This window comes from Andrographis paniculata, unplaced genomic scaffold (assembly GCF_009805555.1).
Source record: "Andrographis paniculata isolate CXL003 unplaced genomic scaffold, ASM980555v1 Contig67END, whole genome shotgun sequence".
NCBI lineage: Eukaryota > Viridiplantae > Streptophyta > Magnoliopsida > Lamiales > Acanthaceae > Andrographis > Andrographis paniculata.
The window spans coordinates 962,393-1,034,481 of NW_026137603.1; the positions used below are offsets into that span (position 1 = coordinate 962,393).

The 72,089-nt window shown below is 39.4% G+C and overlaps 3 protein-coding genes and 1 pseudogene across 3 annotated transcripts; 3 read left to right on the plus strand and 1 right to left on the minus strand.

The window, feature by feature from the left end:
• Positions 1-20,914: 20,914 nt before the first annotated feature.
• Positions 20,915-23,442, plus strand: LOC127263242 (pentatricopeptide repeat-containing protein At4g35130, chloroplastic-like). Its single transcript, XM_051292267.1, is given in 3 exon segments — positions 20,915-21,307; positions 22,148-22,898; positions 22,901-23,442. Coding segments are annotated over 3 exon segments (1,686 nt in total).
• Positions 23,443-28,188: 4,746 nt separating this feature from the next.
• LOC127263243 (uncharacterized) lies at positions 28,189-29,057 on the minus strand. Its single transcript, XM_051292268.1, has 2 exons — positions 28,780-29,057; positions 28,189-28,612 (listed from the first exon to the last, which is right to left on the minus strand). The coding sequence occupies exons 1-2, from the start codon at positions 29,055-29,057 to the stop codon at positions 28,189-28,191; spliced, it is 702 nt and encodes a 233-aa protein (XP_051148225.1).
• A 931-nt stretch (positions 29,058-29,988) lies between these two features.
• LOC127263245 (uncharacterized) lies at positions 29,989-31,800 on the plus strand. Its single transcript, XM_051292269.1, has one exon. The coding sequence runs from the start codon at positions 29,989-29,991 to the stop codon at positions 31,798-31,800; it is 1,812 nt and encodes a 603-aa protein (XP_051148226.1).
• A 20-nt stretch (positions 31,801-31,820) lies between these two features.
• Positions 31,821-34,865, plus strand: LOC127263246 (uncharacterized; annotated as a pseudogene).
• The last annotated feature ends 37,224 nt before the right edge of the window (positions 34,866-72,089 follow it).

The window sequence follows — 72,089 nt, forward strand, 5'->3', positions numbered from 1 at the left end:
ACTCTGCATAACGGCAAGGCTGAATAAAACCCACTTTGAGAAGTTTTTGGATTTCTTCCTTGATTTGAGGCATCAGATCCGGGCTCATTCGCCTTGGAGGTTGTTTGTAAGGTTTACAACCTTCTTTGATAGGCAATCGATGCTCTATTAGACTTCTTGTCAAACCAGGCATCTCTGAATAATCCCATGCTAAACAATCAATGTTGTTTCTAATAACTTCGAGCATCATTGTTTGTTGCTCCTTAGACAAATAACCACTTAACCTGATCACTTTTGGAACCAATTCGGTTCCCAAATTAAACTCCAATAATGGGTCTTGTGATGAAGCTGTTGGTTCTGTTTTTTCTAATAAATCGGGCCAACAAAATTGTTCATCTTCTTGGAGGTGAACATCAAGCATCTCTTTACTATTTTCTGCTTTATGTAATAACTGCTTTAAATAGAACTTATTAATAAGAGAACTACATACTTCTAAACTTGTATCGTCCATAACAAACAAATTATATGGGAATGGGTGTGGCTTTATCATGAGCCATACAATACAGGTGTTCTTTTAATAGAACATCGAGTTCTGGCCAGTGACTTTATAACCCTTGTTTGGGTATTCCCTGGCCATATACAATTGAGACATTGGAGCCAAATGACTGGAATAAAACACTGACTCTTCAACTTGTTCTGTTACGTCGAATGGGTTGTCATTCGCTTCCATTTTGAAGACCTGATTTCCTTCCCAGAACATTAATTGTTGGTGCAAGGTTGATGGCACACATTGAGAGGCATGAATCCAGTCTCTTCCCAGCAAGAGTGAGTATGTAGTATCCGCGTCCACAATAAAGAAAACAGTGGAGATCCTTTTTGGTCCGACTTCAATTGTGGCAACCATCATGCCTTCCGGCTTGGTCGGCTGCCCTGTAAAACTTGTCATTTCGAATTCCACAGGAGACAGATCATGAATTCCTTTCCCTAGCTTCTTGAGGGTCTTCAATGGCATAACATTAAAGACTGCCCCATTATCCACAAAAACCTTTGTGATTGGTTTCCCGCAAATGTGAGCATTAACATACAGAGGTTTCAAATGGGAGATTGCACCCTCTGGAATAGGAGGAAACACTATCGAAGGTGTTTCCGACTGAGGATCGGAATCTGAGGTCTTTGCCCACTCTGTTTCCTCTAATTCACCATCTGCCAAGAATGCCCATAAAGGTTCGTCCATAGTATCATCTACCAGACTCGCCCACATCGGTTCATCTCTCATCTGATTAATCTCTGTCATTCGACAAGGGATTCGTGGTCCCAGACGAGATTTAACTGATCTTGAACTTTCCTCTGTAGTTACAACTTCTTCCTTCGTCTTATTCCGAGATTGAACCGTCAAAGATTCAATACGGAATTCTTCAAGAGATGGATTGATGTTGATCCGTTCACAATGTTGGCATCTAAAACCTTTAATTATTTCATCTGCCATCCCTTTACCTTTCCCCAGTCCCGACGAACTTCCTTTGGCATAGTCGGAAGCGCCTAATCCGTCGTTCGGTTGCTTTCCTGAACAGACCCGACTGGACCGACTTTTTGGAGATTGAGTGGCTGCTCCCTGCTCGTTAGTCGTTTGTTCTGTAAAGACTCGAATAGACTGATCTCCTGCCAAGTGGTCGGCTGCTTTTTGTTCGTCGGTTAGTCGTTTTGCTGAAGGAACTCATTTCCCATACTTTGCAGCATACCTGCGTTTGGCATTGCGAATCTGTGTACGATTCATACCTGGGAAACGAGGATCTATATCAACTGGTAAAGGCTTTTTATTTCGAGCCCAATTGTTCCCGACTGATCCTGTTTTTCTGGTCGGGTGGTCACGCACTAAAACCTTTTCTTTCACTTCCACAGTAAAAGAACCGTCTGGACGGTCCCATTTTTCAGCGACTGGTCTTTCAACAACTTTGAGTCGTTCTTCCGGTCGGCCACTGTTTGGCCGACTTCCTTTTTTGTTTCGGGGCTTGCCTGAGTTCGTTCCCTTGTTTGTCTATCATTGGCCGAACTTTTCCCTGTTTCCGAACTTGGTTGAATGTCAACCATTGCCGTTGTTACTTTCGGAAACGGTTGCTGGTCTACACCTAGAGTGATGTATTTGAGCCGACCTGTCTTGATGGCCTTTTGAATTTCCTTCCTGAAATGAGTACACTGACTTGTATTGTGTGTGAAAGAATTATGCCACTTACAATATGGTCTCCCTTTGATTTCTTCTTTAGTGGCCAATCTTTGCCCCTTTGGAATACGGATCTGCCCATCAGTCAGTAGGATATCAAAGATTTCATCAGCTTTCGAACTATCAAAGGTCGGTTGCTCCTTTCCTTCAGATCCTGGTACTGGCTTCAATTTAGGGCACACATAAGGTTTTCCAGAAAGGATTTCGACTGCCATCTCTTCTGACTGATTAAAATCAAAGTCACATGTTTCTGTTCCCATACTCGCCATATGTTGGCCTCTATTACGCCTGTTATGCTGATCTTCCTCTCTGAACAAAGACTCTAAACGTCCCGCCTTGGATGCAAGACTTGCCAAATCCTCAACATCCAGGGCAGTGAGTGCCTTTCTTAAGCGAGTATGCATATTCCGGACCACTAAATTGGTCATCTCTTTCTCACTGATTACCGTAGGACATCGTCCCTTCATCAAACGCACCCTTTCTATAAACTGTGAAGCAGATTCTTCTGGATACTGTCTCAATTCTAGTAAATCAGTTAAAGAAACAACTGGTAAAGGATTGAAGAATCTAGCGTGAAATGCCATCTCCAGTCCTTCCCATGTCTGAATTTGTCCAGGAGGCAGACTTACAAACCACGAAAATGCCGTTCTAGTAAGAGATAAACCAAACAGCTGTAACTTATAAAAAGGGTTATTGCCAACTTCTCCTAATTGTGCTGTGAACCGACCAACATGTTCTATGGTGGAAGATCCGTCCTCCCCTGAGAATGCATGAAAATCGGGTGGTCGAAAATTCCTTGGGAGAGGATGTTCATTAATGATCCTTTCTGGGAAAGGTCTCTGGTATGCAGGGCGGTTAGCCATCTGAGGAGTTAATCCATACTGATCCCTTAGTATATGTGCAATCTCATCAGGATCTACATGAAAGCGTTGATGATCAGGAACATGGAACGGATCCTGCACAGGAATATGAATAGGATCATGTATATATCCTTCAGGCCTGTCCTCCCTTGTATTGTTCGGCTGCGGATTGGTAACCCTTGGTCCCAGTGGAACATTGTTAGGAAAAGTCAAAGGAGATTTTCCCCTATCCATTCGGTTGGGATTTGTGGCACTTGGGAATGTACTATCCACGAATGATGGCCCCGCGAAATTTGCCTGTGGTTTGGACGGTGACACTCCTGGTGGCGTTTGAGTGGGTTGAAGACTAACCCTTGACAGTGCTTGATCTATCATGTTCTGCATCAGACTCTGTTGCTCACGCAACATGTTCGTTTGTTGCTCACGCAACATATTCTGCATAACCAAGGTATGCTGGTTGTTCATTTGTTGAACATAGGACCACCAGTCCGTTGGTGGTTGTGGGATTTCCCCGGCATTTGGCACAATAGGTGGTGGAACGGATTCTCCCACCGGTGCCGAAGATGATTGAGGTTGTGAACCTGCCATATGGACCCTTCCGATGATACGGCCGGATCTTAGACGTATGAAATTATCGCCGGAATTGGAATGAGCAATTTTGTCTTGCTCCCACTGTGGTCGCCAATTTGTTGATGTAATTTTTCAACAAAAATAAAGTAAAATTCAAAGATATAGAAAATATCCTTAAACTTGATTAATTAGTGCCTGAGATTAGGAATCTCTAAACACTGTATGGTACAGAAAATAAACTGGAAAATAAAAGACTGAAATTTAAAGTGGTGATCCCCAAATCTGACTTTGCTTTGTTGAAGTTGATTGAAGATGCCTTGCCAAATGATGATTCAAACCTTTAAATATTCTCTGGGAAACCGTACTGAAAACCGTCACCCGAACGGTTACAACGTCTCCTTCCCAACCGTCTTCCAACCCTTCTCATGCTGACACGTGTCCCCAGCAGACCAAAATTATCCCTATATTTCACTCTTTGAGCCGACCACAGACCTTCCGCTCTTTTGGCCCGACTTCGTCCTTCGCCCGACCTGCTTCTTCGCCCGACCTTACTTGGGCCGACCTCCGCATCAGCCGCCCTCCGTCTTCGATCAAAGACCTCCGCGTCTGTCCGTACCTCTTCCTTGCCCGACCTTCCTCTTGACAGACCTCCGCGTCTGCCCGACTTCGTCTTCTATCCGACCTACGGTTTACCCGACCTGCGGACTTCCATCCTGATGACTTTCCGTCTTGAGGACCTCCCGACCTGAAGACCTTCCGACCTGAGGTCTTTCCGTCCTGAGGACTTACCGACCTGAGGTCCTTCCATCCTGAGGACTTTCCGTCTTGAGGACCTCCCGACCTGAAGACCTTCCGACCTGAGGTCTTTCCGTCTTGAGGACCTACCGACTTGAAAACCTTCCGACCTGAGGTCTTTCCGTCTTGAGGACCTACCGACCTGAGGTCCTTCCGTCTTGAGGACCTACCGACCTGAGGTCCTTCCGTCTTGAGGACCTACCGACCTGAGGTCCTTCCGCCCTGAGGACTTTCCGACCTGAAGACCTTCCGACCTGAGGTCTTTCCGTCTTGAGAACCTACCGACCTGAGGTCCTTCCGTCCTGAGGACTTTCCGTCCTGTATTTTCCTTAGAAATAAATCTATTTTCCTTGATTTCCTCACGGTGTCCTTCAGCCAGTTCAATCAACCCTATTACCAGGCCCATTCTTCTTTTTACCTTGGGCTTTTAACCTAATTCTAAATTTCGTACGTAACACCTGTGGCAGCCCATCTCACAGACCCAAAAGATCCTTACCGCGCTTGGTATCGACGGGTAGCAGAACACTTCCAGACCCAATGGCGATCTCAAAAAATCGACCAGGCCATACTATTGTCCACCATGCCTATCAACCTGCATGAGAAGGTGCTGTTGGCCATGTCTGCCTTCTGGAATGCGGAAAATGGGACTTTCCTCTTACCATCGGGCCCCTTTGGTCCAACTCTTATGGATGTGGCCATGATCGCGCATCTCCCAGTCGTGGGTGAAGACCCTGTGATGGGAGCCCTAGATGGGCAGGAGCCATCAGAAGACCATCCAGGGTGGTCTTTACAAGGTGTGAAGGAATGGGGTTGGACAAAGTTCGCAACCGACCAGCAAGGGGCTCCAGGGACCCCTGTGACCGACCGGGAGCATACTGCCTTTATCCTTTTTTGGCTTTGTAGGTACGTCATTGTTTCCCCTTCCAAATGTGTTCTTCCTTCTCATCTCGACCTGGCCATTCATATCGCGTCAGGTCGGTTCTTTTCCCTTGGCACCCTGTTTTTAGCCAATCTGTTCGAAGGACTTACTAGAGTTAGCCTTCGTCTAACAGATAATGATAGTAGAAAATTAGACACTGCCGCGTCGGGTCCTTTTTGGTTTTTAGAACTTTGGTTCCGTTTTTACTTCCCCAACGCGTTCAACTTAGGATCTCCGCCCACTATGCCAACATCTGAAAAACATTTGGGATTAGCCCTCAACCGACTCTGCTCAGGACGCAATAAACTTCAATCTTCCGATCCAATAATAACCGCAATTGTAACGGATACCCGTAGTAACTCTCGATTTTCTATGTATAAAAAATATGCGGGTTATGCTCCCGACCATTTTTGGCCCTTTCCAGCACCAAATCCTCTTCCGACTCCTGAGCCTTGTCCTCATCCCACCTATCCTTTTGCCTGGGACGTTGCCCTCAAACCCAGGTCTCTTTTTAGCAGCAAAAAACTTGATAAAAAAGGGCAGAAAACCTTTTACACTTTTAATTATGAACCTCAATTTATGGCGCGCCAGTTCGGCTGTTGCCAAGGTATCCCTGGACCCGTCGCTTGTCCGCATATAATTTTTCAAAGTCCTGACCGACGAGTCCTACCTAATTCAATCCCTTCTTATATCTCCCAGCTCACCACGTATATAATTTCCAATTCTTATATTCCTTTCCGCTCCAACCCTGAGACTGTAGATACATTCAATGAATGGTGGTCGGTTGTATGGCCCCTGATTTCCCCTGATGAGGATCGGTTGCTGAACATACTCCTTCCCCCCCAAGGATTGGTTCTAGGGGCGGCTAGACACACTAGCACCCAGCCACAAACAGCCGCCCCGGGGACCGGAACTAGTGTTCCAATACGAAAAAGGAAAGCTTCCCAGCTGCAAACACCCCCGACCTCTGGGGCCGACCAGCAAGCTCAAGCGGACCTTGGAACTACTAGGACGTCAGCAAGGACCCGACCCCGAATAGGTAAGTTTTCTTAAAACCGTGAACCAATTCACTATATCTTAACTTTGATTCCACCTATTTCATTCACCAGAACCGACCTTGGTGACACCGACCTCACAAACGACGCCAGCGCCAGCCAACCATTCAATCGGGCCTTTGGTCCAGACCAATTTGCCAATGAGCAGTCGGGCAGAGGACCCGACGAGGAGGCAAACTCTTCCTCCCGTACCGAGGAGTGGTCGGGCCAGGCACCCGACCAGGAGGCAATCTGTACCAGCAGTACCTATAGAACCAGTAAGTTCTCTCATCAGCAATACTTGGGATTCTAATGACCAACCTTGATATATTTAACAACAACTTTTCCATGATTTTTCACAGACACCTTCACCCATCGCATCAGCAGCAGGGGTCTCTTCTGACAGCGAGGGGACTACTTCCCAGATGGGTCGACCGCCATACATGGCATCAGACTCATCCATTTCAAAGGAAGGACCAACTGCCCATGCCGAAGCTGACCCTCAAGATGACATCCTTGATGCTGCTGATCTTGAAATCGTCCAATTGGGTGCAGCCGTGCCGGAAACCGAAAATGCCCCAGCTGCGGCTATCTCAGGTGCTCCAGAGATCCCGGCTGCAGCGGCTCTAGATGCAGCCGCCCAACCTGCAGCCGCCCAGCCAGCAGCGGCACTCCCTCTAGCAATCGAGTGGCAGGCAGAAGAACCACCTGTGGCAGCCCAACCTCCAGAAATGGAAGAAGTGTCTTCATCCGATTCGGAGACTTCTGTGAATTTGGTAAGATTAAACCAATTCATACCACAATGTTTCTTTCGGAAAACACTAACTGTTTTATATACCACTTTCCATAGGGACCCAGGTCGGCACCTCAGCGACCATTCGCAGCAGCCGACGAGTCGGCTGCTGTTATACCAGCTGTCTGCCCTACTCGACCGACCTCATTGCTGCCCCCCTCACTGACAGCAGTCCGCCCAGAGGTAACACATATCTTATCTGAATAAATTTTCACCTCCTTTGGAATACTTATTGACATTGTAGGACTTGCAGGGGCCTTCGGACTTAGCTGTCCTATCGACTGTTCCGGTTCCAGCGGAGGCCCAAACTATATTCACTGAGGCCATTAACCGTCCCCTGTCAGAATTAGGATCCGACTTATTGGACAGACTCATTCAGACGGTTGGTGGCCTTCTCTTTTACACTTCGACGGAATCGCCAGCCGTCCCCATTCTGCATCGGCTGATGGAAAGACTTACAGAGCTCAAGACTGAAGTGCTAGTTATTGGACTCCTGTCAGCCGAAACCCCCCAGCCTGTCTTCGATCAAACAACGCTGGAGAATTCTTTGGCTAAGACCCGAGAATCCCTTCAGCAAACTACTGGACGGCTGGGCGGTCTCCTTAGCACGAAGGCTCAAGTTGATGAAGCCATTCAGAAAAAAGAGGCAGAATTGCGGGAGCTAAGGAAAGAACAGTCTACCCTGGATAAGCAAATTACCAATGAGCAGCGTCTACTTGAGAGGTATACCAAGAATGAAGCTGAATTGGATCAAGAGTTGAAAACCCAAGCCCGATCCCAATTCATCATAAGATATCAGACGGCTGCCAATACCAGAAGGCTATCCAGGGATGAAATCAAATGGACACATATAAAAACTGCCCTAGGGGCACTGTTGTAATATTTCCCCCTTTGTAACAACATTTGACTTAGTAATCCATTTTTTCTTTCTTCTCTCAAAACAAGGATCACCTTTCAATTTCCAACTTTGTAGGAATCGAAACAAACTCCTTCTTTAAAAGAACATTGTTTCTCACATTTTAAGAAACACATTCCAAGGCATATTTTGAAAATCAAAAACACTTGAAGTGTTAACAAACATGGCGAATGACCGACCTCATGTTCCATCAAGCAACTGGGAAGGTGTTCTTCAACCCTTCTTTGTGGGTAATCACCCTATTGGAGGCCATGCAGAAGACTTGTTACATATACTCAAGCAACTAGACTTCAAATTCCGATTCTCCCAACGAGGAAGAAGAACCATTCATCGCGTCATCCGCCTGATGGAAAAAATCATTGAGGGGTATGAACCTCTTCGTGACATCCTTGGTCGCATTCCTGACCTCCATCATCACATGGAAATGATCGAAAATCACGCAGCAACCATACTTCCAGATCTTGGTTGGGATAATATATTTTCCAATCAACGAAAAGTCTTTTCAAGATTGCGCACCATTGTTGACCGTGAACATCAAGCCCTAACAGACATGCAAGCACGTACCCATCAAGATTTAGACGAAATGCAAAGCCAATGGGAAAGATACCGACCAGATTTGGAAGATCTTATTGAAGAAGAACCAGAGCTAATATCCACTCACTGGGATGAAAAGTCTGATTCAGAGGCAGAAAATTTCTCACAAATACATGATGACTAACAGAAATGAACCTTTAAATAGGTTCGAACCCGAACCCCATAAATGGGTTCTGAATAATATTTTGCTTCAGGCAGTTTTGTTATCTGAAAAGGCAGGATAATACCTCTTCAGATATTTAGCATTAATACAATCATGTATTCTTCTTTCTTCATGATTTACAATAATGAAAGCGCCATTCCCAATATCTTTTTGCACAATGTATGGTCCTTCCCAATTCGGTGACCATTTTCCCAATTGGTCCGTTTTCTTATATGTAGGAACGATGGTCTTCCAGACTAAGTCTCCTTTTTGGAATGTCCTGTGAAGAACTTTCTTTCCGTAATTCCTTGCTCTGATTTCACTCTGTTTCACACTTCGATCTATTGCATGGAGACGGTTAACATCCAAATCCTCCAACTGTTGCAACATAAGTTGTTGGTATTCTTTTGTAAGATCACCATCAGTAAACTCTGTTCGGCCAGAGGATACCCGGATCTCGGCTGGTAAAACAGCATCTTGGCCAAACGTGAGTTGGTAAGGTGAGAACCCTGTGGCCGTATTTCTGGTATTCCTATGTGCCCATAAAGCCTGAGACAATAACAAATGCCACTTTCTTGGGTTCCCTTCAACCATCTTCTTTATAATCCCAATAATAATCTTATTTGCTGCTTCCGCTTGTCCATTGGCTTGGGGATAATAAGGTGAAGAATGATGTAATCGAACACCGAATTCTGCCAAGAAACTAGAGAACTTTTCCCCTGTGAAAACCAGGCCTTGGTCAGTTGTTATAGACTGAGGAATACCATATCTGTAAATAATTTGATTCAAAACGAAGTCTATCACCTCCTTCTGATCTACATTTTTCAAAGCAACCGCTTCTACCCAGAAATATTTGGTTATAACCTGCATAACCATCCATCAGACTAAGGATTTTATGCCCTGCTGCTGCATCTATCAACATGTCGGCCATAGGCATCACATATTCGTCCTTAGGGGTAGCTATATTCAAATCCCTGAAATCGATGCATATCCTTATCTTACCATTTTTCTTGACCACTGGCACAATGTTAGCCAGCCACTCTGCATAACGGCAAGGCTGAATAAAACCCACTTTGAGAAGTTTTTGGATTTCTTCCTTGATTTGAGGCATCAGATCCGGGCTCATTCGCCTTGGAGGTTGTTTGTAAGGTTTACAACCTTCTTTGATAGGCAATCGATGCTCTATTAGACTTCTTGTCAAACCAGGCATCTCTGAATAATCCTATGCTAAACAATCAATGTTGTTTCTAATAACTTCGAGCATCATTGTTTGTTGCTCCTTAGACAAATAACCACTTAACCTGATCACTTTTGGAACCAATTCGGTTCCCAAATTAAACTCCAATAATGGGTCTTGTGATGAAGCTGTTGGTTCTGTTTTTTCTAATAAATCGGGCCAACGAAATTGTTCATCTTCTTGGAGGTGAACATCAAGCATCTCTTTACTATTTTCTGCTTTATGTAATAACTGCTTTAAATAGAACTTATTAATAAGAGAACTACATACTTCTAAACTTGTATCGTCCATAACAAACAAATTATATGGGAATGGGTGTGGCTTTATCATGAGCCATACAATACAGGTGTTCTTTTAATAGAACATCGAGTTCTGGCCAGTGACTTTATAACCCTTGTTTGGGTATTCCCTGGCCATATACAATTGAGACATTGGAGCCAAATGACTGGAATAAAACACTGACTCTTCAACTTGTTCTGTTACGTCGAATGGGTTGTCATTCGCTTCCATTTTGAAGACCTGATTTCCTTCCCAGAACATTAATTGTTGGTGCAAGGTTGATGGCACACATTGAGAGGCATGAATCCAGTCTCTTCCCAGCAAGAGTGAGTATGTAGTATCCGCGTCCACAATAAAGAAAACAGTGGAGATCCTTTTTGGTCCGACTTCAATTGTGGCAACCATCATGCCTTCCGGCTTGGTCGGCTGCCCTGTAAAACTTGTCATTTCGAATTCCACAGGAGACAGATCATGAATTCCTTTCCCTAGCTTCTTGAGGGTCTTCAATGGCATAACATTAAAGACTGCCCCATTATCCACAAAAACCTTTGTGATTGGTTTCCCGCAAATGTGAGCATTAACATACAGAGGTTTCAAATGGGAGATTGCACCCTCTGAAATAGGAGGAAACACTATCGAAGGTGTTTCCGACTGAGGATCGGAATCTGAGGTCTTTGCCCACTCTGTTTCCTCTAATTCACCATCTGCCAAGAATGCCCATAAAGGTTCGTCCATAGTATCATCTACCAGACTCGCCCACATCGGTTCATCTCTCATCTGATTAATCTCTGTCATTCGACAAGGGATTCGTGGTCCCAGACGAGATTTAACTGATCTTGAACTTTCCTCTGTAGTTACAACTTCTTCCTTCGTCTTATTCCGAGATTGAACCGTCAAAGATTCAATACGGAATTCTTCAAGAGATGGATTGATGTTGATCCGTTCACAATGTTGGCATCTAAAACCTTTAATTATTTCATCTGCCATCCCTTTACCTTTCCCCAGTCCCGACGAACTTCCTTTGGCATAGTCGGAAGCGCCTAATCCGTCGTTCGGTTGCTTTCCTGAACAGACCCGACTGGACCGACTTTTTGGAGATTGAGTGGCTGCTCCCTGCTCGTTAGTCGTTTGTTCTGTAAAGACTCGAATAGACTGATCTCCTGCCAAGTGGTCGGCTGCTTTTTGTTCGTCGGTTAGTCGTTTTGCTGAAGGAACTCGTTTCCCATACTTTGCAGCATACCTGCATTTGGCATTGCGAATCTGTGTACGATTCATACCTGGGAAACGAGGATCTATATCAACTGGTAAAGGCTTTTTATTTCGAGCCCAATTGTTCCCGACTGATCCTGTTTTTCTGGTCGGGTGGTCACGCACTAAAACCTTTTCTTTCACTTCCACAGTAAAAGGACCGTCTGGACGGTCCCATTTTTCAGCGACTGGTCTTTCAACAACTTTGAGTCGTTCTTCCGGTCGGCCACTGTTTGGCCGACTTCCTTTTTTTGTTTCGGGGCTTGCCTGAGTTCGTTCCCTTGTTTGTCTATCATTAGCCGAACTTTTCCCTGTTTCCGAACTTGGTTGAATGTCAACCATTGCCGTTGTTACTTTCGGAAACGGTTGCTGGTCTACACCTAGAGTGATGTATTTGAGCCGACCTGTCTTGATGGCCTTTTGAATTTCCTTCCTGAAATGAGTACACTGACTTGTATTGTGTGTAAAAGAATTATGCCACTTACAATATGGTCTCCCTTTGATTTCTTCTTTAGTGGCCAATCTTTGCCCCTTTGGAATACGGATCTGCCCATCAGTCAGTAGGATATCAAAGATTTCATCAGCTTTCGAACTATCAAAGGTCGGTTGCTCCTTTCCTTCAGATCCTGGTACTGGCTTCAATTTAGGGCACACATAAGGTTTTCCAGAAAGGATTTCGGCTGCCATCTCTTCTGACTGATTAAAATCAAAGTCACATGTTTCTGTTCCCATACTCGCCATATGTTGGCCTCTATTACGCCTGTTATGCTGATCTTCCTCTCTGAACAAAGACTCTAAACGTCCCGCCTTGGATGCAAGACTTGCCAAATCCTCAACATCCAGGGCAGTGAGTGCCTTTCTTAAGCGAGTATGCATATTCCGGACCACTAAATTGGTCATCTCTTTCTCACTGATTACCGTAGGACATCGTCCCTTCATCAAACGCACCCTTTCTATAAACTGTGAAGCAGATTCTTCTGGATACTGTCTCAATTCTAGTAAATCAGTTAAAGAAACAACTGGTAAAGGATTGAAGAATCTAGCGTGAAATGCCATCTCCAGTCCTTCCCATGTCTGAATTTGTCCAGGAGGCAGACTTACAAACCACGAAAACGCCGTTCTAGTAAGAGATAAACCAAACAGCTGTAACTTATAAAAAGGGTTATTGCCAACTTCTCCTAATTGTGCTGTGAACCGACCAACATGTTCTATGGTGGAAGATCCGTCCTCCCCTGAGAATGCATGAAAGTCGGGTGGTCGAAAATTCCTTGGGAGAGGGTGTTCATTAATGATCCTTTCTGGGAAAGGTCTCTGATATGCAGGGCGGTTAGCCATCTGAGGAGTTAATCCATACTGATCCCTTAATATATGTGCAATCTCATCAGGATCTACATGAAATCGTTGATGATCAGGAACATGGAACGGATCCTGCACAGGAATATGAATAGGATCATGTATATATCCTTCAGGCCTGTCCTCCCTTGTATTGTTCGGCTGCGGATTGGTAACCCTTGGTCCCAGTGGAACATTGTTGGGAAAAGTCAAAGGAGATTTTCCCCTATCCATTCGGTTGGGATTTGTGGCACTTGGGAATGTACTATCCACGAATGATGGCCCTGCGAAATTTGCCTGTGGTCTGGACGGTGACACTCCTGGTGGCGTTTGAGTGGATTGAAGACTAACCCTTGACAGTGCTTGATCTATCATGTTCTGCATCAGACTCTGTTGCTCACGCAACATGTTCGTTTGTTGCTCACGCAACATATTCTGCATAACCAAAGTATGCTGGTTGTTCATTTGTTGAACATAAGACCACCAATCAGTTGGTGGTTGTGGGATTTCCCCGGCATTTGGCACAATAGGTGGTGGAACGGATTCTCCCACCGGTGCCGAAGATGATTGTGGTTGTGAACCTGCCATATGGACCCTTCCGATGATTCGGCCGGATCTAAGACGTATGAAATTATCGCCGGAATTGGAATGAGCAATTGTGTCTTGCTCCCACTGTGGTCGCCAATTTGTTGATGTAATTTTTCAACAAAAATAAAGTAAAATTCAAAGATATAGAAAATATCCTTAAACTTGATTAATTAGTGCCTGAGATTAGGAATCTCTAAACACTGTATGGTACAGAAAATAAACTGGAAAATAAAAGACTGAAATTTAAAGTGGTGATCCCCAAATCTGACTTTGCTTTGTTGAAGTTGATTGAAGATGCCTTGCCAAATGATGATCCAAATCCTTAAATATTCTTTGAAGAAAACGTTCAGAACCGTCGCACTATTTCACCAACCGTTCCCACCAGTTACAGAACTCAGAACTGCCTCTTTCATTGACACATGTTTTTAACCGCCTCGCCAACCGCATAACCCAACGACCGACCAACCGACCAATCTAGATACATAATTGGTCGCCAGATCAAAAGACTCACTGGTCGCCCCATCAAACGACCACTATTTGGTCTCTTCAATCGTCTGACCTATCAACAGACCTTTCTTCGCCCGACTTCCTTTTTCGACCGACCCCCATAGCAGCCAACCTTTGTATCAACCGACCCAGTCGGATATTCCGACCTGCTTGCCCGACCGCGGACCATCTGACTTGCTTATCTGATTGAGAACCAACCGACTGAGAACCCACCGACTGACTCTGGATACCTTATTATTATTATTATTATTATTATTATTATTATTATTATTATTATTATTATTATTATTTTGTGCGTAACAACATGCCTCCTCCTCAAGACTCCTAAGCATCATTTCTTATGATGTTTTAGGAGTTAGTAGGTTAGCATCCGAGGCTACGTCAGCCTCAGATCCGACCTCCATCCTTTGAGGCTACGTTGGACCCGACCTCCATTTATCGCGGACTGGTGCTGGCCTGGACGTTGGTCGATCTTGCACTACCATTGTATTCAGACTCCCGTCCGACTTATTCCTCCTTTCGGCCACTGTTGTTCTGTCATTCTTTTGCTCGCCTGAAAAGTTATGGTCGGCGACCTGACCCGTGTCCGTCCATTCGGCGGGGTCCTCCTGACCTGTATCCGTCCATTCGGCGGGGTCCTCCTGACCTGTATCCGTCCATTCGGCGGGGTCCTCCTGACCTGTATCCGTCCAGGTTACGTAGTCCTCCCGATTTTTGTCCGTCCAGTCGATGTGGTCTTCCCGATCTGTATTCGTCCAGTCGGCGTGGTCCTCCCGACCTTTGTCCATCCAGTCGGTCGTCCCTGGTCGGGCCTGTCCTCCTGTTTGGTCCTGTCTCCAGTCTGTCTGACTGGGTATATGCTCAGGAATGGCGTTGTCCGTTTGGGGGCATGACATTTCTGGCGGTGCAGGAACCGAATTCAACATGAATTTTGATTGCTCCATCAAGTTTTGCATTGCGTCATGTATTGCCTGCAGATTTGCTATCTGCTGGTCGTACATTTGCCGAAAACCTGCTGTCAATTCGGCCCGTAGTTGGGAAGCTTCTTCTGCCGTGATAAAGCCAACGGCTGTACTGTGGAATTGAAAATTTGCCATATGGATCAGCAATTTTCTCCCACTGTGGTCGCCAATTTGTTGATGTAATTTTTCAACAAAAATAAAGTAAAATTCAAAGATATAGAAAATATCCTTAAACTTGATTAATTAGTGCCTGAGATTAGGAATCTCTAAACACTGTGTGGTACAGAAAATAAACTAGAAAATAAAAGACTGAAATTTAAAGTGGTGATCCCCAAATCTGACTTTGCTTTGTTGAAGTTGATTGAAGATGCCTTGCCAAATGATGATTCAAACCTTTAAATATTCTCTGGGAAACCGTACTGAAAACCGTCACCCGAACGGTTACAACGTCTCCTTCCCAACCGTCTTCCAACCCTTCTCATGCTGACACGTGTCCCCAGCAGACCAAAATTATCCCTATATTTCACTCTTTGAGCCGACCACAGACCTTCCGCTCTTTTGGCCCGACTTCGTCCTTCGCCCGACCTGCTTCTTCGCCCGACCTTACTTGGGCCGACCTCCGCATCAGCCGCCCTCCGTCTTCGATCAAAGACCTCCGCGTCTGTCCGTACCTCTTCCTTGCCCGACCTTCCTCTTGACAGACCTCCGCGTCTGCCCGACTTCGTCTTCTATCCGACCTACGGTTTACCCGACCTGCGGACTTCCATCCTGATGACTTTCCGTCTTGAGGACCTCCCGACCTGAAGACCTTCCGACCTGGGGTCTTTCCGTCCTGAGGACTTACCGACCTGAGGTCCTTCCGTCCTGAGGACTTTCCGTCTTGAGGACCTCCCGACCTGAAGACCTTCCGACCTGAGGTCTTTCCGTCCTGAGGACTTACCGACCTGAGGTCCTTCCGTCCTGAGGACTTTCCGTCTTGAGGACCTCCCGACCTGAAGACCTTCCGACCTGAGGTCTTTCCGTCTTGAGGACCTACCGACTTGAAACCTTCCGACCTGAGGTCTTTCCGTCTTGAGGACCTACCGACCTGAGGTCCTTCCGACCTGAGGTCTTTCCGTCTTGAGGACCTACCGACCTGAGGTCCTTCCGTCTTGAGGACCTACCGACCTGAGGTCCTTCCGCCCTGAGGACTTTCCGACCTGAAGACCTTCCGACCTGAGGTCTTTCCGTCTTGAGAACCTACCGACCTGAGGTCCTTCCGTCCTGAGGACTTTCCGTCCTGTATTTTCCTTAGAAATAAATCTATTTTCCTTGATTTCCTCACGGTGTCCTTCAGCCAGTTCAATCAACCCTATTACCAGGCCCATTCTTCTTTTTACCTTGGGCTTTTAACCTAATTCTAAATTTCGTACGTAACAATGCAGAAACGTGAAAATCAAGTGCCAAACAATAGAGAAATTTAGTTTTTTATTCAACTCTTCCGTGGCCGTAGGGATGAACATCATAGATATAATGTATATATATACATATTCAAGAAGAGTCCTAAGCAAATGATTAAAGGCATCAAATCATCTACAGCCAATTTTCTCTATTTCTTCTATTTCCTTCAATGAAATAGAGACACATAGATGAGGGAAAACGTTAATAAAACTTATATATTTCTTTTTATTTATAATTCTATCACTTATCATTTTTTTTCAAAAAATATATCTTTAATAAAATTTTATTCATAATTTTTCTATCTTAATTTTTATTATATTTCTATTTTACCATAAAAACATATATATTACTACATTTAAAAAATATAATGTTCAAATACTGTTTAAACACAAATTTATAATGATATTTTATAGAAAATTTTATGAAAAAATATTAAATTTATGATTTAGATATTTTCTTTATTTATTAAAATATTTTCTTCAAAAATAAAATAAAAAATAATATGAAATTTTAATTCAATTTAGTTACTTTTTTAAAAAATTATTATTATTTAAACATAAAATATTATATCCAAAATAAAAATCAATATCAAATTCAAATAATTTTTTTAAATATTATGTAAATATTGAATCTAAATAGTAAGTGTGATATCTTGAGAAAAATAATATTTTTTAAGAAAATAATATAATAAAAATTGAGATAGAATATAATTTTTATTTTATTTTAGAAAAACTATGAAGTAAATAAAATAATAAAAAAAATAGATAATTTCTTCTCTCTCGTTACATGTGACAACCTTTTATTGGAGGGAAGAGGGGGAATAGGGGAAATGGGAATAAAAGATTTGATGGCATGATTAAAAGCCCAAAAATAAAATAAGATAAAAAATTAAATAAAACAAAGGTCAAAACTACTTAAGTTTATTTATTTGCTCTCATGCGTGAACTCGGTCATATTTTTTCATAAATGCCATTGCAATCTCATCTCCATCACTCTCCCCGGGTAGGTGGCGATTCGTCTTCGAATCATGAGCGATCTCATCTCCGTTGTCATTATATATGGTGTAAGGAATAAGTTATTGCACACTGAATACATCAGAAGTGCGAATGTGGGTGGGGAGCTTCAAACGATAGGCGTTAGGGTTGATCTTTTGAATAATCTCCACCGTGCCAATCTATCGCGTATAAAATTTATTATACTCATGCGCGGGAAAACGGTCATTGGTGAGGACAACCCACATGAAATCACCGACTTCGAACTCCAATGGGCGACGAGCATCATCAACTGCCTTGTATTTAACATTAGAAACGTGTAGGCGTTGAGAAGTCAGAGCATGGACATCTTGAAGCTTTTTCATGAGGTCTTTAGCGTGTGAATCAACAGTGCCGGATAGAGGAACAACAATAAGATCTAATGGCCCGCTAGGAATAACTGCATAAACCACCTCAAAGGGACAATAACCAATGCTTCGATTCATTGCTGAATTGTGAGTCAATTCCGCTTGACTCAGACAAGAGTCGCAAGAACGAACATGTTCACCAACTAGGCAACGAAGCATATTGGCCAATGAACGATTTATGACCTCTGTTTGGCCATCCGTTTGCGGGTGGTAAGCGGTACTCAAATCCAAACGAATATTGGCTTACCTCATAGGCTTCTTAAAAAATAGCTTAAGAAGCGAGTATGACAATTAGAAACAATTGATTGTGAAAGGTCGTGCAAGTGATAAACCTCTCGAAAGAATAATTATGCCACATGAACAATATCAATTGTTCGTTTGCAGGGAATAAAATGGGCTATCTTGGAGAAGTGATCAACCACCACAAATATAACATCAAAACCTCGTTCAGCGCGGGGAAGGCCAAGCACAAAGTCCATAGATATAGCCACCTATGGGCGCGAAAGAACCGACAGAGGCCTGCATTAGTACGAGTACCTTTCGATACCTGTAAGACAATGGGACCGAAGAAAGAATCATAATCATATGATGCCGGTAAGATATCAAAACCTGGAACAGTCGATCGCATATAAAGAAGTACTGAGTGGCGCTGGCTGAGGGCATTGGCCACCCAATTCGATGTGCTAGACTTGTGCCGTAGGATAAATGTAAATTATTGTAAAAAAATTGTCTATGAGGCATGGGAAGAAGATAAATTGTTGAGGTGTTGTAGTGCGTCAAGATCGGTATATAAAATAAACTTTTGCTGATGGATATAATGGCGCCAATTACGCACAACCCGCTCAACAACATAAACTCTAGATGATATGACTATAGCGAGTCCGGAGCCCATGTAATTTCTTGCTAAAAAAATGCCATAGGACGCTTGTTGGCTCAACACTACACCAATGCCTAGGCGAGAGGTACCAGAAGTCAACTCGAAAGGAACAAAGAAATCCCAAAGGACAAGCAAATGTGCATTAATAAAGACAAAAGTAGAATCAATCTCATGAGTCCAATGAAACACTTTTCATTGCATATAGTCCGTAATAGGAGCTATGATTGAACTGAAGTTACAAATAAATCGATGGTAGAAAGATGCTATGCCATGAAAACTACGAACGATAGTGATAGTCATAGGGACATGCCAAAATCAAATTGCCTCAATTTTAGAACTATCCACACTAATACCCAAACCGGAGATAATATAGCCCAAGAATAGAATGCGATCTACTAAGAAGGTGAAAATCTGTGTAGCAACATAAAATGTCTCCCACCGGAGGATTAAGAAAACCAAACGCAAGTGATTTAAGTGTTTTGCAATGGAATGGCTATGAACAAGGATATCATTGAAATAAATAACAACACATGTACCGATAAGAGAGTGCAACACTTGATTCATCACCCACATGAAAGTGCTAGGGGCATTCGATAGTCCAAATGGCATCACAAGCCATTCAAAGAGACATTCCAACGTTTTGAATGCAGTCTTCCATTCATCACCTGGTCGAATACGAATTTGATGATAACTACTCTGTAAATCAAGCTTTCTGAAAATCGTGGCCCCACCAAGCTGATCCAATAAATCGTCAAGACAGGGAATAGGGAACCGATAGCGAACAATAATTTTGTTGATGGCTTGATTGTCCACACACATACACCAAGTGCCACCCTTCTTAGGTGTTAAAAGAGCGGGGACAACACATGGACTAAGGCTTTTCTGCACATGGCTGTGCTTAATTAACTTTTCAACTTGGCGCCGAAGTTCCTCATGCTCAGCCGGACTCATGCGATAATGCGGACGATTGGGAAGGGGAGCACCTAGGATAAGGTCAATATGATTTTAAATGTTCTGGAAGAGAGGAAGACCAGACGGTAGCTCAGATGAAAAATATCGTTGAACTCAGAAAAGAGAGGCTGTAGATTAACAGGAGTTGAGTGATCATTCTTTGTATTCAATGCCAATAGTAAGATCACAAATGGTGCATGCTCTAGTTTCACACAAAAAGCAACCTGATCTAAGTAAAAGACTTGTGGTGGAGGTGAGGTCCCACGAGAGCGCTGAACCATTGGATGGAGAACTATTCGCATTTCGCGAAATAGAAAGCTGTAAGTGTTCTGTTGACCGTGATGGATAACATGACGATCAATCTGCCATGGTCGCCCGAGTAAAAAATGACAGCCATCCATGGGAACCACATCACACCAAACAGAATCAACATATGTATCACCAATAGAGAAGTGCACCAGAACACGTTCAGAGATCATAACACGACTATTTTGTTGAAGCCACATGAGATCGTAAGAAGCGGGGTGAAGTTCTGTCGATAACAATTTTTCAACAACAGTAGAAGCAATCATATTTTCACATGCCTTGAATCAATAATAAAATTACATACTTAAACATAGTTAGTGACATATTGGGGTCCTCAGTGAAGTAAGTGGATAGTCTGAAACATCGTGCTTTGATAGTTGAAAGAAAAAAATTTGTGTTGAAGATGTTTTTTGAAATGGGAGCGCACGAGTTTAAATTGGTGCCACCAAACAAAAGTACGGCCTTTAAAGCTGGTGGTAACGAGACCCACTAAGGGATCATAAAAGACATACTTAAAATATATAATCTCCTCGATCCAATAATACTAATAATAATAAATAGTATAAAGTTGAATATAGAAGATATTAAATATTATTTGAATAAAAATATTCAAACTTTCAAACTCAACGGAAACACACCACACGGAAAATTATTCATCAATCATTCTCACTAATTAATCACATTGTCGTGATTTTTTTATTTTTTATTTTCTGAAAACATATGAAAGTATTTATTTTGAATGGCAGGACCACTTCAAATTAAATTTAGTGCCCAACAAAAAGCACAATCTATTTTTGTTGGGCCAAAATAAAATTTATAAGCCCAAATTTGACTGGACCAAACCCATTATGCTCCCAATTTCCAACCGAGAACTGTAGATACTACCGTCCATCTTCAAATCGGAAAACATGGAAACTGTCTCGATTTTGGTGTTCCTTTGATTAAATAAAAAGAAAAAATGTGGGGAAATGGCGACTTCCTTGCTGGGTTTTTACGGCCGCTTAGAGCCCACAATTTCACAGCAAGGAGCGTTTCCTGTGAAGATTTCAGCTTCAAGAAAAACTACGCAAAGCCATGAGCGTCGAATCGAATGCAGTTTAAAGAGAAACTCAAGCTCTCTAATCGGAAGAACGATTAGGAGATTGGATTTTTCAGTTTCACCAATCAAAAAGCTGTTGTCTTACTTGAAATCGGATTGCTTGGAAAATGCACTCCAACTGTTCGACGAAATGACTAAACCAAATACTTTTGTTTGGAACGTGATGATCAGGGCACTGGTTGATTCTGAATTATTTGAAAAAGCTGTTGAATACTATTACTGGATGAAAATTGAAGACATCAAACCCGATCATTTTACTTTTTTCTTTTGTTGGAACAAGAATTTCTCAACTTATTTTGGCATATGGGCACCTGCATGTTCACTTTATTTGTTGTCTTTCTTATATGTGTCTTTTCTGTTGCTACATCAACCAGCCTGCAACCTGCTGGGTGTTTTCTTCTCGATTTGGGAAGCTTAGAAAAGACAAAATGAATGGATATTTTGGGTGGTCAACCTGTTACAGACTTCATGCAGGAATACATCATTCCATTTATATGCAAAGGGTTTTAATTGGTTTTGTTTTACATGCAAAGCAAGATGACTTTATAGATAATTGTGAGGAGAAAGTGTGGTTGTTGGAAGGTTTTGAGAGTGTGTGTAGTGAGAGAAAAAGTGAGTTAAATCCTCTCAACCCCAACCCTTATCTTCTTCATATATTGAGTGAGTGTTAGACACTTTTATCTTGATGGAGACCTCGTCGGAGGAAGGAGAAATCGGAGTTCCGATCAGGGAGGCGTCCAGATTCTGAGCAGCTTTGCTCCATTGTCATTGTCAGCACAAGTTTGTGACAACATAAGCCTATGGAGGGAATTTCCAAGGTAAACCATGTTAGGAGGATGAGTTGAAGGAGTTGTGGTTGTCTATGTTCTTAATCAGCACTAATTAGTGAACTTATCCTGAATTGGTATCCCCAGATGTAGGATTGTTTAAATCCGAACCGGGTAAACAAACCCTTGTCTCATTTACTGCTTTGTATTTTCCACATACATTCAATTGGCAGTAGGGTGTTATAACTATGATATAACCACGCTTCGGAAGTTGGCCCATTTGAATAGGTGTTCGAAAGTGATTTGGTGCAGCACTTATTTTTCTCACCCCAACACCTTTCGTGATCAAATCTTGCACGGGGATGTTTAGTTTGAAGGAAGGGCAGAAAGTTCATTCCGCCGTTATTAAATTTGGACTCGATTCAGATGTCTACATATGTAATGCACTCATTGTTATGTATGCTAAGGCTGGGCGTGTCGAAGATTCGGAGAAAGTTTTCGAGCACATGCCTGTTAGGGATGCAGTTTCTTGGAATTCAATGATCTTTGGCTATGTTTCAGTCGGGGATGGTGGGAATTCCTTGTTTTATTTCCGGGAAATGCAGGAACATCAAATGGAAGTTGACGGGTTCAGCTATGTCGGGGCTTTAATAGCTTGTTCGATTGAGTGTCATTTGCTAGGCGGGAAGGAGATCTTCTGCCAGGTGCTTAGGAATCGGGATGAATTAGACTCGATGATTCGGAGTTCCCTCATCGACATGTTTGGAAAATATGGCGAAGTCTATTTAGCTGAGAATCTATTTTTTGGAGTTTCGGAAACAAATGTGGTGGTTTGGAATGCAATGATTGGCACATTTGTGTCGAACGACCGATGTTTAGTATCGTTTTCTTGTTTGAGAAAAATGCAGCGCGATCACCGTGTGGCACCGGATGTCTTCACACTAATTAATACGCTCCCTGCCTGCTCAAAAGTTAAAGCTCTGTCACACGGGAAATCCATCCATGGATGTGTGATTAGAAGAGGATTTTCGAGTCATGTAGTGTTGGAGACAGCTTTGGTTGACATGTAGGGTAAATGTAGCGAAGTAGTATGAAGGAAATAAACTTGGTCACATGGAATGCCATGATTGGCGCCTATGTACAAAATTCGCGCAACATAGAAGCTGTGGAAATGTTTCGAATTTTTTTGCACGAGTCGTGTTTACCCGATGAATGGAAATTTGCGAGCATTCTTTCAGCCTATGCAGAAATAGCCTTGCCGAAAGAAGGGCAGCAGGTGCACGGCTATGTCATTAAATCGGGGTTTTCTTACGGTACGTTAGTATCAAATTCGATTATTCATATGTACGCCAAATGTGGGAATCTTGAGTCAGCGCGGATCGTTTTCGATAGGATAGTGTTTAAGGATGTCATCAGGTGGGACACGACTATGATGTCACGGATTTGGCGAATGTTGCTGTTGGATCCTGAAATTCGGAGCTTCCAAGAACGTTCGTCGATTTGTCGGTGTGGGTTCCGGAAGTACTCCAAAGAGCCTCTCCGTCGTCGGATTGGAGGCGGCTCCTACGATGGAGCCTGCACAGCTTCGATCGTCCACAAGGCTTCGAGCCTAAACGACCGATTTCAATGAATTTAAACTAACATCTACTGAAAAGTGGATAGAAGTATGTAATTCGAATTAAAATGCATTCAACGAAAATAAAACAAGGAAGAAAAATATGAAAAGATGCGATTTGTTCTGTTGTGCGTGTGTGTGTGTGTTTCTTTTTCCTAATTGTAGTTCTAGGCTAGAATAGCCACTTCTCCCACTAACAGGGGTGGTTACAATTATTCTTCCACTGCTTTCTATCTCTCTTAATCACCAAGTAACCTCTTTCCATCAGTTCCCAACGGCTTCCATTGCTCCTGGACCGGGTTCCATTCGTCTTGATCATCTTCCATCGTTCCTGGAACAAGTTCCATTCGCTTTGGATCTCTTCCATTGCCTTCAGATCAGACATGCAGCCTACCCTGATTCGTTTCCATCATACTGCCAGCCGGTCTACGGGAATGTGCTCCTAACAGCCTTGAGTTACATGGAACCCTCACTCTTCATGATCTTCCATTAGTATCATGAGGTTGCCGATTCAAAGTTGATGGAGCTTGTCGTCCGAAGGTCTATGGAAGTCATATATTCTTGCTCCATGGAAGCTCCGTAGCCTGATGGAAGTCCTTACCTTCGACATTAAAATCCTTTTGGACTTGGGGTCCAACAATTGCCCTCCTCAAAAAGAGATGAAATATAAGCTACGTGAATCTTTGCTCTCTTTTTGGGATTTCCTTCGTGTGAGATTTACCGTCTTGGGCCTTAACACAATATTCCTCCCAATTTGATATCTTGCGTAAAGCCCTTCAGCCTTGATGTGACAGTAGCTTCCTTCGATTCCCGCATCATCTGAGGAAGAAAAGACATTCAAGGGTTTTTCTTAAGGGTTTAACATTACTTCTCCGTTTCCACTTCCCTTCGTTTCTTCCCCCCTCTTCCTTCGAAGGATTTGTCTTGTTTGGTGAACGCGAGCTTCAAGCCGTATGGCTTCTTCGACAGCCCTTCCTTCCGGTAGTGTATCTGAACCTTCACCACTAACGGCGGTCCCGTGTCTGATCCGCTACTCGATGCCGATCGAGGAGCTTTTGCGCCCGTCCGATGATGGGAGTTCATGGGTGCTGACGCCGGCGGCAGAAACAGATCTCCAAAAGGAGGAACTCCGACGAGTCCTTGCCGGCGACGGTGCGTCCCCCTTGTTGATCACGAAACCATTTTACTCGTTGGCTCTTCGACAAGGAAGGGTCTTGACCAGATATCCCGACGGCGCAACTTTCAAAGAATGGACGGCGACCCTTGGCAGCGCGGTCGATACCTAGTAGGAAGCTTGGGGGATTGACGACATAATCACCGTTAGCACACAGGTTTCTCATCCCCATCCCGACCTCCTTTTCGTGCTCTTAGGTTTTTGGTGTCCAGCAGTGAACGGATTTTGTTTTCCTTTCGGCATGATTTCGCCTACATTACTTGACATTGCACTGCTGTTAGGTCTCCCTGTAACAGGGGATGATTATGCTTTTTTTCCTCCTCCATCGAATGCCGTAGATTTTGGTATAGACTATTCGAAGTCTAGCTCGAGTGCCCTGCTTTATGGGAAGTATGGCGCGCCGAGCTCCAAAACCAATTTGCTAGACAACCATAGGACTTTCTTCATGCTCTGGGTGAATCGCTTTTTCATAGGCACAGCTGGTAGGAATTTGGTTAGGGACTATGAGCCCTTGGTAGCGTCGATAATGGAGGGTGACAATTTGGCGCTTGCTCAGTTCTTCTTAGGATATTTGTATCGGACCCTTAACGATCTTTATGCCCGCCTGAGTCGTGAGGAACGCGTATCCACCCAAAGGGGACCCTTGTGGTTTCTTCAGCTTTAGGCTGCTTATATGTTTCCAGAGCTATTCGAAATACCGTGGCCGTTCCAAATTCTGAAGGAAGATCGTATTGGCGTGTTTTTATATGGATTTGAATGTTCCCGTAATGCTTTCCAGATTGCTAATTTTTTCTTATTGTCCGGCGAACGTGAGGATGCACGATTCTTCCCTCTACCGGAACGATCGTCTGGGCCTGATTGGTTCTCCAAGCCCCCGCCGATGAAAGAGAATGACTCCCTTGATTGGTCTTCCATTACTTTGTCATGGAATCAAGTTCTGACTGCAAGGCCTTTGTTGTTGGGTCTAAGGCCTATATCTCTTTCTTTACCCGTTGGGGTGGAAGGTTACTTCCCGTAGTTGTATGCACGCCAATTCGGACTCCGACAGACTGTCCCAATGTATTGTTTCCATTGTCGAGGGCCCTTCCCGCTGGTAGTGAAGGATGTGACCTCTGAAGGTCTTGATATGTTCCGAGGCTTGAATGCGGCCATTGAGGACTCACCCCTTCCTGTTTTTTAAACCAAGCCTTCCGTTGGTTCGGAATTTTCGAACTGGTGGGCGTCCTTAAAGGACGTTCTTTTTGCGGAGCCTTCGGCTTCCTGGTTATGCCGTTTTATCGATATTGATTCTGACCATCAAAGTGAACCAGCTGACACTACCGTCGAGGAGGTCGAAAGTGCGGCTCCTGAGATCATCGAAGGTAGGTGTTCATCCCTTCCTTTAGCTTTGATCAATAAATGTCAGGTAATCCTTGTTGTGTTCGCAGTGACAGAGTCTTTCCCCGTATGTAGATCAACCCGACATGCCAAAGCCAGAGCTGCTACCCTAAAGCCTTCGGAGAAGCGTCGTGCAACCATTTCTCCCAACATCCAAGTTCATATCCATTTCCATGTATTTTCCAAGATCACTTCATGATTTTCTCACTCGTATGTATTGTTGTATCCAGCCTGCTAAGAAGGTGCACAAAGGTGTTGAGGGAACTCCTGCGGCTAAGACCACAGCTTATCCTACGGTGAATCTCCCTTCGGAGGTTCGTCCGCCGAAAACGTCTGTGTCCAAGGTGTTCTCATTACCTAAGTTGCATTTCCCTTCACACTCATATTAGAATGATATTCGCTAACCTCTTTTATCAGCATGTATCTTCGAGAACGTCGAATACTCCCTTTCCACCTCCAGACCTTACTCCTGCCCCACCTCATGCGGGTCGCATTGCTTCCGATTCCGTTATCAGTCAAGAGCGTATTTGGGAGTATTTCATTGGACATCAAGGTGCACCATCTGTCTCTGCCTTTGCTGGTCAGCTCCCCGAAGGGATGGATGAACAATTTGTCACTGCCTGTTTGGGGGCGTCTCCGGGAGATTATGAAACTTTAAGTTCCATCCAACTGGCTCTATTGAATTTGGCGGAATCTCCTTCCTATGCAAATCTTCCTGAGTCTATTCGTGCGCAATGGGTCAGCTTATCTTCCAAAGTGAACACTTTCGCCCAACGCCGTAGGATGGCGGAAGAGAACCGAGATTTCGGGAGGACGCATTTGGATCAACTGGGAACGCTGCGGGATAAAAAACAATCCTTGCAAGATGAATTTTTGCATACTGAAGATGAAGCTTCCGATGCTTCGAGCCGGCTTGAAGCCTCTCGCGCCGAACAGCTACCAAAACAAGCCGAGGTGGCTCGTCTCCAAGCTCGGCTCGCCCAATTAGGCCCCAAAATTGCGGGCTTGGAACGGCTATTGGCGGAGAAACGTCGAATACAAGCTGACTTGTACAAGAAGTCCCAGCGTCTAGATGCCCCCATAGCCGCTTTGTCGCAGAAAAAGGTCCTATACGAGTTTAATTTCACCAACGGGGAGGCGACTTTGAAGGAGTTGGAGTCGGAATGGGGGGCCCTGGCCTCTTTGTGGGCAGTTTGCAAACCTTCAGCCCAGGTGTTTTCTTCACCATCTCCAGGTTCTGATGACAAACATGTAGGGGGTACATCACCCTCTGCTCCCGTGTCTGGTACTCCCATGGTTTCCCAAGCTGAACCTCCATTGCAGACTGTTGCCGACGTCCAAGTGTCTATTGCTCACGTTGTGAGGGATTTGATGTCGGCTTTAGAAGTGGCAGCAGACCATAATGCCTCCGGATTGCCTTCGACTTCATCAGTCCCCGTCTCCAAGGAAGTAGCATCGATCCCAGAGGGCTCGGCCTTAGCAGGTGCAGCCTCAAGCTCTAGTGGAACAACTTTATATTCGAGGGGTCTCATTTCTACAGGTACAATTCCGATCGTTGATGGAGCAGCCCCGACCTTAGACGTTTCAACTCCAGTGGAAGCGGTGCCAGTTCCTGGTGGAACATCTTCAACTATCGAACATCCGATTCCGCCCCCGACAAGTCCAATCCCCGTGGTAGCGGTTCCAGGACCTACTGGATTAGCTCCAGATTCGGAAAATTTGAGTTCAACTCCGACGGATTCAGTCCCTAAGAGAGCGGCGTCAAGCCTTGATGGAACGGCTCCGTCTGTGGAAGATCCGATCCCAGTCCTGGCAGATCCAACTCCCAAGGACACCGTACCTGGTCTTGATAACTCTAAACCCACTGTGGACCCAGTAGCAGAAGATATTCCTCCTGCAGTGTGTTAATTTTGGGAACCATCCGCCTCTCTTTGATCCACTCGCCGTTTTATTTGGATTTTATGATCTACTACTCATTCGGCCATTTACGATGGCTCATTTTCGTTTTGTTTCTATTCGCATATTAGCGGCTTGCTAGCCTGCTTTCATTTTGTATATTAACGGCTTGCTAGCCTGCTTTCATTTTGCATATTAACGGCTTAATAGCCCGCTTTCGTTTTACATATTAGCGGCTTAATAGCCTGCTTTCGTTTTGCTTTATATCTAGCGGCCTAAACAGGGCCTGCTTTCATTTTGCATATTAAATTTCTTTACCCGAGCTCGAGTGGCGACATGTATCCCTTAAGGTGCTTAGCATTGATAACGTTTCTATGTTCTGTCCCATCAATATTCATCAATCTATAAGCATCGTTAGGTAACACTTTACTCACTTGATACGGACCTTCCCATCTAGGAGACCATTTCCCGAATGTATTGTCTTTGCATCCTTCGGGTAGCACCGCCTTCCATACCAAATCTCCTTCTCGGAATGTTCGCCGACGTATCTTCTTGTTGTAGGCTCGCGCCTCTTTCACTTTATTTGCCCTAATATTTTCCAGAGCCATCATCTGGTCCTCGTGTACGTCATCCAATCTTTGTAACATCGTTGTATCGTACTGTTCGGGACTAAGCGAATTCTGCTTCAACACTCGTAGCGATGGCACCGTGATTTCCAACGGCAATATCGCTTCTTGTCTATAAACCAGTTGGAATGGAGTGCAACCAGTGGCTTTATTTCAGTATTAGCTGCAAGCCCATAAGGCCTCCCCTAACACTTCGTGCCATCTTCTCGGGTTATCTTCTACGGCCTTTTTTATTACCCCAATTAAGACTTTGTTGGTTGCTTCGGCCTGCCCATTTGCCTGCGCATAATACAGGGACGAATGCAAAAGAGCGATCCCATACTGTGCGGCGAAGGCGGCCACTCTATCGCTGGTAAAACAGTACCTTGATCGGCGGTGATCGTCTGTGGGATTCCATATCGGTGAATAATGTGCTCTTTAACGAACTTGATCACCTCCTGATACGTCATATTAGCCAACAGCACAGCTTCTACCCACTTTGTGAAATAATCCGTGGCCACCAATATGAACGACTGGCGTCTGGAAGATGGCGGGTGGATATTCCCGATGATATCCATCGCTCATCCCCGGAATGGCCATGGTTTCACCACTGCGTGCATTTTTCCGCCAGAATTCGGATCAAAGGACCATGTCACTGACACACTTCAGATCCTTGAGTGTACTTGATACAATCCTCCGTCATTGATGGCCAGAAATACCCATATCGTCGGATCGTCAATCTCATGACTGGCCCGGATTTGTGTGCTCCACAAATTCCTTCATGCACCTCACCCATCACCTTTATGGCTTCTTGATTATCTACGCATCTCATTAACATTCCATCGGTGACTCTGCGGAAAAGATCTCCGTCAATCAGAGTATACTTCAGAGCCTCTTTCCGCAGCTTTTCCAGAGTTTCACCGGTTGGTTGTTCCAAATATTTCCTCAGTTCCATACGCCAGTCTTCCGCATCCACTGGGTACAGATGTACTCAACCTTATTTGAAGTTTCCTGCGACTGATGACTTGTACCCTGATGCTTTTTGAGCCAAATCATTAGCTATTCTGTTTTCGGCTCGAGGTATGAATTCCACCACCGCATCGTTGAAAGTTTGCAATATCCTAACTGCTTCCATTCGAAGATTTCTCATCCTCTCATCTTTGCATTGGAACTCTCCAGTAATCTGCTTCAAAATTAGTTGTGAGTCGCCTTGAACTCTGATCGCCTTAGCCCCTTTTTATGTAGGATTCTCAATCCAACTAATAAGGCTTCATATTCTGCTTGATTGTTAGTGAATCCGGGTGTTAATGACCTGGCAACAGTCCACTTTTGTCCCCAGGGACTCTCAATGAATACCCCAGCCCCAGCATTAGTCTCCGTGCTGGACCCGTCGAACTTCAAGATCCAAGGCATCGGACTAATAACAGCTTCCATGCGATTAGCTACTTGGTCAGCCACCGGACTTGGCTATTTTTTCTACCAACGGGAAGCGTGACTACTTGGAGGGACATGAAAAAGAAATTTCTGGAGAAGTATTTTCCGGCATCGCGGGCGGCGACATTACGCAAAGAAATTTTCGGAATCAAGCAACAACAAGGAGAGACGTTGCACGAATACCTAGAGAGGTTCAACAGGCTTTGTGCGCGATGCCCGCAACACCAAATCACTAACCAACTTTTGCTCCAATACTTTTATGAAGGACTGGGCATGCGAGACCGGAACAACATTGATGCCGCTAGCAAAGGAGCACTGGCGGATAAAACCCCGAAAGGTGCATGGGAGTTGATCGCAAGGATGGCAGAGAATTCGCAACAATTCGGAACAAGAGGAGTCGAATATTCGGAAGGTAACAATTCTCTTCGACAACAAATATCTGAACTTACAAAAGTTGTTCATCAATTGGCTACAGCAAACACACGCCATGTGAAAGCGTGTGGAATTTGCACGAGTTCGGAGCATCACACTGATGCATGCCCTACCCTGCATGAAGACAGTCATGCCGATGTGAAGGCAGCAGGTTTCAACCAACCAAGACGCCCACAATATGATCCCTATTCAAACACCTACAACCCAGGGTGGAAGGATCATCCGAATCTCAGGTATGGAAATTCACACCATCAAGGGTTCCTGCCACAAGCACCTCCGCAACAATTTGCCCAACCACCACCACCGCCTTCCAAATCCAATACTTCACTGGAGGAAATGATGAAGACCATGGCCGCTAACACAATCCAATTCCAGCAAGATACGAGGGCGAGCATTCAAAATCTTGAATCTCGTGTGGAGCAAATAGCGGCGGATCTTCGTCATGTTAAGGAAAGGGAGACGGGGAAATGGCCATCACAACCGGAAAGGAACCCAAAGAATGTTAGTGCCATGACTTTGCGAACCGGGAAGATGGTGGGGACTCCGGAACCAATCATCCCGAAGGACAAAGACGAGAGCACGATTGAAAAGGGAATCAAGAAGGAAGATGCAAAGAAAAATGAGGTAATTGATAAAACTGTCACTAAATTAAATACTAATCTTGCCCATTTTCTGTCCAGGTTGGCAAAGCCGATAAAGCCAAAAAGGGATAATGAGATTTTTGAGATTTTTCGAAAGGTCGAGCTCAATATACCCCTATTGGACGCAATCCACCAAATTCCAAAGTATGCAAAGTTCATAAAGGAGTTGTGTACCAACAAACGGAAGTTGAAGGGCGATGAATGCATCATCGCAAGCAAAAATGTGTCGGCCCTCCTCCAAAGAAAGATTCCACCGAAGTGCGGAGACCTGGGTATGTTCACAATCCCATGTAAAATAGGGCAACTAGAAGTCAAGCATGCTATGTTAGATTTGGGTGCGGCAATTAATGTCATACCAAAATCAATCTATAACTGTTTAAATCTTGCACCGCTAAAGAAAACCGGGATTATTATTCAACTTGCTAATAGGACGCATGCATATCCCGAAGGAATTATAGAGGATGTCCTTGTCCAAGTCAATGAATTAATTTTCCCACTTGACTTCTATGTCTTAGAAATGCATGATGAACATTCGCCCAACCCATCACCACTACTTTTAGGAAGGCCTTTTATGTGTATGGCGGATACTAAGATTGATGTAAAGAATGGAATTTTGACGATGGAATTTGATGGGGAAAAAATTGAATTCAAAATTTTTGATGCGATTAAATATCCTCTAGATCCTCACTCTGTTTTCTCGTTAGATGTTATTGATCTTGAAGTGCAGGATGCTTTTGAGTTGAGGGGTGACGATGCACTCGAAGTGGTGCTCACGAACACTTGGAGGTTCAAAGCATGCCTACTCGAGGATTAAGTCCAGATTTGTTGGAAGTGATGCAAGCCTTAGAAGCTACAACTTTAGTTTCACACAGGTATGCCCTTGCTCCTATATTCTTACCCGAGACTAATATACATTTATTGCCTTCGATTGTGCAGCCGCCGGAGTTGGAATTGAAACCACTGCCGAGCCATTTGAAGTATGCCTATTTGGGAGAAAATGAGACCCTTCCGGTGATCATTTCATCGAAGTTGACGACGGAACAAGAGGAAATATTGATTCAAGTGCTAAAAAAACACAAACAAGCGATAGGATGGATGATAGCGGATATCAAAGGTATAAGCCCCTTATTTTGCACGCATAAGATTACACTTGAGGAAGGCGCAAAGCCGGTGAGGCAGGGCCAAAGAAAGTTGAATCCAATCATGACAGAAGTTGTTAAGAAGGAGGTCCTCAAACTCCGGGATGCAGGAATCATATTTCCTATTGCCAATAGTCCTTGGATAGGTCCAATCCAAGTTGTTCCTAAGAAGTCCGGGGTAACCGCAGAGACAAATAAAAATGGTGAGTTAATTCCGGTAAAAAAGCAAACTGGTTGGCGGCAATGCATCGATTATCGTAAGCTTAATGCCGTGACAAAGAAAGATCATTTTCCTCTCCCATTTATTGACCAAATGATTGAAAGATTAGCTGGTCGAGCTCACTATTGTTTTCTAGATGGTTTTTCAGGATATTTTCAGATTGCTATCGCCCCGGAAGATCAAGAGAAAACATCATTCACATGCCCATTCGGAGTGTTTGCCTATAGACGAATGCCATTCGGTCTTTGCAATGCCCCGGCGACATTTCAAAGGTGCATGTTAAGTATTTTTTCTGAATATGTTGAGAAAATTATTGAAGTATTCATGGACGATTTTAGTGTTTACGGGGATAGCTTCGGTAGTTGTCTTGCTAATCTATCTTTGATTTTGGAAAGATGTTGTGAAGTGAATTTAGTACTCAATTGGGAGAAATGTCAGTTTATGGTAGAACAAGGAGTAGTTTTGGGCCATGTTGTATCGTCACAAGGCATCGAGGTGGACAAGGCGAAGGTCGATCTAATTTCCATGTTACCATATCCTACTTGCGTTCGAGAGGTACGTTCCTTTCTGGGTCATGCAGGTTTCTACCGAAGGTTCATCAAGGATTTTTCAAAAATAGCATGCCCATTATTTGAGCTACTACAAAAAGGAGCGGTGTTCGATTTCACCGAGGCGTGCAAGAAAGCACTTGACACACTTAAGGAGTCTTTGTCATCGCCGCCAATCGTGCGCCCCCTAATTGGGAGCTACCATTTGAGGTAATGTGCGATGCAAGCGATGTTGCGGTTGGAGCGGTGTTAGGTCAACGGGAAGGAAAAAGTCCCTACGCCATTTACTACGCCTCAAAAGCCTTGAGTGGAGCTCAATTGAACTACACTGTTACCGAAAATGAGTTATTAGCAGTAGTTTTTGCATTAGAAAAATTTCGTTCTTACTTGTTGGGTACTAAAGTAGTAATTTTTTCTGATCTTGCAGCATTACGATATTTAGTGGCAAAAAAGGAAGCGAAACCAAGACTTATCAGATGGCTATTGCTTTTACAGGAATTTGATTTGGAGATTCGGGACAAAAAGGGGTCGGAGAACCTTGTCGCCGATCATTTGAGTCGTCTCCCTTGTGCCAACAATGAGGATTTACCACTAAAGGAGACAGCCCCGGATGAACAATTGCTCCTTCAAGTTGATTATTGTATTCCATGGTATGCTGATTTAGTTAATTATATAGTAACTAAAGCGTTTCCTGCAGGTTGGCCAAAAGCTAAGAGGGACAAACTCAAAAGCGACGCAAAGTACTACATCTGGGATGACCCTTACTTGTGGAAGCGTTGCTCGGATCAAATTTTGTGAAGATGCGTGCAAGAAGGTGAGCACCAATCCATTCTTCGATTTTGTCATACCCTTAATTGTGGGGGACACTTTGGTTCCCAACGAACGGCAAAGAAAGTTTTGGATAGCGGGTTCTATTGGCCAACATTGTTCAAGGATGCCTACACCTTTTGCAAGTCATGCGACAATTGCCAACGTGTAGGTAATCTTTCCTCTCGAGCCGAGATGCCTCAGGTACCAATGTTATTTGTTGAAATTTTTTACGTATGGGGTATCGACTTTATGGGCCCATTTCCCATGTCCCATGGATTTTCATATATCATTCTCGCCGTTGATTATGTTTCGAAATGGGTAGAAGCAAAAGCCACCCGGACTAACGATTCTAAAGTGGTTGCAGATTTTATTAAGTCCACCGTATTCACTTATTTTGGAATGCCTAGGGCTATGGTGAGCGATAGGGGAACCCATTTTTGCAACAAAACCATCGCCGCTCTCTTCAAGAAGTATGGCGTGTTGCATAAAGTTTCGACCTCATACCATCCTCAAACAAATGGTCAAGCGGAGGTGTCGAATCGAGAAATCAAATCTATTCTTGTAAAGACTGTTCGACCGGATAGGAAGGACTGGAGTCTCCACCTCCTAGATGCACTATGGGCTTACCGCACCGCTTACAAGACGCCTATCGGAATGTCGCCATATAGGTTAGTATTCGGTAAGCCGTGTCATCTTCCTGTTGAATTTGAGCACCGTGCTTTTTGGGCAGTAAAAAAATGCAACATGATTATTGACGAAGCGGGAACACATAGAAAGTTACAGTTGCAGGAATTGGAGGAGATTCGGAATGAGGCATATGAGAGTGCCTTGACGTACAAAGCAAAAACGAAAGCCTTTCATGACCAACGAATATTAAGGAAAAAGTCGGTCAGAAAGTGCTTCTTTATAATTCTAAGCTCAAGCTTTTTCCCGGTAAGTTACGTTCCAGATGGATTGGTCCTTTTTTTATTACTAATGTTTTGCCTTATGGTGCAGTTGAAATTCAAAGCTCAAAGACTGAAAAGAAATTTGTGGTGAATGGCCATCGATTGAAACCCTATCTAGAGGGCGTTGAAGCTGAGGACATGGTTTGGATGGCCATTGAGGATCCCTTAATTTAATTTCGCAATTTATAATAATGTCTAGCCGAAGACGTTAAAGAAAAGCGCTTTTGGGAGGCAACCCAATCTTATTTTATTTCCTGTTTTCTCTTGCATTTTTATTATTATTATTTTTTTTTGTGTGATTATTTGCTTGTCTTTCCTTTCTGTAGGTGATGATGATTTTTCCAATGCCTAGGGCCTTGATTCGAGCATTTATTTGGCATTCAATGCCAATTAGGACGAAGATTCTGAACCAGAAGATGATCATGTTTGCATCACCCTTTCAGATGATAAATAAAACCCTTTCATGTGGGTTCAAACCCTCAAAGGGTTCTTAGATTTTTTGCAATAAAAATTAACGACAGTGCTCTAAAAAGGCACGAAAATAGCTTTTAAGATACTTGGTGTTAGTATTTTCATGTACCAATTTACCTTCCTGATTCAAAATAATAAAAGCTCCATTGCCGATCTCTTTGTGAATGATGAAAGGCCCCTCCCAATTCGGGGACTATTTACCCAACTGATCAACTTCTTTGTATGTGGGTAATATTGTTTTCCATACCAGATCTCCTTTCGAAAAAGTTCGAGGAGAACCTTCTTCCCATAATATCGCGCCCGTACTTCATTCTGCCGGATCATCTGTTCCAAGGCTTCCATGCGTTCTGTATGCACCGTCTCCAGTTGTTGCATCATACTTTGCTAATATTCCATCGTGTGGTCCATACTAGTGTGAGCCACTCGGAAAGTGTGTATGTTGAGTTCGGCTGGAAGTACAGCATCCTGACCAAACATGAGCTGATAAAGGAGAAAATTCTATGGATGAACTCTTACTGTTCCGGTGAGCCCATAAAGCTTGGGGTAGCAACGTATGCCACTTTCTGGGTTTTCCTTCTATCATTTTTCGAATAATATTAATAATGATCTTGTTTGCTGCCTCAGTCTGCCGGTTGGCCTGTGGATAATAAGGTGAGGAATGATGAAGTTTCACGTGAAAACTTGCCAAAAATTCAATAAACTTCTGGCCTGTGAACACCAAACCCTGGTCAGTGATGAGAGTATGTGGGATTCCAAACCGATAAATGATATGATTGAGCACGAACTCAATCACTTCTTTTTGTGTCACATTCTTCAAAGGAACCGCTTCGATCCATTTGGTAAAATAATTTGTCGCCACTATGAATGATGTTTTGATGAAGCGGGGTGGATTTTACCAATAACGTCGAGTGCCCAAGATTTAAAAGGCCATGGTTTAACCATCGCCTGTAGTTCCACCGACGGCAGATGATTCAATGGGCCATGTCTCTGACATTCTTGGCATCCCCTTGCAAATTTGATGCAATCCTCAAATATTTTTGGCCAGTAAAAATCCATGCGATGAATAGCCCATCTCATGTTAAGACCCCCTCGATGTGCTCCACATATTCAACTATGGACCTCCTGCATTATCTCCAAGGATTCTCTTGGACCCAAACATCTTAGCAAAACCTCCTCTATGGTTCTCTTATATAACACTCCCTTCACTAACCGGAAACGCAGAGCTTTTAACCAGATCCCTATAGGTGTTGATGGGTCTGGTGCTAGCATATAGGCGATAATCTTAGTTCTCCAGTCTGTAGACATTATTTTCAACATTAATCTGCCTGCATGCATCCTGGGCCAGACTGTCTGCCTGCTAATTTTCTGCCTGCTAATTTTCTGCCATTGGGATGTGTTCGACAGTTACTTCTGCAATTATAGAAAGTAAACGGTGCACCACGTCTCTGTATTGACACAAATGAGGGTAATTGCATACGTATCACCTCAGAACTTGGTTAATTATCAACTATGAATCCCCATAAATGACGACCAACTGAACATTCTTCGCCACTAACATTTCTAGCCCTAAAATCAAAGCCTCATACTCAGCATAATTGTGGGTCATCTCCTCCCTCTGTAACTGCATCACAATCTTTTGCGTTCCAGGTCCCTTCAAAATTACTCCTGCCCCTGATCTTCCGTTTGCCCGAGAACCGTCGAAAAACATCTGCCAGGGACTAGTTCCTATATACGGCACTAGTTCATTATCCTCAAACTCACTTCTAGTAAATTCTGCCAATAGGTCAGCCACCACTTGACCCTTCATTGCTTTGAGCGGTCTGTATTTTAAAGAAAAGGGGGCCAGTTTGATAGTCCATTTCATCAATCTCCCTTGCATGGTAGGCCTGTGCATGAGCAACTTGACCAAGTCTACTTTGGAGACCACTCCAGTTTCCCTTGGCAGGATATAATGTTCCAATCGGGTACAAGCAAACACTAGAGAATAACACATTCTTTCTGGCATGGTATAATTTAACTCGGGCCCTATCAGGGTCTTACTCAAATAATAAATAGCCCTCTCTTTTCCATCATCCCATTCTTGGACCAGGATACTACTCACCATATCCAAACTATTCGCTACATATAATCTTAAAGGTCGGTTACCTTTTGGAGGTACCAACACATGGGGTTCTACTAACGCCTGTTTGATCGCTTCAAACGCTTCCTGTTGCTCAGAACCCCAAACCAAATCAGCTGCTTTATTTTTTAACAGCTTGGTAATGGGCCTTAGTTTCCCTACAACATTTTATATAAATTGCCTCAAATAATTTACCTTTCCCAGGAAACTTTGAACCTCCTTGATGGTTCGGGGTGGCCGAACTGCCCGAACTGCTTTGGCCTTGTTGGCATCCACTTCTATTCCCTTTTCGTGCACCAGAAAGCCTAAAAAATTCCCAGCTGATACCCCGAACGCACACTTACTTGGATTCATCTTAAGGTTGTACCTCGTCATTCGAGCAAAGGCATTCTTGAGGTCACCCAAGTGTGTGCTGAAGTCGGACGATTTCACTATCACGTCATCAATATACACCTCCATGGACTGCCCAATAAGATCATGAAAAATGGTGTTCATAGCTCGCTGATATGTAGCCCCTGCATTTTTCAACCCGAAAGGCATTACCGTTCATTCGTAAATTCCTAATGCCCCTAGGCATCTAAACGCGGTCTTCGGAATATCTTCTTCTGCCAGAAAAATCTGATTATATCCAGCATATCCATCCATCAAACATAAAATCTTATACCCGGCAGCTGAATCGATCAGCATATCTGCCACAGGCATGAGATACTCGACTTTAGAAGTTGCCAAGAAACTATGAAATCAGGCATGACATAATCGGTCAAGAAACTATGAAATCAGTGGTAATGTTCATGGAGCTTGTTGAAGCTATTTTTGAAGTTTAGCCCACGAGTAGTTAGTGCGGAAAGAGGCGATGTTGCCACCATTTTGCCACTCAGGAGGAGAGACATAAAAACTAGAGGTTAAGCCCTTGTGAAACTGTCCTTGCGAAGAAAGTTCACCGCAATACATGATAATCGTTGGATTAATGAGTTGTCTTAGTGTTGTCTCAAGTGATGGTTATGAGGATGTAACCTGGTCCTATTGCATTCATATTATAGTGGATAAACTTGAGTTGTTACCTCCAGATGTAGGCCTTTGGATCGGCCGATTTGAGTAAACACATATGATGTTCGATTTCATTTATAACTTCTGCACAATTTTTCTCATTATCATCTCATTATTTGAATTGTTGTTGGATAACTAATCTAAATACATGCAAATCTTTGTGTTTGTTTATTATTTCGGCTTCATTTTATGTTTCGTGCTTAGATGTCTACTTGTAAGATTTTAGTTTTGGATTTCGGTTTGGAATAGTAAAATTTTGAATTCAAATAGTTGTTTGATATAATATAAATATGTATTGATGTGATATTTTGATTTCTGTTTTGGGGGAAAAAAATTGGAATAGTAAAACAAAAATCAAATTCCACAAGTAAACACATGCATACCTGTTTAATGTTTTGCATTGTTCTACTTATTTCGTAGGACTGAAATAGTTGATTATTATTATTATTATTAGGTAAAACTTCACAAAACTCACATGTGATGTCACCGCCAAATTCTTCATGCTTTTAAAACTGTGTCAGACTCCCTCACGGTTTCATAAATTCTACGTCTAACTTCTTTGGCCGTCCTTATTTAACAATGATTAACATGCACCCGCTCAAACAACGAATGTGTTTCACAATCTTCATTTTTAAAAATTTTGAAATTATAAATATACTATTTTTTTTATATTTAGCCTAAAACAATAGTAAATATACTTATAAGTAGTTATTTTTCTTTAATTCAAAGAATTTATTTATTATTTCTTGAGGCTAAATATAAAAAAAAAAATGAATATACTTATATTTTCAGAGATTTAGAAATGAAGATTATGAAATTCATTCGCAGTTTGGTGCGTGTAGGTTTAACACCATTAAATAATGATGGCCGAGGGAGGTAGACACCGAGTTTATAAAACTAAGAGGGAGTCTGACGCCAATTTTGAAAATACAAGGGATTTGATGCAATTTCGTAAAATTCCATATGAATTTTTAAAATATAAAGGATTAGACTCAATCAGATCTTCTTCTTGAATTATGTCACACAAGTACTGTTGTTGAGAAATAAACAATCCCTTTGCAATATTCTCAATTTGCTAGCCAAGGAACATATAAACATCTCAAGAACTGAAACTATAAACTCTTGATGTAAGAACTTCTTTTAGAGAGTTAATATATTGATGATTATTGCCCGCAATCAATATGTCATAAACATAAAAAACCAAAGCTGTGAAGATAGAATTTGAGGAGTATAGAATAACCAATGATAATAAATTGGTTGTTTAAATCCAAATTGTACCATCTTGTGGAATTTCTTAAACCATTATCTCGGAGCTTGCTTGAGCTCATATAGAGTCTTCAATAACTTACAAACTTTTTCTTGTTGATGTTGATATCCCAGGGGTGGTGTTGTGAAAATCTCTTCCTCAAAATGCCCATGAAGGAAGCCATTATTAATATCTAGTTGTGCTATCCTCCATTGATTTGAGGTAGCAATGGAGAGAAATAATCTCACGGTAACCATCTTGGCTATAAGAGCAAAACTCTTGGTGTAATCAATACCAAATTTTTGCATATACTATGTTGCCACTAGCCTTGCCTTGCATTTGTTGAATGATCCATCAACATGTCTATTTATTTTAAAAATGCATTTGCAAATGATAGCTCTCTGTTTAGTTGGAAGATCTACCATCTCCCCAATCCCATTTTTCTCCAAGGCCTGAAGTTCAGCATCCATGACTTCTTTGCACAGTTTGTCCTTAGAAGCCCGACTGTAGGATAAAGGCTCTTGAGGTGAGATGCTAAGCACATCATGCCATATTGAAGAATCTATAATCTTAGGACATAACTAATAAAATCTTGAATTTGATAGTTTATGTTAGAGTCTAACAGATTAAGAGGGAGGAGGAGGATCCACATTAATAAGATGAGGGGTTGGGGAGGGTGAAGAGGTGGTTGACGTATTGGTCGTTGGTTGACTTGGTGATACTGGTTCATATGAGTGATGTTCTGACACGATCGGGCCATTTCATGTTCAGGGCTAGGATGACTATCCGTAGACTTACTAGTTTTAGCTATGTCCCTTTGATCATGGTTAAGATAATAAATGAATGTAGTAAAAGGAACATACCCACTTCACATAGAAGTACCGTTAGTACCTGAATACCTTTGATATTCTTGAAGTGGCTTTTTGAAAATAAAAATATCTTCATAGAATAAAACACCCTAGAGACAAAAGTTTGAGATGATTCAAAGTTACAAACCTTGAACCCCTCTGTTGCGGAGCCAGGCCAAGGAAGAGACACTTAAAGGATCTAGGATCTAATTTGGCTTTATCAGGGGAGACGAGACATTTGTTGTATAACATGGGCAACCAAATACTTTGAGGTTTTGGTAGGATGGGGATTTACCCAACAAACATGCAAAAGGAGTTTCTACCGAAGAACAATTAAAGGAAGCCTGTTAATGATAACAATGGAATGAAGCAAGACTTCTTCCCAAAATTCATGTGGTAGGTTAGATTGAAACAATCAGTGGTAGGCACGGTTTGGGTATTTGCAAATATCCAGGTATTTGATATCCGAATCAAACCGAACAAATACCCGAAACCGCAAACCGTATCCAAACTGCCAAAAATATTTATAATATTTACAAATAATTCAAACCGAACTGAAATTAAAAAAATATATATATTAAAAATTAATTAAAATTCTAATTAAATAAAATTATTTGCAAATATTTTAAATATCTGAACCGTAACCGAACCGAATATAATTATTAATATAAATTTTTAAATATAATATATATATTCGGTTCGATTAACCGAATCGAAAACAATTTAAAAAATTGAAACCGAACCGAACAAATATCAAATATGCAGTATTTGTATTCGAACCAAATTTGCTCGATTAACCAAAAATTCAGTTCGGTTCAGCAGTTCGGCTATTTGGTTCAGTTTTTTTAATAAGGCTCTATTGACTTGCAACAAATGCTTATGTGTTTTTTCTACCCTCCTATTATGTTGTGGTGTATAGGGCAAGCCAATTGATGTTCAATTCCAAATCTCTCGAATACCGTATTGCATTTTTCACTAAGAAACTCTTGCCCATTTCTAGACCTTATGGTTTTCACCACAACTTTATATTGAGTTTTGATCAGATTCAAGAAATTTTCAATAAGTTAAGATAACTTTGTTTTTTAAGGCAACAAATAACTCCACACATTTTTTGAGTAGTCATATACTATGGTTAGAAAATAATGATAGTTATTTAAGGTGGGTGTTTTATATGGACCCCGTATATCCATATGAATAAGCTGGAAATGAATTGAAGTATGAAAATCACTTTTATTGAAGGATAACCTCCGTTGTTTGGCCTTGTAACAAATATTACATGGCTTATGCACATAATTAGACTTAAAGGGAAGATAAGATGTGACAATGGAATTAGGGCGACCTAATATTCAATGCCACAATTGATCTTTATTGAAGTTAAAAACAAATACGGAGAGCAAATTTGAAGGAAAGACATTGAGACATCTTTCTATAAGACCATTCCAAATACTTCATCAGAAATAAGGCCCTGCAATACACATTTGTCATTAGTGAATTTTAAAGTTAGATTTTAGTATTTGGTTAGAAAACAAACATAAATTAGGTTGAATTTGAAGGAGGGAAAGAAATAGACATTGTGTAAAATGGTGGATGAAGAAATTGGGACCGAACCAACAGATTCTGGATAGCATACCGTGTCATCAGGTAGGCAAATGCTTATTTTGCTATGCACAAAGGGAAGATTATTAAAGAGATCTTGGTTAACACAAATATGACATGATGCCCCACTATCAATCAATGAGGAACATTTATCTAACAAACATGATGCAATGTGATTAATATTACTTGCATACTCACAGACAAAGTTTGCAAATTCAATAGGGTTCTCAGGTGTTGATTTGTGTACCATTTCTTGAATTCATTAATTAAAGTCTGCAACTCCTTAGATGACACCTCCTCACCTGTGTTCATGTTTCCCTGTCCTAATATTTCAATAGTATTATTTACCTGATTCTTCTTGCTCTCACTCAACTTCTTGAACTACTCTTTTACTCCATGCACTTTAAAAAAAGTATATATGGCATGTCCCTTCTTCTTACAGACCTCACAAATCTGGTTCCTTTTATCAATCACATTTTTCTTCTTCTCAACAAGTTTCTTATTGACAACATTAGAGCTTTCAATTTTATGAGCAATATTAAGTGCATTCAGCTCAGCATTCACAACCCCTTTATTTTGTTTTTCAACTTGAAGCAACATGGAAAATGCTCTGTTTGCAAATGGTAATGGACCAATCATTAATATTTGGTTTTTGATGTTTTGGTCAGATTCATTTGGCTTTGTTAGAATTGGACTAAATAATCTTTATCACGCATAGTAGCTAGTTTAGAATTAATTAGAATTGGACTAAATAATCTTTATCACGCATAATAGCTAGTTTAGAATTAACGCCACATTGACATAATCCACAACTACATTTACACTATGTTCTACAACATTAAATTCATCTGTCAATTTATGTATCTTACTGTAGTAAACTGTTAAATACTCACTACCTTGCTTCAAGACAGTAATATCTTCTTTTAGTTGACAAACCATAACTCCGTTTGATTGCCCAAATTTTTACTTAGCTTGCTCCCACACTTCCTAAGTTGTAGCAACATAAATGAAGTCTTCTTTTAGCTCTATTGAAATTGAGTTGGTGATCCAAGAATAGATCATTGCATCATATGATCTTCAGGCATAATATTTTGGAGTGTCAAAGTTTGGTCTAGGGGGAATTCCATCAACATAGCCCAGCTTGGATTTGATCATGAGGAAAGTTTCAGTACTGTGACTCCATGCCAAATAGTTTGTGGAAGTTAATGGCATGGATATCAAAGACAATTCTGGAGATAACCAGAACTCAGCACAAAGGCTGGATTTAATCAAATAGGATTGGCACCACCAAAGTCCGCCCAAATAGGTAGGACAATCATAGAATTTTATTGTCGACGACCTCCTCAAATCATAGTATCAACAAGAATTCCATCAGCAATTTTATCAATCACGAAAAACAAAAATGGATGGATCTATTCCTGCTACGATACTATGAGAAAACTCAAACCAGAACAAGAAAGAGAGAGAGCTGAAATTTTCTCCATATATTCAATAACTAACTGAATACAAATACAAAGCTTTTATATACAATTGCAGCCACAAAAATTCAACCAGCTTAGTCCTAGATTCAATCCACATCCTATATCACAACACACATCCCAAAATTACCACTCTTTGATCATAACATCAACTAGAATATTCTCTAATAGAAATTTTCTCCCCACCACTATCTTCAGATGGATTCAGCTCCTAAGGACTTGTTGCAGTCACTGTTGGACTTACACAATCAACTTTCCTTAGCCACGTGTCAACATGAACACAATTTTGAGAGTCTTGACTCAAAGCACAAGCATTCAACTTCAATTTCAACTTCAACCCTTTCTCCATACTCTTCAACTTCAGTGGCGGATTCATCTGATAATAGTGCACCTTCTCACTTGCGGAACCCGATCTCAGTACTCTTAGTTTATGTGCCCTGAAGGATTCGGAGAGAAACATTGAGGCCATTGAAAAACTTTGGATTTAGTAGAAAAACCATACTAGAAGGGTCACCAGGCAGTTCGTCGTCTCGGGGATAGTTTTATTCATTCTTAGCTGACTGGCTTAGTTGAGGACCTTCACCCTACAATCGAAGTTCAGAAAGTATTCAGCCGTAGTCAAATTCGACCACAGCAGTAACATCGGCATCATAATGTCTCTATTGATCAAAGAATTAAATAGGCATCGACAGTGTGGTTTGTGTCCATCCTTCCTTGCGAAGCGTAGAAGCAGTAATGGATGTAAGATGCCTCTATAACTTTTAACTATGACTTTCCTTTTTGGTCCAATTGGACCAAATTGTAAAAAAGAACTTTTACTTGAAAATTAAAAATGAAATTAATAAATGTCGTCATATGTCGCTGAAAAATCAAATAGGTGGGCGCCATCTCAGTCTGATGAGCCACGTCTAAGCCAACCTGTTGATTCTGATACCGGGAGACATTTTCTGTAAAAAAAAAATAATATTTATTGTTTGAAAATTTCCATGCACGATCCAATTACAATTCTAAAATAATAAGGAACACAAAGAAGACTAAAAAACAGTATACTCTAAACAATTACAACTTATAAAATAAAAATACAATCATATATAATGATAAAAAAAATGATCATAATATATATATACATATTTCATAGGTTTAACCATCAATATAATATATAGGCGGACACAACATATGACTAAATATAAACCATCTAGTGATACATGTCTAATTGAATAATCAAGATTAAATAAGAATAATATAGTAATTGTGTGCATAAAAAATTATATTTGTATTTTTTTTGTTTTATATAATGTGCTTTAGTATTATGTGTTAATTATGTGATTTTTTGTTTTGACTTATGTACTATTGTTAACTTTGTGACGTGTTGTTCTATTATTATTTCATAAGAAAAAATAGTTTCATTTGCGTTATCATTGTGTTGAATATATGCTAATTATGTGCTTCTTTTTATTCAACTTTGTGATATTTTTAACTCCGTTAATTGTTGTTTTGTTATATAAAAATATGTGATTTACTTATTTTGTTATTGTGCTGAATCCACTTTATATTTCTTTAACTTAATGAATTGATGTTATATATTATCGTTATATTATCTAAATGTATTATTATAATTTTTCTTCTTTTGCTAAATCTACATTATTTGTTTTCTGTTTTTTATTTTATAAAATGCTAATTGAGTTTTGAATATTTTCTTAATCTTTATTTATTGATCTTGTTGGAAATTGAACAAACTAAATACTCAAAGAGCACAAAAGAGATACAATCTCTGGAAAGAAAAATAATGCGTCATTCTTTTCATTTACTGGAATGTGATACAAATATATAGGATAAAGAAATAAGCACTTGACTCCGCTAATAATAACTCCATAAAAATAGAATTGACTAAGTAAATAATTATTAATTAATTCTAAAACACAGCAATCAACACTCCTCTTTGTTTTAGAATCTGCAAACATCAAGCTTCAAGCGTAATGACTCGAATCTAGCCGCTGATAATGGCTTAGTAAAAATACCAGCTAGTTGTTCATTTGTTCTGCAATAAACAAGAATAACATCCGCTTATTTTTGAACTTCCCTCAAGTAGAACAACTTAATGTTGAAGTACTTGGTTTTTTCGTGAAAGACTGGATTGTGAGAGATCGTTGTAGCAGTTTTATTATCAACATGAATCTCGGTTTCCCTTATTTGTTGAAGTTGGAGATTTCTTAGGATTTTTCTTAGCTATATTGCTTGGTTGACAACAACTGTTGCAGCGATGAACTCAGCTTCGGCAGTGGATTGCTCTACGACATCTTGTTTCTTGGAACCCCATGAGAAAATACCAGATCCAAGCCTAAAACAATATCCTGAGGTGCTCTTCATATCATCGATAGAGCCTCCCCATTCACTATAAAAAAATCCAACCAATTTGAAATCCTTGCATCCAGTGAACTTCACCAAAATCACATTTGCCTTTGATATATCTTACCACCCTTTTAGCAGCTCTCAAGTGTAGTTCACTTGCACAATGCATGACCATGGATAAGATACTGCCATCATTTAAAATATCAGGCCGTGGTGATGTAAGATACATCAAACATCCAATTAAACTTCTAAAGTACCCCTCATCAACTTTATCAGTGCCGTCATTTCTGCATAACTTTTCTTTTTTATTCATAGGAGTGCTAACTTCTTTGCATTCATTAAGTTTGAATTTCTTCAAAATATCTTTGGCATGTTTCCTTTGACAAATGAATATTTCATGTTCATCCTGCTTTACTACCATTCCCAGGAAAAAATTCATTAATCCAAGATCGATCATTTCAAAGACTTCCGCCATCTCTTCCTTAAATTTATCAACCAGCTGCATGTTATTTCCTGTCAACAAAAGATTATCCACATAAAGAGAGACGATTAAAATGTCATTTCTCTTATGCTTAGCATAAAGAGTGGCCTCTGATAAGCTTTTCTCAAAGCCTAAACACAACAAATGATCATATATCCTAGATTACCAAGCTCGTGGAGCTTGTTTCAATTCATATAGGGCCTTCTTGAGAAAAAACACTTTGCTCTCTTCTTCTTTTCTTACGAATCCTTCAGGCTGTTGGACATAGATTTCTTCCTCCAATATACCATTCAAGAAAGCTGATTTTACATCAAGCTGAAACACCTTCCAATTCATTTGAGCAACTACAACAAGTATAAGCCTTATGGTGTCTAAACAAGCAACTGGTGCAAATGTTTCTGAGTAATCCACACCAGGAACTTGAGCATAACCTTTCACCACGAGTTTTGCCTTATGTTTATTTATGGAGCTATTGGCATTCAGCTTCATTCAGTATACCCATTTGACACCAACTACATCCTTGTCTTGAGGCTGATCAACCAACAACCAGGTGTTGTTTTTCTCAATCATAGACAACTCTTTCTTCATTGTTGTCATTCACCTTTGATCAGATCGAGCATCATTGAAATTTTCAGGTTCACACAAGGCAATGTTGCACCTTTCATAAATTTTAGAGAGCAATCTTGTTCCTCTTACAAGGACATGATCTATCTGTAAATCTTCTTCTTCATCATTGCTTGAACTTGGAAGTTTGAATTTCAAACTTGTCCTTGTATTACTTTTTGTTTGTGCATCTTCCTAGTTCCACTCTTCATCCTCAACAAAATGAACATCTCTGCTAACAATGATATTTCCAGTTTGGGGTTGATAAATTTTGTAGGCTTTAGAGATTGTACTATAGCCTATAAAAATGCCTAGCGATGCTCTTCTATCTAGCTTATCATGTTTGTTCTGTGGAACATGAGAGAACATAGACAACCAAATATTTTGAGGAACTTCAAAGGTAGTTTATAACCATACCATGCCTCAAAAGGTGTAAGATCGTTCAATGCCTTTGTTGGGAGTCTGTTCTGTAGAAACACAAAAGTGTTTGCAGCTTTAGCCCAAAAATTCTTTGGCAAATTCTTTTCATGCAACATACACCTTGACATCTCCATAATGTACATATTTCTTCTCTCACTAACTCCATTTTGTTGTGGAGTATATGAAACAGTAAGTTGATGTTCAATGCTAGCATCTTCACAAAATTGGTTGAATATTTGCAGAAGTGTACTATTTTCCATTGTCATATCTCACCCTTTGAATTTTGTAGCCACTTTCATTCTCAACTCTTGTTTTGAATTTCCAAAACACTTGAGCCACCTCTGATTTATATTTAAAGAAAAATATCCAGCACATTCTAGTAAAATCATCAATAAAGATAATATAATAGATGCTACCATTGAATGATGGTGTTCTTTGAGGTCCACAAACATGTGTGTGGATTAATTGAAACCTCCTTGTCGCCCTGCTAGTGGTGTTGGAGAATGCTTTTCTATTTACCTTTCCAAATTGGCATGCTTTGCAACTTTGAATATGATCATCAAATTCTGGAAGATCTTTTGCTAGCATCTGTGTCCTCATTCGAAGCATTCCTGGATGACGAAAGTGACCAAGCCTTTTGTGCCAAAGCATTGTGACATTTTCCAGAGTTAACAAGGCAATATGCTCCTCATGTAATGGATTTAGAGTAAAGCTTTTACCCTTCATTTTGACTTTAAAAATATTCAGACTAGCTTCATCTTTAATCACACACTATTTGTCTTCAAATAAAACCTTCAAGCAACAGACCAACACTCAACAAATTTTGTTGACAATTTCAGGAACATAAAGGACATCATAAATAAAGTTTGTACCTGTGCAGCATGTCATTGCAATAGTCCCCTTTGTTGTAAAGCACCTTCAAAACTATGCTTAGTTGGTAAAGTTGAAACCTTTTCAGTTTCTTGATGCTTAGTTGGTAAAGCACCCTCAAAACTATGCTCTTGCCTCATAAGCCTTTGTTGTTCTTGGCCTGCAAGGCACTTAACAACTCTGCCAACTTGATCTTTGAAAGATCCTTTGTATTTTCCAAGGTGGTTATACATGCTTCATATATTTCAGGCACAGTCACAAGAATATTTTCTACAATTCTAGAATCATCAAGTATTGTGCCAAGTAACCGTACCTTGTTAACAATGTCAAGCAGTTTGTCTGAGTATTCCTTGATTGTCTCAGACTCTTTCATCTTTTGCATCTCGAACTCTCATATTAAATTTAGGACCTTCATTCCATGTATTTTTTCATCTCCCTCGTACTCTATTTTAAGTTTAACCCATATCTCTTTTCTGATTTAAGAGACATGATACAAATGAAAACAATGGATGAAACAGCAGCAAACAGACACGTTTTTGCTTTCGCATTCTTTGTTTTTTTGTCCTTGTGCACTTTGATTTGCGCCATGGTAGGATTATCTGGAAGCTCCGGAACATCATAATGTGCTTCCACTCCTTCCCAGAGATCCATTGCATCTAGGTATGCCTCCATACGTACTGCTCCTATTTGATAATTTTTTACATAAAAAATGGTGGAGTTATGGAAGTATAACTAGTTTCGGCTTCCATGGATATAGCTCAGCAGGTCCCGTAGGATAATTGCTCTAATACCAATTGTTGGAAATTGAACAAAGCTAAATACTCAAAGAGCACAAAAGAGATACAATCTCTGGAATGAAAAATATTGCGCCGTTCTTTTCATTTACTAGAATGTGATACAAATTATATAGAATAAAGAAATAACAAACTATCCCTAAATTTTAGGTACCTCAGCTGCACTTGACTCCACTAATGATAACTCCATAAAAATAGAATTGACTAAGTAAATAATTATTAATTAATTCTAAAACACAACAATCAACAGATCTTTTAAACTTTTTTGTGCTTACATCCGGATCTTCTTCTGAGTCTTCTTTGCACATCAAGGTTTGGTGAATTTGATTTATCTTCTTTTATCTTTTAGTGTGTTTGAAAACTTAGATGATAATGAACCTAATACTTCTAAGAAGATAATCAATTCATAAAATAAGTCTTAATGGTTAAAAACACAAAATAAGATACAAACTCATTAATTGATAATAAAACGTGAAATTTAGTTCTTAAGCCACTAACTGTTCTATTATATTGTATATTGTAAGTGGATTTACAAAGTAAAACATAAGAGAATAGTATTAGGCTTAATGTTTGTTGTTAGTTATTATTTATATTGAATTTTGGTTGATGTTTGCAGGTTGTCTGGACATTGAATGGGTTACAGCTAGAGATTGGGCTATCGCGACTTGAGCCTAAAGATTATTAAGGCCCACATTATTATTACCCCACAAGCCTGTTTGTGGTGACGGTGGACCCAAAACTGAGACGTGTAACAGATTGGCGAAACATCTATGGAGGGAATCTAAGTTTGTTATAACTAATTTGGTATTGGAGCAAATGAGATTGTTAAGGGTATATTCTAGTAGTTTATAGTAGAGTATTAAATGAGAAAAATCAAACATTGAGCGTGAGGGGTTTGGGGGATAGGTTGAGTACGGGAAATCATCAAGAAATTGGTAGATAAATTTCTTGAGTGTATAGCTCAATTGTATCCGTACATCCTGTGCTTCAATGGTTTTAGTAGTGAGTTTCGCCTGGGTTGGAACTCCTCAGATGTAGACTGGTGCAGCTAAACTAAGTTATCATTTCATTATGTTTCTATTGTTCTTCGTCACCAGTATGTTTGTCGCAGTTCGATCGTCCAACGAACAACCAGTCTATGCTGATGGATTTTTCTGTGTTGATTTTTTAAGTTTGTTGTTGTTGTGCATGAGTTAATTGTTTTTCAGGGCCAAAAATGTTAGATTAGTAGCCAAGGGTTCTTTTCAAAAAGAAGAAATAAATTATAATAAATTTTTTGCCTTGTGTTATATTTTTAACTGTTCTTACGTGGTCATTACAATGAGATAATTTTTATGAAACAACCCGAGGGGTTTTATTAGGGTTTATAATAAAAATAAAATGGATCATATTTGTTTACTAAATAAATATTTGCATGGTTTAAAGTAGTCCCAAAGACAATGGAACATCAAATTTGACAATTGTATAAAAATCTAAAACTTTTTAAGAGCAAATTTGATTATTGCCCATATTTTAAAAGTGTTAAAAACTATCTCATTTTTATTCTCATTTACGTTTATAATATGTTGATTATTAATTCATGTTTGAAATTGATTGATCAAGTAAGTAAGTGTTTATGTGATAATTTTGACATAAAATTGTTGGGGACAAAAATATGATTCTTGACATGAATATTGTTAGGGATGGGAAAACTAATAGACTTATTTTGAGTCAGTTCAATTATATTTCAAAATAAATAAAAGAATTTCTATTTGTGATGCCAAATTTGTTTATGTTTCTATAACTTCTAATTTTGTGTTAAGTAAGGATCAATGTCCTAAGTCGGAATCTGATATTGATGAAGTATATTCCGTATTCTAATGCATTAAGATCTGTTATGTACTCAATGATTACAACTATACCTGATTTAGCTTATGTTGTTAGTTGTTTAAGTAGGTATATATCTAATACTGGTTTAGAACATTTGTATGCTTTAAAATGTCTCTTAAGATATCTTGTAGGTACAACCTGTTTGGGTTTATTTGGAAAACATACTAATAATGTAAGATTATAGGGGTTTGTGGATTCTAATTACGATAACGATAAGGACGCTAGAAAGTCTACTACATCTTATATTTTTACACTTTGTTGTACATATATTACTAAAATTCACAATTACAATACCTAGTAGCTTTGTCCACTACCGAATCTAAGTATGTAGCAATAACTCAGGCATTAAAAGAAGTATTGTGGTTAAAATGTTTATATAACTGAAATTGGCTGTTGCACAATATTGTTACTATATTTTGGACAGTCAGTTCATAATACAATTATGCTAGAATCTTGTATTCCATGATAGGATAAACACATAAACGTATGATTTCATTTTATACATGATATTTTATCTAGAGAATTGTTAAAATAAAAAAATCCATCGGAATATAATCCTGTTGATATGGGCATAAAGGTTTTTCCCTCTACAAAATTGTGTCATGTATGAATAATATATTGTGATACATTTGATTAACTATAACTATTGTTTGTACATAGTTGTAGGCTTACTTATATATTATAGTTGTTTTTCCTAAATATCTATACTAACTTGTGTATATATATATATATTTTCTTGTGTATTGAAAGTAATTCAATAGGTGATGATGATCCTTAATTAACTGTTGGAACCGAATGACCAAATTAGGTAGAGGATTTGTTGAATTTTGGTCCATAATTACATGTGGCCTTATTCCAATCTAACCTCAATATGATGAAATCCAAAATAAGTAGCCCATTCACACCCGGTCCGATCCATCTAACATGGTTTACTCATAGCCATCCGATCTAGGTTCTTAATCTTGACCGTTCATTCATTCTAACCCTAGATATATATTGTGGGGGAGAGGATGTGCGCCGCATTCATATTCATTATGCATATATACACAATCTTAAAATCAGATCTCTCTCTCTCTATATATACTTTCACATCTTCCTTCTAGCCATATTCTCCCTTCTCTGCCAAAATCTTGCTTCTTTTTATTGTGAAGTTGAGGTTTGTCTTTCATTTTCCTTGACGATTCGAACTTCACAGGGTTTGGATTTGTCAAAACGGTATGTAACCTTCCCCATGTATGAATTTTTTCATGTGGTTTTCATTTTTGTCCATAGAAATTTGTTTTTGGGTAGTTCTTGACCTTGTTAGAGGATATTAGGGCCAATGTGAGTGTATTTGTCAAGATTTTGAGCTTTATTGTGTTGTGTGTGTCCAACTAGTACGTTTCGGTGATTTGGGGACCTGAGCCTCAAATTGCTTTATTTATTCAGGTTGTTTTTTATACTTGAATGAAATCATGAGATTTGTTGTTTTTCAAAGTTATTTGCATATTTTCTTCAAAGAATAGTGTAAATCGATCCATAAAAATCTTACAATTGAGGTTGTGGAAGCAAAGTAAATATTTCATAGATAGCGATTGTTGTTTTTATCAACTCGATACTTGTAAATGTTATTCAATTTTTTAGTTTTTGAAGAAAGTTTGAAGGCCAAAGAAGATACAAAATTTTCCTCTCATTCGCCCAAGTTTCAACTTTTACAAGATGGTGATATTTTTATTTTATTTTTCATATTGATTTCTATTTACAGTTTTAAAAATAATATTGATGATGCATTTTCCTTCATGGGTTTAGGTGACTTTTATAATAAGCATATTACATTTTGACTCATTTGTGTCATCCTTAAATTTTAAGAGTTTTTTAAGATACCATATGATAATTAACACCATCTACTACTAGGTTCTTTTACTTCAGAGGAACCCAATCTCTCCTATATGATACACATTTTTTTTTTCATTTTCCATATATTTTTCATATATAGGGTGCTCTTTTTCTTTGGAAGAACTTATCTTTCTTGCATATCATTGATATCACATAAGAGACATATAATTTATCCAAAGACGAGAAAAACCCCATAGAAATATAGTATGTAAGTTGCAAGAATTGATCATGTATGTTGGTTTTCAAAAAGAATAAAAAAGAGAGGGAGTACGCTAATGTATTTCGAGAAATTTGACATTGATTATTTGGTTTGCTTAAAAAACATTAAGTTAGTGATCATTTTATGAACGTATATTACAAAAGAAACACTTGTGTCTTATAATAAGACTTAGTATTATTGCTGATGAATGTCAATTGTCTATATGGTAATTTTTATCTTTATTATTATTATTATTATTATTATTATTTTTGTGAATATGCTTTGATTGGTTAGATTTGGAGGATAGGCCTACAGGTGACAAATTAAATCAATTTGGTTGTGTGGAAAATCGAAAAAAAAAAAAAAATTGACCTAATCATCATTGATGTTTTTATTTTGGAATTTTATCATTGGTTATTTGATAAAAATACCATCATCGTAAATCCTCAAACCAAAGGGAACGAAAGTTTTTAAGGAAATCTAAATATGGATTCTAGAGGCATAGTGAATTTGAAATTGTTGCCATTGCAATGCATGAGCTTTATTTTGTGCTAAAAAATTCATTATCTTTAAGTTACACACCCATAGTTAGATCCATGTTTGCTTCTGTGTTATAAAAAGTATACTTTTTCTTTTTTATATGGAATTGAAGAATATATTTTTTAAAGCTATTTTATTTATTTATTTATTTATTTTTGGGTAGATCATCTTGTTGTTACCGTTAAACACTCAGGCATATCGAATGAGGTCTACATGAAAGATTGAAAATGTTATTCAATTAATATTTTCATGGCAGCCAAGGAGTATGTAATTTTTGGTCCTAATACAAATAATGAATCATGATAGCATGTATGGCTTGCGTAAGACACATGATACTTCTTTTCGAAGAATCCATTTATAGTTAACTAGCTTTTACCTTATTGTTATACATGATAATCGTCAATTAGCGAGTTACCAAGGAGTGAGAAGAGCATCATAAACAAATGATTCTCGAAGTGAACAACAATGGGTTGTCTATGCTCCTAGAGGTTAGGGTAAATCTTGTATTTCTTATAATGCCGTAGATTAACAACAGAGCTGAGAAAGAGAAGAAGAATTCAATTGCATTCTTTGAACAGAGGTAGGTGGTAACATTTTCAAGGAATTTGAATATGTTTTGTTACTTCATTATTATTATTAAGTATATTATTGCAAGTATCTCCGATAACCTATATTATTTTCATTTTAGGAATTTGGCATTATTCTTGCATCTGCATTATATTTTATGTTAATGGTGATTACCTAATAATCAACATTTCACTTGGAGGTTTTTTTTTTTTTTTTTTTGTGTATAGTTTTCATTAAATACGTATATGATGGTATTTCATTAAATTATTTTGATTGCTTTATACTAAATACTTTCAATTACCTAATAATCACCATTTCATCTGGAGAATTTTTTTTTTTCCTTTTTTTTTGGTAATTTTTTCATTAAATATGTATATGAAGATATTACATTAAATCGTTCTGATTGCTTTATACAAGAGATTTTTTATTTTTGGAGGGGTGACAATGGATTTATTATTTATTATTGTATATCTAATTTAGACTTGAATATTTTAATTGAGATGAGTCTAATTATTTAAGAAGATTGAATATCAAATAAGACTTTTGAGTTGAGTTCGGGTTTAGAATTATACGATGGATCAGGATTGATGTGTTTAATATATATATTATATATGTATATTATATTTATTGAACAATACGAAGATGTTGTGATTTTATCTTAGAATACTCGAAATATTGGAACATTATTATTACTATTCTTTGGTTTTTAATATGTAATTTTTGAATTTTTATTTTTAATAATTTAATATTCATATTTAACTTTGATAAATAAATAAATAAATAAATTTGAAAAAAATTAAATTTTAAGTTGGTCAGATTTAAGTGGGAGCAGAAATCTTGATCCAAGTTTAGAATTTAAATGTTCATAAAGCCATGGTGGATCATTTGAGTTTTGTAGAGTCTATCTTGGTCTGATCCAAATATAATCAAGTTCAATTAAATATTTAAATCTGAAAATGTGTATTCAATTAGATCATTTTAGGTTATTTATGAAAGTGAAAAAAAATACAAGGTATTTTTTAGGCTTTTATTTTATGAGAATATGCAAATATTTGTCTTTTAGTAATTAAATATATACTATGAAAGTTTATAAAATCAATTATTTATGTGACTTAATTTCATATGATAAAGATAAAAATATATACATATATTATAAAAAAAAAATTATGACAAAAAAAAATTAAAAAAATAATATATGTGATATCATATATATACATATATTAGTTTTTTGATATCATATGTGATAGTTTTTGTATGAAATCTCATAAATTATTTAGTCTATCATATATATATATATTTTATATAAAACTTACAATTTGAGTTTAACCTTCAATTTACATGTTTTTGTATGTTTATAATGAAATCCTACGAAGTATTTTTTTTTTCCCAAGTTTCAATACAAATATAATGGTATTGTTCTTTTTATTTATTTATTGTTGTTGTTATAATTTATGAATTTGATACACATTTTTCTTATATAATTGCATGTTGGTTTTTCTTGTAATCATCTGTTATGAAATAGAATTTCAGTAAAATTAATCCTAAAAAACAGAATAGAATGCCAACACAATTATTATTTTACAGAAGTTATATACTTATTTAAAATAGTATGTAAGGACATGTGTGTTACAAATATGATCGTTTATCATCTTTCTAATTTTTGAACTTTGCACAGATAATATTCTAACGTGTGCATTTTCAAAACATTGAGATCGTTCCAATTGAGTTAAATTAATTATCCAACAAAAATGATACATTTTAACCAACACACAATATAATGAGCTCCAAATCAACAATAGAAATGTATAAAAGAGCTATTGTGGTTAGAGACGAGAGAAGAGGAATGACAAAGTCATCATACTAAGAGATGAGAGAAGGGAATTGACATCTCCTAACCTGAGGATTGGTAGAGTTACGTTTCTGCATCCAATATAACATCAGAGAGGCTGGAGATTACTCCGTGGTGCATTGGGAGGGTTCTTGCAGCCGAGCTGAGGGTCGAGAGAAGTGTCTGATCTATTGAACCGATGAAAATGGAGCTGCTCGAAAAGGATGGAGTGACCCAAGCATATATTTGGAAGTGAATTGACCAGCAACGAGAGCACAGATTCATCGCAGAAGACATCATCTGTGGAAATAGGTGATGTTTTAATTTTAGCTTTTCTTGTTTGCTTATCAGTAGGTAGAAAAAAATGTAACATTATGATTTCTGAAATGGAGACCCGTTGTGTTCTTGACACGACATAATGGAATGACTAACCCGAAACGGGCGATGATCTTCACACCATAACCAGAATTGACGATAACATGCCAATAATTCTATTAGTTCCCATTAGTTATTGAATGCCTCCCATGACCAATATCTTCACTAAATATGCATTTCTAACATCATGTCCAAGATGCAGCCTTCTGAAGAAGAGTTTAAAGATATTTTGGAGCATTGAGGAATCGAGCTCATACTTATGCTCAAATTTCTGGCGATGAGTGTGCAGTTCCTGAACTAGACTGCAACTCCAACTGCGATAATTCCGACAGCCCCTCTAATACAATGGCTCCCCTAGAAGAATGCCATGAATGGAACATTTGGAAGGAGATTCAGGGGATAATACTATCAGCAGCAGAAGTTCCAATAGCCCCTGCAATTAAATGGATCCCACCGCAGAATGTATTTGTAATTTATCGTTTGGACGAAGATTCGGCAGATACTGATTTGCGAGACTCTGTCTGCGGAGGCAATGCCGATGATAGCATTGGGGTAGAGAGTGACAATGCTGCTGGCATTGCAGGTCAGGTTCGATCTACCAGGGGGATCAATATGCACCTGTCGTCGATTTATGTTATGTACGAGCTGAGTGAATTTCTGGGAATGAAGACTTCACTTCGAGGAAGAGGCGAAAAGTGAACAATGATAAAAGAGTTGACATTGCGGAGAAAACTATCAGACATATACATGAGCAGATTCGACACGGATGCTGAACTAATTCAGCACTATTATTATTCTGAAATCTATATTAGAACTACTATTGATCTATTCACGACCTACAGGTTGATATACAAGATTGCGGTCAAATACTCTTTGATCAGCTACTGGCTGAAGATGAGAACCTTTTCCGTCAACATCATACCGAGGCGGACAAACTCCAGGATGAATTTTGTCTTAACGCCTTCGCTAGGATTGAGCTTCAATGCCTTGACTGCTTGCATATCAATTCTATCCATTGGAACTTGCAACACACATATTTGGATGAGGTATGGACAAACATAAACCATAGATCATTCAAATTCACTCTTATGTGGTCTCCAACCTGTTGATCAGCCTGTTTCACAATCTCTTAGTCCAGAGAGATACTTTTGCAAGATAGTGCATTTGTGCACGTGAACAAATGGCGACATGGAGACTTTAAGCCACTCCACTGCACGGTTGATAGCTATGGGAAGCAAAGCTGGCCGAAAGCTTTTCTTATCTGATTGCAAAATTTCAGCAAATGTACGGCTCCTGCATAGTCACTTACGCTACAGTCGGCCTTACGATCTTCAGCGTGTTGAACAGTTCTTTGAAGTTGTTTTGGAATGGCGTCCCCGTCCTCTGCCCTTCCTCGCCTGCATTTGCTTCCATGTGCTCCTGCACTGTTAGATTCTCAAAGAGATTGTATCTAACCCCCAAAAGGCCTCCCCTTTTCTTCCATGAACACATTTTAACCATGCGGATTGTCTCCAAATCCAGGCATCTGATACTCACTCCTTTGAAGAGTTGGTCCGCAGTCTCCCTCTCATTTCCGATGAACACCGGATTGTTCAGGTTGAGGAAATGAAACCCAGCCTAGTACAAAGTATTCCGGCTAGGACGATGAACAATAATAGTGCAGAATTAGTTCACACTCCGTGACGAATCAGCTCTTGTATATTGTTCGAATACGGAATTAATCTACACTAGTTTTGAAACTGATTGACTTACCACACGGCTGGTAATTGTTCCCATTTCCTCCACAGCTAGCGTAGTTAAAGTTCAATTCATCAAACAAGCTGTCCGCCTCCTTCGCCCATTCAGGTTCTCTGTGTTCTTCTTCTGTCAGTGGCACGGCATCATCTTTGGACGTAGTTTCTTTAGAAGAGGATGGTAGTTTTCAACTCTTTGGCATGACTTCACCTAGAATCTTGGACATGTCAAATCGGTTTGGCTTCAGCTTCTTTGCTTTGGCCCCTGTCATGAACTTCGACATCTCCTTAAGCTAATAGGGCATGTCATCTCCACCACCGCTGTTTCTGCTCATTTCAGCACATTCTTCGGTGGAATCCATTGTATTGCAGGGGTTATCGGCACTGCTGCTGCTGACAGTGTCCCCCGAATCTCCTTCCAATTCTTCAAGGGGAACCATTGTATTGGAGGGGCTGTCCCAATTATCCCCGCGGTTGGAGTGACAGCCTAGTTCACGGATTGTGCACTCATCGAGCATAAGTATGAGATTGATTCCTCAAAATGCTCCAAAATTTCTTTGAATTCTTCTTCAGAAGCCTACATGCCGCCTTTCTTCTCCAACACATTCCTCTCATTTTAGTTTCCATCCCTGATCAAAGATATGCAAATATGAGAATGTCAATAAGTGATATGATTTAATGTTAGAATTTTTTTAAGTTAGAGTAAAGTATTTTATTAAGAAATGGCTGTAGAGCTAACGAAACAACCCTTGTCCACCAACAAAAGAAAAAAGGCAATTATTGCAGATATGATGATCATTTTAGTTCTTGAAAGGGAAAGATCAATATACTTAGTCACGAGCTCAAAACCTCGTATAGTCCTATGCATCAAGCTCCACATGACCGACATGCAAATCAATCCTCAGCCACCAATATAGGATAGGCCATGATTCCCGGTGCATCCTTCATTATGAACTGCTTGAAGCTTTTCATTGACCTGCAGCCCGTGAAAGTTCAATTTTAGTATCAAATAGAAGATTAGAAATTCATAGTTAGTGAGGATATTTTTCACGGGAGGAGTTCAATTACGAATAGGAACTAATAGAATTATTGGCACGTCATCGCCCATTTTGGGTTGATCATCACAATCTGTCATGCCAAGAACATGGCCGCTCTCCATTTCGGGTTTATCATCACTACTTCCTAGTCGAGAGAAGTGTCTGATCTATTGAACTGATGGAAATAGAGCTGCTCGAAAAGGATGAAGTGACCCAAGCATATATTTGCATGTGAATTGACCAGCAACGAGAGCACAGATTCGTCGCAGAAGACATAATCTGTGGAAAGAGCTGATGTTTTAGTTTTAGCTTTTCTTGTTTGCTTATCAGTAGGCAGAGAAAAAAATGTAACATTATGATTTCTGAAATGGAGACCCGTTGTGTTCTTGACACGACAGAATAGGATGACTAACCCGAAACGGGCGATGATCTTCACACGATTACCAGAATTGACGATAACATGCCAATAATTCTATTAGTTCCCATTAGTTATTGAATGACTCCCATGAACAATATCTTCACTAAATTTGCATTTCTAACTGCATGTGCAAGATGCAGCCTTCTGAAGAAGAGTTTAAAAATATTTTGGAGCATTTGAGGAATCGAGCTCATACTTACGCTCAAATTTTTGGTGATGAGTGTGCAGTTCCTGAACTAGACTGCCACTCCAACCGGGATAATTCCGACAGCCCCTCCAATACAATGGGTTCCACCGCAGAATGTGTTGTAATTTATCGTTTGGACGATACTGTTAGGAGATTTTGTGGGACTCTGTCTGCAGATTGGGTAGTCAGTGACAGTGCTGCTGGCATTGCAGGTCAGGTTCGATCTACCTGGGGGGTCAATACGCACCTGTCGTCGATTTATGTTATGGACAAGCTGAGTGAATTTCTGGGAATGAAGACTTCACTCCGAGGAAGAGGCGAAAAGTGAACAATGATAAAAGAGTTGCATTGCGGAGGACAGCGTTCCAATGGAGACTTCAGGGCAGCACAAAATTGGAACTCCTCAGAGGAGGCTATCAGACATATACAAGAGCTGATTCGACATGGATTGTGAACTAATTCAGCACTATAATTATTCTGAAAGCTATATTATAACTAATGATTTACTTACGGCCTTCAGGTTGATATACAAGATTGCGGGCAGATACTCTTTGATCCGCACCTGGCTGAAGATGAGAACTTTTTCCTTCAACATCATACTGAGGCAGACAAACTCCAGGATGAATTTTGTCTTGACGCCTTCGCTAGGGTTGAGCTTTGATGCTTCGACTGCTTGCCTATCGTTTCCATCCATTGGAACTTGCGACACATTTTTGGATGAGGTATGAATGAACAGGGACCATAGATAACTCAAATTCACTCTCAAGTGGTCTCCAACCTGTTGATCAACTTCTTTCGCAATCCAGTCGGTTTCAGGGGAGTTTCTTTTGCACGATGGTGCCTTTGTGCACGTGCACAAATAGCGACATAGACTTTTTAAGCCTCTCCACTGCACGGTTGATGGTTTCGGGAAGCAAAGCTGGCTAAGAGCTTTTCTTAACTGAATGCAAAATTTCAGTGCCCTGCGTAGTCATTTATGGTACTGTCGGCCTTACAATCTTTAGTATGTTTAGCAGGTTCGAAGTTGTTGTGAAATGGTGTCCCTAACAAGGAGTATGGCCTTCATCAAGCATCTCAAGATGCGGACCTCATAACCTCGAAGTTATTTTCAACACCAGTCCTCTGCACTTCCTCACCTGCATTTGCTTCCACGTGCCCCTGCCCCGTTAGCTTCTCAAAGAGATTGTAGCTAACCCCCAAAAGACCTCCCCCTTTCTTTTGTGAATACATTTTGACAATGCAGATTGCCTTCAAATCCCTGCATCTGATACTCTCCCCTTTGAAGAATTGGTATGCAGTAATAGTGCCGAACTCGTTCACAATCCATGTCGAATCAACTCTTGTATATTGTTTGAATGCCGAATGAATTTACAAAAGTGTTGAGACTGATTGACTTACCTCACGGCTGGTAATCGTTCCCATTTCATCCACATCGCAGGTAAAATTCAATTCATTAAACAAGGTATCCACCTCCTTCGCCCATTCAGGTTCTCTCTGTTCTTCTGTCAGTGGCACGACATCATCTTCGGACCGGAGACTCTTTAGAAGAGAAAGGTAGCTTTCAAATCTGACTCTTGGCATGGCTTCTACTAGAATCTTGGAGATGTCAGATCGTATTGGCTTCAGCTTCTTTGCTTTGGCCCATGTCATGAACTTCGTCATCTACACCACCGCTGTTCTGCTAATTTCAACATATTCTTCGGTGGAATCCATTGTATTGCAGGGGCTATCAGCACTGCTGCTGCTGACACTATCCCCCAAATGTCCTTCCAATTCTTCAATTACATGGCATTTTTCAAGGGGAGCCATTGTATTGGAGGGCTGTCCCAATTATCCCGCTCTTGGAGTGACAATCTAGTTCACAGACTGTACACTCATCTCAAAACCTTTGAGCATAAGTATGAGCTTGATTCCTCAAAATGCTCCAAAATTTCTTTGAATTCTTCTTCAGAAGCCTGCATGCTGCCTTTTTTCTCCAACACGTTCCTCTCATTTTCAGATTCCGTCTCTCGTAAAAAAATATACGAATATGAGACCAACAATCTATGATATTTTTTAATGTTAGAATTTTCTTAGGTAACAGTAGAGTATTTTATTAAGGAATGGCTGTAGAGCTAATGAAGCAAGCCTTGTCCACCAACAAAAGTGAAAGGCAATTATTGCAGTTATGATGATCATTGTAGTTCTTGAAATGGAAGCAGTATAGCTTCAAGATAAATATACTTAGTCACGAGCTCAAAACCTCGTATAGTCGTATGCATCTAGCTCCACATGACCATAGGACATGCAAATCAATCCTCGGCTACCAATATAGGACAGGTCTTGATTCCCAGTGCATCCTTCATTATGAACTGCTTGAAGCTTTTCATTGACCTGCTGCCCGTGGAAGTTCAATTTCAGTATCGAATAGAAGATTAGAAATGCATAGTTAGTGCGGATATTGTTCACGGGAGGCGTTCAATAACGAATAGGAACTAATAGAATTATTGGCATGTCATCGCCCATTTTGGGTTGATCATCACAATCTGTCATGTCAAAAACATGACCGCTCTCCATTTCAGAATCTGCAATAACTTCATCCATTTCTAGCAGCCCCATTTCTTCCCTTCTCTCATCTCTTAGTATGATGGCTCCGTCATCCCCCTCGATCCTTAACGGAGAATCCATTACTTCTCTCTCTCTAACCACAATAGATCTGTCGTACAAGATTACCATTGTTGGTTCGGAAATACCAGTTCTTCTACCGGCTATTCTTGACCCGAAAATATCAAATTTTGGTATTTGTACCCTTTCGTTATTATATTGTTTGTTTGTTCGAATGTATCGTTTCTTTTAGCTAATTTGAACTCAATTGAAACTATCTCAATGCGCAATTTGATTATCATAGTGTAGAATTTAACAAAATTAGTAACATGAAAAATGATCATTTTTGTAAGAATAGTTGTCATGGACATGCTATTAATAAATAAATATACTCTAATCGATAATTATTGTAAAAATAATTATGTTGACATTATTTTTATTTTATTTATTATGAACAATAGTTGTAATGACATTCTGTTTACATAATGACAAAAAAAAAAAAAAAATCAGCATGTTTGCAACATAGACAAATGTGCATTAACTTAATAAATAACAACAAAACAAAATGACATCAAAAGTATATATGTATTGGAACTTGGGAAAAAAATGAAAACTCATTTGTGGGACCTATTTTACATGTATAAAGCATGTAAATGAAAGATTAATTCAAATTCTTGGCAAAAGAAAAAATATTATATTTCATCCTTGTTGGTAATTTTAGCGTAATTTGATTTATTTGAGACCAATGAATGTTGGGATTAAGTGAACTTCGGGATGGGATGCGTGGAATGCATACTCGAAGAAGCTAATTTTTGACATAATTTTGACAACTAACACAAATTCTAAAACAGATTGTTGATACGCCCTTAGTCATGGGCATGACTAAGTCTGCCATCTACAAGTCTGAAAGTTCTGTAATTAAATTTATGGGACAGAATGTAATAGCTAACTTAGTCATGGGTATGACTAAGTGGTACGGACTATTCTAGAATGTTGCTAGAATTTTGATTTAAAAAATTGTGTTTATTTATGAATTGATGTGTCTGATAATATTTAAATTATGAATTCAATTTTTTTTTAATTGAATCAATACATCAATTCATTTTGAATTCAAAATAATATTTGAATTGAAATAACACACCCATTCATTTTGAAATTTAAATTTAAATTGAAGCAGTATGTCTGTTCAATTTGAATGAAACTTTACTTATGACCATGGATTGGTCTCATTTGCAGAATAAGAAGAGATATCAAAAAAAGATAAATATATATATAGTGTTTTTATCTCTGCAAGAAATTATAGTCTTTATACTCATTATATTCCCTAAGTTCACCTTATCTCGATATTTTCTACCAGAATTTGAGATTGAACTTTGTATTGTCCCAATACAAATTTTGTGTAACCCTTGGTAGGAATTGGGTCAAAATATCGTATTCGGAAAGTGAGTTCATCACGATACAGAGTTATATCCGGCCATTTTTGTTGTTAACCCAGTAAAATCCCCAACAATCAAATACGATAGTTTCGTGACGAACATGGCGAGCGAAACTTTGAGCGACATGTCGACCAAGTTTGGCAAGTTGACAAAGTTCGAAGGCATTGATTTTCATTGTTGGCAAAAGAAGATGCACTTTCTTCTCACAACTTTGAAGTTCGTGTATGTCCTGAGCACTCCATGCCCCGAGGAAACCGAAGATGAAACTTTGGAGGCAACTCGTCGCAAGAGCAAATGGGAGAATGATGACTACATTGGTCGTGGTCATATTCTCAATGCAATGTCTGATCCACTTTTTGATATTTATCAAAATATGGATTCGGCCAAGGAATTTTGGGAGGCACTCGAATCTAAATACATGGTTGAAGACGCTTCGAGCAAGAAATTCTTGGTAAGTGACTTCAACACCTACAAGATGGTTGATTCGAGGCCTTTGATGGAGCAGTACAACGAGCTCCTTCGCATCCTTGGTCAGTTCATGCAGCACGACTTGAAGATGGATGAATCAATTGTTGTTTTATGTATCATTGACAAGTTGCCGCCTGCATGGAAGGAATTTTAGCGAACGCTTAAACACAAGAAGAAAGAGTTGACACTAGTAGAACTCGGAAACCATCTACGCATAGAAGAATATATAAGAATGCTGGAAATGGATCAAGACAATGATATTGTAGGACCATCTGTAAACATGGTTGATGAGCACAAAGAAAAGAATTCCAAGTTTAATCATGGTAAGAAATGCAAGCATTCTGAATCCAATAAAAGATCCATGAAGTAGTCAAAATTGGCTTGTTGGATATGTGAAAAATCCGGTCACCTCAAACGTGATTGCGGAGTTGGAAAGGGGAATTACCGTGCAAAGGAATCGACTTATTTTAATAATTCGAATGAATTCTAATTACCGTAAATAATTAGTGGTTTATGTCTTAAGTCTTAAGAAATTATGTACATAGTTGATAGTAATTACTGCAAGTAATTAATATTTAATGTCTTAAATGATTAAGACATGTTTGTATATAAATAATATATGATCGACATTGCGTAGATTTTCGAGTGTATATTGTAAATTTAAGCATGTTAATGTTAAGTTACTTTACTTACATTGGGTTCAAATGTTTGATAGATTTTATGGTTGAAATTTGTGAAATAGATGTTTCAAATATATGAAATTGATGCAATAGAGATTGTATGAATTTAAACATCTGGAATTTTATACAAAATAATTTTCAGATAAGGTTATTCAGATTATTAGTAATCTATTTTTTTATAATCTCATGAGCGAATTTGAAATGGATGTGAGAATTCTCTATGGTTTTTGGTCGGCTACTAGATTAAGTAGTGATTACCAATATTGCCTTATATCAAAAATAGCATTTGAAACGCCAACAAGAGTGCAGGTTGTCTAGCACCAACAATCTGCATGCCCATATTGCAATTGGAGAGATTCCTCAAATTGTGTGGGGAATAAATATTAAAATACTGTTAATCATGGTTTTTCGTATTTTTTTTCCTTCGATTTTGGAAGGATACTCGGACGGGAGTTGGATAAGCCATCATTCTTCCACCGCTGGATGGACATTTTTGCTTAGGGGAGGTGCAATTTGTTGGGCTTCCAAGAAGCAAACGTGCATCACAAGTTCTACAATGGAATCTGAATTTGTAGCATTAGCCGAGGCTGGAAAGGAAGCTGAATGGCTTCATAACCTGGTATATGAGATACCATTATGGCCAAAACCGGTGCCACCCATCTCTATTCATTGTGATAGCACCTCAACAATGTCTAAAGCTTATAGTGAAATCTATAATGGTAAGTCTCGACACATAGGTGTGAGACATAGCATGATTCGTGATTTAATCATGAATGGGGTGATATTGGTTGAGATTATTCGGTCGGAACATAATTTTAGCCAACTGTTTGACAAAAGGGTTGGCGAGAGACTTAGAGCACAAGTCGTCGATTGGGATAGGATTGAAGTCCATTAAATCTTCCTAGTGTGAGACACCCAATTCCCTTCTAGTATGACGTTGGAAGCTGAATTCAATGTGGAAAGCTCAAATTGAGAAGATTGGAAGGTATTTTATTCAGACAACCTGGGTATGCGTTATGACCTGCAAGAACTGTAGGTTGAGATCATATCTCATAATAACTCTGAAAAATTGCTTATGCAGGAGCGAGACTAAAGGAGATACCTATACGGGCATGAAGTTTTACCGCTTCAAGAAAGTTCAGACTTGCTTTCGATGTGCTCGCGAATGGATATGGACACATGACTTGAAAAGTGTCAAGTTAGAACCAAGGGAATTGTAAATTCGTGTGTACTCTACCTACATATATTCAAATGAGTTGAAAGGGTTCAATCCTTAGCGGCACCCTGATTCTCGAATATTTGTAACGTGTATTGTACTAATGCAAAAATTCAATCTTCGTGACATTCTCTTTTATGCATGGATTTATTGTGTATGGTTGTGATTTAATTTGTGAATAAATCAAGGATTACACTAAAATGGAGGAGGATTGTTGGTAATTTTAGCGTAATTGGATTTATTCGAGACCAATGAATATTGGGATTAAGTGAACTTCGGGGTGGGATGCATGGAGTGCGCACTCAAAGAAGCTAATTTTGACATGATTTTGAAAAGTAACACAAATTCTAGGACATATTGTTGATACGGCCTTAGTCATGGGCATAACTAAGTCTGGCGTCTACAAGTCTGGAAGTTCTGTAATTAAATTTATAGGACATAATGTAATAGCTAACTTAGTCATGGACATCACTAAGTGGTATGGGCTGTTCTGGAATTTTGCTAGAATTTTGATTTCAAATATTGTGTTTATTTATGAATTTATTTGTCTAATAATATTTAAATTATGAATTCAAACTTTTTTTGAATTGAATTAATACATCAATTCATTTTGAATTCAAATTAATATTTGAGTTGAAACAATACACCCATTTATTTTGAAATTTAAATTTAAATTGAACCATTATATCTGTTCAATTTCAATAATATGTTACTTATGATCTATAAATAGATAGATTGGTCCCATTTACAGAATAAGAAGAGATATCAAAACAAGATAAATATATATATAGTGTTTTTATCTCTACAAGAAATTATAGTCTTCATACTCATTTTATTCCCTAAGTTCACCTTGTCTCGATATTTTCTACCAGAATTCAAGATCGAACTTTGTATTATCGCAATACGAATTTTGTGTTACCCTTTATAGGAATTGGGTCAAAATATTGTATTTGGAAAGTGAGTTTATCACGAGACCGAGTTATATCCGGCCATTTTTGTTGTTAACCCAATAACATCCCCAACAATCCTAGCATTATTCTAACTTTTATATAACAACTGAACAAGTTGTTAAATTTTATATAAAAGTTTCACATGTGATGACAAAATAATATTCAATATCTATCATAGGAAATTGGGTCATGTAAATAATAAAAGCTTAAAATAATTTTACCAATTTATCTATTTATTATAAAACAAATATTAGCATGTTCTCTTGACATCATAATCTAAATAAAAATTCAAACGTACATCAAGTATGTATAGATGCAAAACATGAACTAAATACAAATATTCAAATCCAAATTTCAATTTAAGTTTACTACATTTGGATCAGACTCGTGATAGACCTAACAAAACCCCAAGGATCCATATTATGTTTATGCACATTCAAAATCATTAAGAAAAAATTACAACGAATATCCTATACATATAATTTCAGTAGTATGGCTTCCGCGTGAATTTCACAGCTTGCAAAATCCACGCGTTTCTGCTATTGAATGACACGTGACACAAGATATTTTCTAGCGAAATTGTGATATATCTAGGATATATTTTGTGAAGGTGTATATAAAGTGCACACTGGCGGAGCATGTCAGGATTAGACCAGCCCAACAGGTAAACGCAAGTTGTCGTCAATTACAACCAAGTGGATTCTTGAGAAGAATTCATGTATAGACTCAAACGGTTGCATCTGCAGATTTTTCAAAATCTCTTCACAGTGTTTACAATTTCACCCTGACCACTTTCTCAACGTCTAAATATCCATATTTCAATAATTTCCAGGTTGTGTTTGATGTTGTTGCTGCCATTACACGAGGAAAGATAGCTTCATCCAATGCTTGCTAGATAAATTACAATGCTTTAGCATCTTCCACTTTTCTTTTAATTCTTTACATTGAGTGGTGTTCAACCCTGCGATATCCTCTGCTAGATCTCCAATGTCCGATCTGACTAGATCCCACAGATCATATGATATGAAGAACGTTCTCATCTTCGCATGCCAAAATTTGTAATTGACAACACTGAATATATGAATGTTTTGAGATGCATTTGAATTGCTATTGGTGCCCATCGCCCAGTAAAACCTGCACGCTCTGATACCAAATAATGAAAAGAATTTTGTTCAGATAAATAAAATTTAAAATAATTTAGGAATTCAATATATTTTGCCTTATCAAATAAATCTGAGAGGTTACAAATAAAGAGAACTAATTAAAAATAAAGCAAAACAACCTTTAATTATTTCCTAAGCAATACAACTGACATCAAATAGATTTTAATTCAAATAAATCTAATTGATCTAATAATAATAATAATAATAATAATAATAATAATAATAATGTAATGAGAAAATGAGAAAGAAAGTAAATAAATAACACAGATGTTTTATTTGGTTTGTTAACGGTGTGTCAACCTACATCCAGGGGTAGAAATCGGAGGGATTTTATTATACTAATTTAGAGGGTTACAATCATACAATACGGCTAGGAACCATACCTATTTATATATATGCACCCCCTAAAATACCGTAAACCCTAGGCCCATTAGGTATTAATTAAGATAGGCCAAAAAAAAAACACGGCTAATTGAAAACAACATTTCCGCTTTGGTTCCGAGTCTGGTAGACAACTAAATCCAACCACCAAAGGTTCCTCAGTATCTCTCTCAGTTGTCTTGTTCCTGGCAGATGCCCCGAGGGGACTTTACCTTATACGAATATTCACCAAGTTCAAGCAGTGCTCAAACATCTCCGTTGGTAGCGCCTTTGTCAACATATCAGCTGGATTATGTTTTGTAGCTATTTTCTAAATAGAAAACATGTCTTCCTCCAGAACATCATGGATAAAATTTAACCTTACATCATGCTTGGTTCTTTCGTGATACACCGGATTTCTTGCCAAACTCAAAGCACGCTGACTATGACATAATAACATCGGTTTCTCCACCTTCAGACCCAAACTCTATACTAGACCATGTAACAAAATAAATTCTTTAATACCTTCAGTCATTGACATGTATTCCGCCTCAGTCATTGACAGTGCAATCAAAGGTTGTAAAATAGACTTCCAACTAACTGCACATCCAAACAGAGTGAAAATAAAGCAAGTCAGTGATCTTTGTTTTACAAATTCACCCCCGTAATCAGAGTCTGCATAGCAAACCAGACCATCACCATGACCTTTATCATCATATACTAGATAAATATCATATTATTCTTTCAGATATCGCATGAGCCACTTTACAGCTTCCCAATGAGCTTTACCTGGATTGGTAATAAACCTACTCACCACACTAATCACATAAGTGAAATCCGGCCTCATACATACCATCGCATACATAAGACTTCCAACTATACTTGAATATGGAACCGAATTTATGTAGCTAACCTCTTTATCTGTAGTCGGTATAGTGCTCTGATCAAATTTTAAATGTGCCGCCAAAGGAGTACTTACCGGTTTGGATTGAAGACATAGAATGCCTGCAAAACTTTGTCAATATACTTTTGTTGAGAAACCCATAGCCGTCAGACTCCTCTATCATGCCAGATCTCCATACCTATACCACACCCAAATCCTTCATCTCAAACTCACTCTTTAGTAGAGCCTTCAAGTCATTAATTACAACCATTTTTTAGCTGCAATTAACATATCATCCACATAAAACAACAGATACACAAAGGAATCATTAGAAACTTTCTTCGAGTAAACACAGTTATCAAACTAATTACGAGTACAACCATTAGACACCATGAAATAATCAAATCTATTGTACCACTGCCTCAGAGACTGCTTCAAGCCTTATAGAGATTTCTTTAACAAGCATACCTGGTCCTTTTTAGAACTGTCAAACCCCTCCGGTTGAGACATGTAGATCTGTTGTTTTAGATTACCATGAATAAATGTGGTTTTTACATCAAGCTATTTCAGCTCCAGATCAAAAGCACCCACAATTTCCAAAAGAACCTGAATGGTTTTGTGTTTCACCATAGGAGAAAAGACTTCACGGTAATCGATTCCTTTATTCTGTGAGAACCCCTTTGCCACCAGTATTGCCTAGAACTTAGCAGGTTCAACACCAGGAATTCTCTTATTTCTTTTAAACACCCACTTGCATTCACCCCTTGTGGAAGTGCAATGATATCCAAAGTCTTAATCTTTTCAAGAGATTGCATCACTTCATTCATTTCTACAATCAAGTTTTCTACATGTTTACTCACCACAACTTCTTTATATGTTTTAGGATCATCACAGCCAAGATCATCACCAATTGCCAATGCCTAAGCCACAAAATCCATGTCACAAGTATTGACATATCTTGTGAACCTAGTTGGTTTATGAATATTTCTCTTTCCCTTTCTAGCTGCTATGAAATCTTCAACCCCAGTACTAGTGTCACCATCTTCCTTCTCAACTAGTTTTCCTTGAGGTTTTGACTGATCTAGTTGATCGGATTGATCAATAGTATTATCCTGTTGTTCTTCCTATAAAAAAACTCTGTTAGGAGTCTCACACTCCACATTCTGATCAACACCACAAGCTTTTGTATCTGCAATACTTTTACAACCTCACTCTGATCAAGCATAGCAGATTTATCAAAGGTTACATCTATACTAATAAAAAATTTATCAGGAATTTTACCTTCTATACACCACAATCGATAACCATTGACTTTTGTTGCATACATAAGAAATATGCATTTTATTACCCTCGGCTCTAGCTTACCATCATTCACATGAGCGTATGCAGAACTTCCAAATATTCTTATATTAGAGTAATCAAAGGGTTTACCGGACCATACCTCTTGAGAAGTCTTTAAGTCAATTGCAGTTGATGGAGATCTATTAGCCAGATAGCTAGTAGTGTTAACTACTTCAGCCAAGCATTGCCTAGATAAGCCACCAAATATGTGCAGACACCTGGCACGCGTCATGAGAGTTTGGTTCATAGGCTCTACAATCCCATTTTGTTGTGGTTTGTGTCGTATAGTGTGGTGTCTCACTATACCTTCTTTCTTCAAGAAGTCATCAAATGGAGCGTTGCAGAACTCCAATCCATTATCAGTTCTTAGAGTCTTGACCTATTTATCCTCCCATTTTTCAACCATGTTTTCTACTCCTTCAATTTTCCAAACACCTCATCTTTAGTCTTCAAAAAGTACAAAAAGACTTTTCTTGAATAATCATCTATGAAAGTGACAAAGTAAGAACAACTGCTCTGCAATTTCACCGGAGGGGACCTCATAAATATAAGTAAACATACTCCAAAATTTCTTTTGAAGTGTGATGACCGATACTAAACCTCACCCTGTGTTGCTTCCCTTTTACAGAAGCATCACATAATTGAATTTTATCTGTCATATCCCCACCATGTAAACCCTGCTTGCTCAACATAGACAACTCTGCTCAATCGTGTTTATCCAAGGGCTGTGATATTGCCATCATTCCCATCACTGAACTTCCCTGTAAAAAATAAATTATATGCTACAGTTTTTCCTTCATGAGCACCAGAGCACCTTTCAGGACTTTCACTCACTCACATTCACCATGATATTTTAAACCATTCTTGGCTAAGGTGCCATGAAAATTAAAATTCTCTCTGATTTCAGGAACATACCAGCAGTCAAATTTCTTAATAATACCATCATGCAATTTTATCTGCACTATCCCGCTGTCCTTTATGGCCAAAATCCCATCATTACCTAACTTCAATGTTCCATTCTACTCCTTGAAAGAAGTGAGTAGATCACCAGAGAACGTCATATGGTGAGAAGCACCAGTATCTATCATTCAGGTATCAGCAGTACTAGCACTACATGTAATACCCCGTAAAATAATCGCCGGAAGTTTGCCGGAGTCTGACAAATTTCATTTTGGGCATAATTTATTTTGGTCTTTTAGTGTAATAAATTAAAGAGTTGGGTTTAAATTAAAAGTAAAAATTGAGTTTGGGCCAAAGTAGAATAAAATAATTAATAAAGGGCTAAGTATTTTATGTTAAATAAAAGAATAAAATAAAAAAAGAAAAAGAACAGCACCAGCAGCCATCACGCCGCCGCCGCCAGCCCTCCTTCTTCCTTGGGGATTCTTCTTCTCCAAAATTCTTCCTTT

Coding starts and splice junctions, on each gene's coding strand:
- LOC127263243 (XM_051292268.1), bottom strand. CDS start 29,057: ATGGATATCATCGGGAATATCCACCCGCCATCTTCCAGACGCCAGTCG. Junction 28,613..28,779: donor CGTCCCTGTATTATGCGCAG/GCAAATGGGCAG, acceptor ACTGGTTTATAG/ACAAGAAGCGATATTGCCGT.
- LOC127263245 (XM_051292269.1), top strand. CDS start 29,989: ATGAAAAAGAAATTTCTGGAGAAGTATTTTCCGGCATCGCGGGCGGCG.